Source organism: Amphiura filiformis, chromosome 6 (genome assembly GCF_039555335.1).
Source record: "Amphiura filiformis chromosome 6, Afil_fr2py, whole genome shotgun sequence".
NCBI lineage: Eukaryota > Metazoa > Echinodermata > Ophiuroidea > Amphilepidida > Amphiuridae > Amphiura > Amphiura filiformis.
Window position 1 is genome coordinate 11,868,797 of NC_092633.1, and position 72,089 is coordinate 11,940,885.

Consider the following 72,089-nt stretch of genomic DNA (forward strand, 5'->3'; position numbering starts at 1 on the left):
TTCAGCCGGCCTATACTTTTTTATTAAATTTTTTTCATCTAATTGTGGGTAACTTGTGAACTTTGCTTATTTTTGGAATGGATATAGAGTCTTCAATTGTGTCTCCTGCATTATCACAATTTTTTGTGCCATATAAATAGTAAAAGCTAATAAAATCTAATTGTGATGATTTGTGAGGATCAGCATCCACCCCTCTCCATGTACTCCACCACCACAAAGTTCTCGCCAACATCACATGCACTTCAAATAAAGTAGCTTATACTCACTGCGCCACTAAGAAACTCTAAAAATATGCAGGTATGCAAAACGAACCTGCTGTGTATCAGCAGGTCCTGCAGCTGGTCAAGGCTTTCTGGCTAAGAGCATAGACCATTTAAAACATGCTTTGAGGCACAGTCCAGACTTTTGTGACAGTGTTACATTAGGACCACATATCGAGTGTATGGTCAAACTGATTCATTTGGACTCATTCTCACTCATTTGCATTCATTACTATATCAATAACTACTCTCTAATTCAGAACTCCAAACTTTTCTGTCTTTTCTGTCATTTTTGTCATTTCTGTTTTCTGTCTTTTACAGCTACCGGCACGATCACCAAACCTCACACCACTTGATTTTTTTTTTGTGGCAATATGCAAGATCTTCGCAAACGTATTACTGAATGCATTTGCAAGTATCCGGCGCACAAGGATGGTACGCAATGCAATTGATGCAATAAGGACCAGGGCTGAAACCCGTATTCGCCAAGGAGGCAACCAGGTAGATGGCAGAGCAGCACAGTAAACTCACTTCAGAAGAACCAAAGACAACCCAAACAGCCTTTTAGGGCTACCTTTTATCCTAAAAAGATAAATGACTTATGTTGTAAAAAAAAAAGAAAAAAGAAAACAACAAACAACAAAATAAGAAAGTAAGAAACATAATAAAACAGAAAGGCATAAATAACCAAGAAAAACTAAGTAATTGCAAGTAAAGCAAAAGAAATCTCATTCGGCATCCATTTTACCCACAAATTAATGACACTATTAACAAAATCCATTGCCCATAAACCCACCGGTAAAGCCCATTCCATAAATAAAGTTATTTTATAAAGTTATCATTGAGGAATGTTTGATATTCATGCATGGTATGTGTACTCCTTTTCAATATTATTGAAGTAGCCAAACCTTCTCCGTGGACAGAGTGAAAAACAGGTACATTTCTTTAAAATAGCATAACTTCAAAAGTTGTGAGCCGATTGATATAATTGTTTTGGTTTATTCAAGCTAACGACTTAAAGTTTTTTTTTTTTTTTTTATATATTTGATCAACTTTTCAGAAATAGGTGAAAAAGAGGGCGCAATGAGGGGCCTCTTTTTTGGGACACCCTGTACATCACGGGTTCTCAATTTAGCAAGTACTCGATAGAACATAATGCAGGTTTACCACATCCCGGGTTCTTAGTTGGCAAGTGCCCAATCTAGCACGATGCAGTTTTACCACATCCGGGTTCTCAATAGCAAGTGCTCAATGTAACACAATGTAGTTTTACCACATCCGGGTTCTCAATTAGCAAGTGCTTATTACAATACAATGCAGTTTTACCACATCCGGGTTCTCAATTAGCAAGTGCTCAATACAAAATAATGCAGTTTTACCATAGTTTTACGTACATACTATTATTTATATCATGGTCGTCATCACATGGTGAATTTCTTATCATTAGGGCCTATTTCCAACCAATTATTCATTCTCCTGATGAAGTGATTCTCATCTCATAACTGGGTAGGTTTTTCACGATATAAAAAATAGACATATTCTCCTTTGAACAACGCGGAAACCTTAATAAATTTAATAAAAAAATGATCCCAGTTTTGCACAGACTACTTAGTTGTTACAAATGGACCTTATTATGGGTCTCTATTTTTTTCATTACCCTAAGAGATGGGTAGAATCTCGGCAGCTCCACCCGTAGGCCTACAGCCTGTCGAAAAATAAATACACCCCTACCCGCATCACATGCTCAAATTTTAATTAGCGCCATCTCCGCGTCTCTGTCAATGTCAATGGCTACTGGGGCCTCTGCCGCTGGACTCCCACCAGGTGCCTGTAAGCGGTGATCTGGAGTGCCGTTGGGTGCTATGCACTTTCAACGTACAAGAAATCTACACCCCTTTATACTGGGTCTTTTAAGCGCATCAGACACACAAAATTGCGTTTTTTGATATTCGCGATATAATTCAAATTTCATGCAAAAAAAAAGGGTTTTTGACAAAAATGCATATCTTCAATACGAAAGGTCAAAATATAGTGCAAACGTCGTCGCTATCCGATCCCTTAAAAGTCCTGCTTTAAAAAAAAAATCCAGTCAACTATTACTAATGATAATCTATCTCAACATTCCTGAAAAGACACCCCAACACCAAACAGGGAGTTCGTGGGAATCGTGGCATCACTTGCCGTACGTAGGCCCTACATCTGCCCAGAGTTTGGCACAATTATTTTGCCGAAATCCCGTTTACTCGGCAGTGAGTTTGCCGAAAGCCCGTGTATTCGGTACAGAGGTATTTTCAGCACGGCACTTTCAATTCCCCTTTCGAGCCAAGCATAGCAGCTATGCACATGACCCGTGGGCTGACGGTGACCCGCATATTGATTTTGATAGAAAAAACGTGCAAATGTCTTTCAATCGGCATGATCGGCGTTAAGTACTAGTAGTTTTTTTTTTTTTTTTTTAGTATACATACAGTCTTCTTTTGATGTTTCACCTGGATTTGAATAGTGTTGTTCTTTAATATTCAAATTTTTAATTGCGAGTCTTTTTGTTGTCAAGCATTCTTGGAGTGGGTGTGTAGAAGGCGTGTAGTGGGTTGGTCTGTGGCAAGGCTGCAAGCTTGCTTTAGTCTAGATGATATGAAGCCAGCGACCCACTGACACATTGACATCAAGGTAAAGTAAAGTATGTTTTGAATAACATTGATATGAATACTGTATAAGATTTAATTTCAACAACTGCAGTTTGATCAGGGAAGTGGTTTGATATCTGATTTTTGGCATAGAAATGGCCAGAAGCTAGAAGATAGATAAATGACTGCCAATTTAGGACTGAGTTCCGCAGTGCATGCAGTCATATTTTAACAAAACCGGTCTATCGCAATAGTTAGTAGTAGGCCCTATACTCGAGATATCATTCATCATTGCAATGGAAAATAGATCATAATAATGGGCCTATGATTCACCCTCATGAAATTATTATTTCATTCACAAACTATCATGACTATAGTTCTCTGAAGAGTTTAAATCTGTGTGCCCGGGTATAGTAGGCCTAGCTAGGCATGTAGGGCCTAGGGTTATAGGTTAAGAGCCCGGCCTACAACTACTTCCCCCTGGGCCTGGCCATCTGAATTTCATGTTGACGGTGATGATATCAAATGATGATGATGATGATGATGATGATGATGATGATGATGGTAGATGGTAAGTAAAATTGGGCCTTTTTATATAGGCCTATGTTTAATATCATATTATTGTTGTTAATTTGTGATTGTTGTTAATATTAATTATGAGTTGTTATTATTAATATTAATATAGTTTGCCTAATTCCACTGCCTACGTATATTTAGCAGGGGCTAAATATAGGCTTCATAATAATGTAAACCACTTTTACCATTGAATTATTTAGTATTTCAAACGACATTTTTCGTTAATTATTTACAAATACCGATAAGATTTTTGTTATTTTAATATTATTTCCCAAATCCGGAAATCCGGCAACCTTTTTATGATATAATTTTTTTTTATCTCTGACGTGCATATATTTATAAAATATAAAATATGATTATGCGCAGTGTACATGGTGTAGCAGTTCTGAGTTCATTCATCATATCATTACCACAGTATCAGCACCGGACATGGACATGTTTATACAGTATCTCCTGAGCAAACACGCATGGAATGGATACTCTACTGACCGAGCTGTCAGTATATCAGGGAGAACTTGAATGATTTATATTATTAGCCTAGTCCTAATATTTATATGAAAACATGTGACACGTTAAAAAATTGTTCCTGAACATGCAGATGCTACAATTACCGTGCCTTAAATATGCTTTGAAGTTATGATGAACTATTAATGCCACAGACATGAACTATGAAGAAAAAAAAATCCCATTTAAGCTATGTAGCCTAAGTATTAAACTAACTCTATTTTTGTTCCAAATTTGTCAAATTTACAATAGAAATTTACTGAAATAAGAGGATTTGAAAATTCTAGAAAAAAGGGGTAATTGGGTAGCCAAAGCTAATATGACTTCTAGAGGTCATCGGGTATATTCGACTTCAAAAAAAGGGGACCTTAAATGACAGGCGCGTACCGTCACTTAAAAAGTTTAGTGCCCCCGGCCGGGTATACCTATACCCAGCAAACACAAAATGTTTTTGCAAAAGGTTATAAAAGGTTGCCAAAAACGTTAAACGTTAGTTGGTTTATATATATTTAAAAAATTGTATTTAAGGGTATAGGCCTAATACAATAGCAATGAGCATAAAACGTTTTCATAACATTCAAAAACACAATGTTATTTAAAAGCATGTTCAGTATTGACGAAAAGTGTTTGCAAAAAACGTTGTACAATAACGTTTGTGAGTGTGGTGTGTTTTCATACATAAGGCCGTATAAAATTAATGTTTTGGTTCTCGTCCCCTCCCTCCTCAATTTCTGGGATTTGTCAGATTTTTTTTGATTTTTTATATTTTTCAATTATTTTAGACTTTGGAATGATTTATGAATTTTCATACATATAAATAAGTTTATTAGAGAACAAGGATCACTTCCAAGTCTTTTGTGGTACTCTAGGGGTTTATCCTCAGAATCTCACATTTGAAAAAAAAAAAAAAAGTGCCTCATCGTTTCCTCAAGCACTATTGGAAAAGACCGAAAACTACTGACAATGCTGATTTTACATTGAAAAAAAAAAAAAAAAAAAACACCTCCCTCCCTCATCAATTCATGAAAATCCTCTGGACGAGAACCAAAATATTAATTTTATATGGCCTAACATATAAAAATCGTTTTCATGACCTTTAGGCCCTTCACAATTGATTCCGAGTTTACTGTTCAAGATTTTAAAAATAGGACGAGGTGACTTTTAATTATTAATTATCTATTATTTTCTTTATTTATAGGCCTAGTATTAGTAGGCATGTCCACTAAAAATTGAAGTACTTTTAAATTGATTCAGACCTAACTTATTGGCTGGGAATTGATGAAAGAAACATTTTGGCGTTTAAGGGGGTACTACACCCCTGACCAATTTTGTGCCTATTTTTGCATTTTTTCTCAAAAATTATAGCGCATTGGTGACAAGTAAGATATGTATATTATAGGGGCATGGACTACAACTACTGCACTGGAATTTTTATTTCAACACAGACAACAATTGTGGAGTTACAGTCAAAAATGAGGGAAAACCAATATTTGGTCAATAAATCAATAACTACTTGCCGTGAGTTGCTGAATTTTCAGTGCAGTAGTTGCAGTCCTTGCCCCTATAATATACATATCTTACTTGTAACCAATGCGCTATAATTTTTGAGAAAAATGCAAAAATAGGCACACAATTGACCAGGGGTGTAGTACCCCCTTAAATAATCTTAATCGGACGTTTCATTCCAGAGATATGGCCTTTCGAGTGTCACGGTTTTATATAGGGCTGCTAGAACATGTTAAAAAGTTAAAGTCCAAAAAGGAATACAAACAGAAAGTGCAACTTTAAGGTACTTTTTGTTAATGTATTTATTAACTAGGTTATCTGGAACATTATATTTGCTTATAACAACATGAAAATAAGATCATCCTGAAAATTTAATCGATTTTGTTGACATACAACAAAAAATATAAGACCTCAAAACCCATGGTTTGTTTGGTGAAACCTCAAGCATGATCATAGATGGCCGCCATGGAAAATATCTCCATAGAGGAGATGAACAAAAAGTGCATTATTTCAAATGAAAAGCGGTAGTCTTAAACATTGTTCAATCTTTTAAGGTCAGCACATTTTATCTTCAAAAATTATTATATTTCATCATGGCATAAGTTTGGTAACATTAATCACTACCAATTTTGAGAAATTTGCTCCAACTCAAAGGTTATCTTTACTACATTGAGCAATACACTGTGTGTGCATGGAAGCCATGATGGATAGCATATGAAATGGACATGGTAGTGAAAAGTGCACGGGGAAGTGCATGATTTGAGATGGGTCGCGGTAGGCTTAAACATTCTTAAATTTCTTAACATCCTACACATTTTGTCTTCAAAAATAGTTAAATTTTATGAGTATGTAAGTTTGCTTGTCTGATTCACTCCAAATTCGGAGATAATTGCGTTTGAACACCTGATGCACGGAATGGTGTCACTTCAACCTGTTGTAGTTCTCATCTCATTAAATTTTTCATTAAAAAAGTTGATCTCTTCATGAAGGAAGGTCCTCTCTATTTACTGACCAAACAGGAAAAAGTTTGGTTAATGTTTTCTGGTGGAATCAGGAATTTCTTGAAACACCCTAGGCCTACATTTGGATCAAAACAAGTATGTACGCCATTTAACAGGCCTGGGATTTCTTGTATCGATCAGTTTCTCCATAGACAATACGTGTGTGAGTGCACGCACACAGTAAATGAAAAATCGTTCTAGTGGAAACTGTATTGACAGTGGGCATCCCTAGTATTAGTTATCACAACCAATTATCAACCCGTTTTGACTGGATGGAGCCGGCATTTAATTATTTTATTACTATATGCTTACTTTTACACATAGTATAAGGTGCAGTTATGCTGTTTGTTTATTCATCATTATTATTGATATGATTCATGTTAGAATGTAGCAAGTAAAAGGCATTAAAAGCAGTGTTGGAGGACTCGGGACTCGGACTCGGACTCGAGTCCGGACTCGAGTCCTTTTTTCAAGGACTCGGACTCGGACTTGGACTCGGAAGCTAAGGACTCGGACTCGGACTCGGACTCGGACCCCAAGGACTCGGGGACTCGGCTTCGAGTCCTCCTCGAGTCCGGCAAAATAGGGCTTTTTTTAGGTCTTTTATTTTCGTTCCTTGTAAACTTCTTCTTATGCTTGATCAATGATCACATCACATGATTAATTTAAGTACCGTAATTTTGCATGCAAATAAATTCAGTTTGTAAATAAAAGTACAACCAAAAAGCAAGTTTGCTTTCAGTTAAATATCTTTAATTGGTTAAATGGATTTTAATCATATTCGTTTGTTTTGACATGACTGCTTTGTTAAACGCAAGTCTAAAATGAACATGAATAATAATAATATACTCTGAGGCACTTAAGTTAAATTATTTTTTAAGGGTGTGCGGCGCCAAACTTTGGGAACTATAAGAACTGATTTGGGGGCAAAATAGGGGCTTGATGAACTGAAATTTCAACATATTTGTGGAGGTCTGTGAACTAAAATTGGGCCAAATTATAGGCTTTGGAGCTAACAAATTCAAAATGTTTCCAAAATTGAGTTAAGAGCTGCAATTTTCAGAGTGTTAGGCTCAATGAACTGTTCCCAAGGTATGCTACCTATGGAGCTAAGCAAGAATTATGAGCATGCATGGGGGAAGGTAAAATTGAGGGTAACATTTTTTTGACCGATCGAAAGGGAGGGTGAAAGCAATTTTTGGCAAGCCGAGAGGGGAACAAGCTATTTTTAGCACATATGGGGCATCTTTCAAATAAAACGCTCTAAAAAGGCGTAGAAAACAGTATAAAAACGCTTACATAATGCAAATTTCCCTGCTCGCTGTGCTCGCAACATAATATCAAAACCATTTAAAGTTTGTAAATTGGCATCCCCAATAAATGGCATGTGCAATGGGGTGCAAAGATTTTGGCATGCCGGGAGGGGGGCAAGCAATTTTGGCAGGCCGAGAGGGATAAGCATTTTTGCAATTTCACCCCTCCCTGGGCTCCGCATTATTATTGCACAGCCCCAAAACAATACTAGGCATGCTAGGTGGGACTAGCAAATTATGTATTTACAAGAAAATAATATAGAACTAAAATTCTGGTTAAGTATATGCCTATGTTGATAAAGTATTGGTGAAAACCCTGGGGCTTGAATTTGATACAAAAGGACTCGGACTCGGACTCGGACTCGAACATTGAGGACTCGGACTCGGACTCGGACATCAGAAATTGGCAGGGACTCGGACTCGGACTTGGACTCGGACACCAAGGACTCGGACTCGGACTCGGACTCGGACTCGGATGGTGAGGACTCGACTACAACACTGATTAAAAGCAATTTTAAAGGACAAAATGCAAAATATAAATAAAATAATTACATTTTTTGCAGTTTTCAATTTTGGACGCAGGCGGTTAACAGTAAACTAAGAATTGAGCATCATAGGCCTACTATAGTATACTAGTATAACTTGACATTTACAGTTCACGGATCAGGTGTAGGCCTATAGTGCTTGCTTACTTGCTTATTTCCTTATTTCGGGTGGTTTTCCCAAACCACGACAGCTTTCCATATCCTCCTGTCCCGCATCGCCGCTCCCAGGTCAGATGCTTCTAGTCCAGTGTCCTGCTTGAGTATACATCTACATAATAGGGGTAGTACCAGGGTTTCTTATTCCATGTTTGGGTGTCCAGGTTATCAGATTGGCGACAGGTTCGCACTTACTCCTGAAGCAGTGTCCAGCGAAGCGTGTCCTCCTTTCTCTGATCTTCTCTGAGAGTCTCGGAAGGTCTCCATACAGCTTTTTGTTGTTTATGTGCTGCTTCCAATGGATGTTGTATGTACACTGCCCTAAGCATTCGAGTGTAACAGCCGTCCAGCTCTTTAGATAGTTTTGGAGTTATGGTCCAGGCTTCGCATCCATATGTTAACACAGACTCCACTGTTGCACTGAAAACCCGCAGTTTTAGTTTCTTTGGAAGAGCAGACTTCCAGATCTTGCTTAGGCTGTTACATGCTCTCCAAGCAGCTGCCGTGTTTTGACATCATGCTCTGTGCTAGCCATCCACGCTCCGAGATATTTGAAGTCTTTCACTTCATCTAGCTTTGTGCCATTATTTGTGCTGATGTTAACCTGCTGATCTTGGTTAAGAGGCAGTCTCCCTTATTATGTACGGATTTGCGATACAAAAAAAAATAGAATTGTCTCTAAAAAATAATTTTGGTACATATTAGCACCAACAACTCACATGTAAAATATGAGCGTGCACAGCGCCCTCGTTCAGCTTGAAATTTTTTTTGAAATTTTAGCCTCTCTGAGCCTTACTTGCAAATGGTAAACTTTGGAGGTGCATAACATCGTGCGCCATCATCATCCCAACCTGCATTTTGCATTTTTTTAAAGTACCAAATGGTTACATTACAAAAACCAAGAAAAAAAATTGGGATCTTGATGGCGCACAAAATCAACAAATCCAATGATTTGATGAAAAAGCGCCCTCGTGCAAACTTCAAAGCATCATAACGGGCTGCGCCATCAAGATCCCAAGTCCGAACAAGTTTGAAATTAAAGACCTCCATGGCAAGTTTCATTTTTCAGCAAAAATTTTTTGGGATTTCATTGGCGCACCGAGTTAACAGAGGTCAAAGGTCAAAATTTCCTATTTTCGCACATATTTGCATGCCTGTATTATTGCGCGCCAACGTCACCTGACTCTCCGAATAGCATTTCATCAAAGAAGAGTTAATTCTCTGCAAGAACTGAAAAAATTAGCTTGGGATCTCTTGATCTTCATATTTTTCTGATTTTTTGAAAATGGACTTAGCCTCATTTTGGAGGTCAATTTGACCTCTTTTTCCACTCGCTGCACAATGTGGGCTTTTTACTGCATCACAAAAAGATGCGCCAACAAGATCCCAATTTTATTTTTCATCGTCTAGCTTCTTTGGCGACCAGTAGACAAAAAACAATTAACAGCTAATTGGGTTCATGTGGGCGCACTAATATAAAAGAGGTCAAAGGTCAAGCTTTGTGCCAAAGTGATGCATATTTGCCTATGTGCGGCACGAAAGTGGAACTTTGACCCGCAATAAAAATGTGCGCCAACAAGATCCCATCTTACTTTTTGGATGATTGGATAAAGGGGCTTATGTATAACTGATAACAAGTAAAAAAAAAGTGGGATCATGTGGGCGCACTAATTCAAAAGAGGTCAAAGTTCATACTTTGTGCCGAATTGGCATTACTTTGCCTATGTGCAGCACAAAAGTAGAACTTTGACCCGCAATAAAAATGTGCGCCAACAAGATCCCATCTTACTTTTTGGATGATTGGATAAAGGGGCTTATGTATAACTGATAACAAGTAAAAAAAAGTGGGATCATGTGGGCGCACTAATTCAATAGAGGTCAAAGTTCATACTTCATACAAAATTAACCGATTTTTAGCCTAAAGTTGCCGAATTCAGCAACCTTTCACTCAAATTTTGCAAAATATGACTAAGTATTTTGACAAAATTTTTTTTTCTCTCACCAACTACCATGATGGAATCAGCATCATCTGAAATGCACTCACACAAGTTTCTATGAGACATGTCTGGTGATCCCCATTGAAAAAAAAAAATTCGGCACAAAGTATGAACTTTGACCTCTATTGAATTAGTGCGCCCACATGATCCCACTTTTTTTTACTTGTTATTAGTTATACATAAGCCCCTTTATCCAATCATCCAAAAAGTAAGATGGGATCTTGTTGGCGCACATTTTTATTGCGGGTCAAAGTTCCACTTATGTGCTGCACATAGGCAAAATAATGCCAATTCGGCACAAAGTATGAACTTTGACCTCTATTGAATTAGTGCGCCCACATGATCCCACTTTTTTTTTACTTGCTATCAGTTATACATAAGCCCCTTTATCCAATCATCCAAAAAGTAAGATGGGATCTTGTTGGCGCACATGTTTATTGCGGGTCAAAGTTCCACTTTCGTGCTGCACATAGGCAAATATGCATCACTTTGGCACAAAGCTTGACCTTTGACCTCTTTTATATTAGTGCGCCCACATGATCCCAATTAGCTGTTGCTTGTTTTTTGTCTACTGGTCGCTAAAGAAGCTAGACGATGAAAAATAAAATTGGGATCTTGTTGGCGCATCTTTTTGTGATGCAGTAAAAAGCCCACATTGTGCAGCGAGTGGCAAAAAGAGGTCAAATTGACCTCCAAAATGAGGCTAAGTCCATTTTCACAAAATCAGAAAAATATGAAGATCAAGAGATCCCAAGCTAATTTTTTCAGTTCTTGCAGAGAATTAACTCTTCTTTGATGAAATGCTATTCGGAGAGTCAGGTGACGTTGGCGCGCAATAATACAGGTATGCAAATATGTGCGAAAATTGGAAATTTTGACCTTTGACCTCTGTTAACTCGGTGCGCCAATGAAATCCCAAAAAATTTTTGCTGAAAAATGAAACTTGCCATGGAGGTCTTTAATTTCAAACTTGTTTGGACTTGGGATCTTGATGGCGCAGCCCGTTATGATGCTTTAAAGTTTGCACGAGGGCGCTTTTCATCAAATCAATGGATTTGCTGATTTTGTGCGCCATCAAGATCCCAATTTTTTTTCTTGGTTTTTGTAATGTAACCATTTGGTACTTTAAAAAAATGCAAAATGCAGGTTGGGATGATGATGGCGCACGATGTTATGCACCTCCAAAGTTTACCATTTGCAAGTAAGGCTCAGAGAGGCTGAAATTTCAAGAATTTTTTCAAGCTGAACGAGGGCGCTGTGCACGCTCATATTTTACATGTGAGTTGTTGGTGCTAATATGTACCAAAATTATTTTTTAGAGACAATTCTATTTTTTTTTGTATCACAACCCCCCTTATTCATGTACATAATAAGGGAGACTGGCTCTTAAAAGACATGAACTTTATCTTGGTGGCATTCATCTTTAAGCCGACTCTTCCGATTGATGTTTCGACCCTTTGCAGCAGTTCCTGAGCTTGTTCAATTTCTTCTGACAGGAGGGCGATGTCATCCGCAAAGTCCAGGTCGGTTACCACTTGTGGCCCAACTCGTCTGCTCTTTCTCCTTACTAGATGAAATTCAAGTGCTTCTTCCTTGCCATCTATTGCCATTCTCAAAGCATAGTCGAGCACTATCACAAACATATAGGGTATCGCCTTGTAGAACTCCGGCTAGGATGTCAAACAGCTCTTTTTCCCCATCAGGGGAGATTACTTTGGCTCTGGTTTTCTTGTAAGTCCTTCCAATTGCATCCACAATCTGTTTTGGTATTCCATAGGCTATGAGGATCTGTAGCATCTTGCCTCGGTGAATAGTATCGAAGGCTTTTCTGAAGTCAATGAATGTTATTATAGCTGGTAGATTTTTGGCCTTCACTCCTTCTATTATCCTTCTAAGAGCCAGTATGTGGCTGACAGTTGTTCTTCCCACTCTGAAACCATTCTGGTTGTTTCTCAAAAGTTTATAAACTTCGGGTTAGACTTGTACCCTATAATGTATGCTATTCCTGTTACCATAGAATATGCTTAAGCCCATCTATCATTAATATGGCTATATCGAAGTAATTCAGCAAAAGCACAGTGCTTTGGCAGATATTAATATTTCTATAAATGACCGGTTTCGGTTTAAATATATGAAAAACAGACATTTTCTGTAAAAATCACACATACCTGACTCACTCGATTACCCCATATCACATATGCTAATACATGAGCTTGGAGATTGAGGGCAGCATACAAAGAAGTTAATGGGGGTGTTTCGCTTTGCCCCGTGGTCCACTTTGCACCGGTCTCCCCCCTATGTAAGGGATGAACTGCACTGTGCGTATGAGATATGGGTTCAAGCGGAAACATATAGTTCACTCCGTGAACGAAAACATCATGTATACCAAAACCCAAAATGCAACCCGTAATAAAACACTTTAAAAACGTTTTGTGCTTGCTGGGTCCGGGCTGGGTCATTTGGGTCATCCGGGGGAAAATCACCATAGATTTTTGCAGGTTCATGAAGTTTGGTGGGACGAAGCGAGACAAAAAAATGTCGAGGTCATTTTGGGGTCATTCGGGGTCAAATCGCCACAGATCATTGGTTCATTGCAGGTTCATGAAATTTGGAAGGAACACAAAAAACCTCAAGGTTGTTTTGGGGTTGTTCGGGGTCAAATCGCCATAGATTGTTGTAGGTTCATGAAATTTGGTAGGAACGACTACTGGGCCGTAGAGAGACAAAAGAAATGTCAAGGTCATTTTGGGGTCATTCGGCGTCAAACCGCCATAGATTGTTGCAGGTTCATTTATTTCTGCTAAAGTAAAAGTAATCGTGGAAGCATGCGGTCGCGAAAGCAGGCGAGACTCGTGGTTAGAGAAACACCTTGTATATGGAAGGTCATGACAGGTTTTCGCTTCAAAGGATCATTTGTCCGATTTAGTCAAATTTCCAAAGGGTCATTTGTCCGACACTGTTGGCCATTACTCCGATACTCCATTGTTAATCCGAAAGGTTTTAGTCCAAAAGTGGTCTACTCCAAAATGTTTTGTTCCGAAGGGGCATTGTATATGTATAGGCTCGTGCACTAGGTCGTTACTCCGAAAAAGCAAACTGCTTCTGAACAATATTTTCTGGGGAAAGACCCTTCGGAGCAAACCAGAGCAAAAAGACGATTGCATGGGGCTTACGATTGTCATTTTTGGAGCAATTCCTTCGGGAAAATAACTTTTTTGGTATAGTTAAAACCTGTCGAAATAGATTACTTTCGGAACAAAAATCCTTCAGAGCAAAAACCACTCGGAACAAAACACCTCCGGTATAGATCTGCACCCGACTCTTCGTCCCAGTAGTTGAGGTGCACGGGACCATGGCACATGTGAAATTTTTTATTTAAAAAAAGAGAGAACATATGCAGATATTTAAACTCCAGGGGCACTAACACAAATGACCATATGGCATGTATGGTATTCTCCCCCGGATTCCCGGAAAGTCCATGTTTTTAGACCGCGCAGCTCCGAAAGACCCCTGAATGCAACAGACCACTGATTTTGATCATTTCAGCTCTACATACCATATTTATATGGGTTCATTCCAAGGTTTGTTCAAGGCGATTTTCAACCAGAAAGCCGTGATAGAGCACACGATCCATTTTGTTTAAAAGAATTTACATTTTGCACAAGTAGAGTTTTTTCTCATAAAACATATTTTTTATTATATTTTATGCCATGGTATTTTCATGCATGCTCCGCATGAATTACAGTGTCAACAATAATGCACGTATACACCCAAAGTTCATTACCTCAATGAAAATCATAAATTCAATAACTGTTGGTTTTGAGGGGCTAATGTCCATTTTGATTTTGGTAATGTTATCATTATGATATGAAAGATAACAGCGAACATCAAACTGGATAAAATCACGAATGTTGAAAGACCGAATAGAATAAGCTGCCTTCCATGCCACATTGAAATTGCCGGGTGAAATTGACGACTGTTAAGGGGGTACTACACCCCTGCCCAATTTTGCATTTTTCTCAACAATTATAGCGCATTGGTGACAAGTAAGATATGTATATTACAGGGCAAGGACTACAACTATTGCGCTGGAAATTTTATTTCAGCACAGACAACAGTTGTGGAGTTACAGTCAAAAATGAGGGAAAACCAATATTTGATCAATAAATCAACTTGCTTTGAGTTGCTGAATTTTCAGTACAGTAGTTGTAGTCCTTGCCCCTATAATATACATATCGTACTTGTCACCAATGTGCTAAAAATTTTGAGAAAATGCAAAAATATGCATAAAATTGGCCAGGGGTGTAGTACCCCCTTAAGAAATTGTTGAAAACGATTTGATCATCAGACTTCGTTTGATTTAACTACACAGTTCGCACGTGGATACGCTGTTAACCCGACACAAACCCATCTTCCGGTGAAAAGTGAAAAACATTATGGAGAAAAAGAAATACGAACCTGTACCTCTTGCGGATAAGACATCGTTATCGATATCGAATAATAATGTAGCACACACTGAAGACACAGAGGACCATTTCGAGGAGGATTGGGGAAAAAAGAAGATATTACGTAATCTTATTATTGTCAGCGCAGCTTTTTTCCTGTTGTTTACCGCCTTTCAGGTAAGTGTTTGGCATTAAGACGAAAAATAAAAAAGAAAAAAAGAAAACAAAAAACCCTCTTCTATATGGCCCTATCGACCCAGATATTTATCATCTTGGTGGTTGTTTTAGCAGCATGAAACTAAAAACATATTGTTTTTGGCCGAAGCGGGTTGATTTTGATAGAAATTTGTTTAGTATTTTGAAATTCAGATTTTTTTTAAATAGATTTTTGAAGCTTTGGTGATTTTTATGGGTCATTTAGCCTGAAAATTACCGATGTCTTACGGTCGTTCACCCAGGCCTACTTTTATCTTTTCTATAAGGCAGCTTTTCACTTGACCGGTCAGGACTCCGAAGCGTGTCCCTGCTCGGATTGTCCTTAAACAAACAAACGAAAAAACAAACAAACAAACATGAAAATGCCAATCATCTGAATCTGATTTGTTTGGGCCGGTCAGTCCACCAAAGGACATAAGTAGTGAGAAACACCCCACCTTTGGCGTTTTGATCATTTGCTGTTTAGTCTGTAGGCTACAGGGCGTATCTAAAAAATTAATCTTCAAAGTATTTGTTTTCGACCTAGAAGAAAAGAGATATTGGAAATATATTTTGCTTGGTGTCGACTAAGTCGGGAGTTTTTGTGTGTATAAAAAAAAAAAAATTTAGAGCTTTTGTTTTGACAAGTCATATTCAATGGGGCACCACCATTCACCAAAATTCACCTGATCCAATTTGTTTGTATATTGCGTCATTTTCTATAGATGATGACTGTTTATAATGAAGGAAAAAGTGACATGTCTCATTTAAGACAAACCATCACGATATGCTAATTAGCATGTCGTGCTACCTGAAAAGTGGACCAATTAGAGGGTTCTCTATAATACTTAATAAGTTAATATGTAAATCACAATATATCCGGGTATTACGGTGTACCATGAGGGACATGCAAACTTTTTAAAAGGTTTTGGTGGCTTTCAAAAGAGCCGTTCACTGGATGGAGACTGCTCCTTGTCTACAGAAAACAAGCAGACCTCGCCTATCTGCTCATTTTAAAGGTTTGGTGGCTCTGAAAAGAGCCGTTCACTGAAGACTGACCCTTGTCTACAAAAAACAAGCAGACCTCGCCTATCTGCTAAATTTAAAGGTTTGGTGGCTCTGAAAAGAGCCGTTTATTGAAGACTGCCGCTTGTCAACGGAAAACAAGCAGACCTCGCCTATCTGCTAAATTTAAAGGTTTGGTGGCTCTGAAAAGAGCCGTTCACTGAAGCTACTACTGACAAAAGCTTTACAGTTCTTCTTTTCAGAGCCACCAAACCTTTAAATTTAGCAGATAGGCGAGGTCTGCTTGTTTTCTGAACAAGGACTGTCTTCAGTGAACAACTCATTTCAGAAACTATCAGTAAACAAGGGCGGCCTACATGCATCTCACTCTTAGGTAGGCCTACTTTGTCCTGAAGAAGTCAGAGCTACTACTGATGAAAGCTTAACAGTTCTAAACTTGTCCGACGGTGAACCCGCTAAAAACCCACTAATTGTTATGAATTCCCGTCGTAAAAGCCAGCAAAAGTTACCAAAAAATAGTTTGAAGTTAGCAAAAAGGGTTTGAAGTTAGCAGCAAAAAAAAGGGTTTGAAGTTAGCAAAAAATGATTGTTGAAGTTTGCAAAAAGTGATTGAAGTTAAATCCCATACTATTATAGATTCAGGAAAATTTCCCCATGTCCCCCAGTGTTGACGCTGCCCGTGGTGACCCATGATGAATATTCTTTTGACTCAGTATACCGGAAGTACGTAGTGGCTTACGTGCTTGTCACTAGGCCTAAACCAGTAAACCACGATAACAACCAAACCAATGACGAAAGGTTATCTGCATAGTATGACCTATCCAACCGCGCGGAATAATTCTTTGGTATAGTTAGCTACAATGCATATGGGCCCAAAATAATTGCCCTTAATCGAACTACCCTAAACTAAATCTTGAAAATCGTGAGAAAAAAGTTTAATTACTGTGTACACACATTGGTAATGTGTAACATTGGTATACATGTATACAGTAGAATATTTAATATGTATCGTATATTTTTGAAATTCAATAAAAGCTGTTTTGGGTTTTTTTTATTTTTTTTTATTCAACCCGATTCTCTAGTCTGGCTATTCGCAATTTTCCTGTTCTAGTTTGTTTTCGCAAAGTTAATCTCAAAGTTGGAGTCGAAATGCCATCAAAGTTGATTCTTTGATGTGATGTGGCAATCCTATATGGTGGTGGTGGTGGTGGTGTGAAAGATACCCACGTGAGCTAATTTGAGATCACCTTAAAATAGGCTTAGAATGTTCAATAAGTGGTTTTAGACTAGGATAAAACGGTGTGCAGGTTCTTGTCCAAGACTCGTGAGTCGTTAGTCAGAAAGTTAGGGTAGGTGTTATAGGCAGCATAGCGCAGCCATGCAGGACTTCCGAGGGCAGCAAAGGTGGGCAAGGCAACCTTCAAGAGGGGTAAAAATTGGGCTAAAAAGTATTTTAAAAAAAGCCTACAAATCTTTAAGTATTAGGGCAGCCAGCATCACTCGGGAGGGGAAAATCGGATTGGATGGGGTGGGGACTTCTCACATGGGGGAGTTTCCCCTTCCCCCTTAGCTATACACTGCATAACAGAGCAACACTTAATAAACACTTTAACACTTCATAAACACTTGTTTGTACAGTGAAGGTATAGGGGTGTTAATTTATAAACACCAAAACACGTTTAGAAATATGAAGATGTTTGTTTTTTAACACAAGATAGTGTTTAAAATATGTATTTAAACACTATCTTGTTTAAAAAGTCTTAATTTTTATTAAGTGTTGTTGCTAAAATCTGTTTTGCAGTGTACGCCACTAAATACTAATAGGTTAAGGTTAGGGTATACCAAACGTTTCGGACTCACGCACATAGGACTCGTGCACCTTAGGGCTAGCGGATATAGACCGTTGAAACGAATACCATAATGACAATACTGAGTGATAGTAACGCAACAATTCTTATCAAATCTGTGTATACAGTAGTCATCAATTTATCTATTCCATTGCCTAATCTTACCGGTTATCAATTACAGTAATCAAATTATTATATGGTAAGGTTAAAATGGCAAATGAAGAGATTTCTGTCTCCACTTCAATCAATCAATCATTCGTTGGCATTTAATAAAGTCAACAAGCAAACGCCTATGGTGCTACCAATTATGACACCCAATAACAGGACTGCGCAATAAAACTAGCAAGCACCTATATGGTGCTACCCAATTATGACACCCCAAAACAGGACTGCACACTATGGCGCTACCCAATTATGACACCCAATAGGACTACGCAATAAAACAAGTAGCATATACCCAATTATGACACCCAATAACATGACTGCGCAATAAAACAAGCAAACGCATATGGCGCTTCCCAATTATGACACCCAATAGGACTGCGCAGTAAAACAATCAAACACTTGTGGCGCTACCATTATTATGACTATGGCACCAAACAACAGGACTGTGCAATAAAACATTTGCGCTACCCAATTATGACGCACAATAACAGGACTGCGCAATAATACAAACACATATGGCGCTACCTAATTATGACACCCAATTACAGGACTGCGCAAATAAACAAGCAAGCACCTATTACGCTACCTAATTATAATACCCGACAATTGGACTGCAGTAACCATACCCAATTATGACACCCAATAACTAGACTGCGCAACAAAACAATCAAGCACATATTGCACTGCCAATTATGACACCCAATAACAGGAGTGAGGACTGCGCAATCATGGAATCGCACACCTATGACGCTACCCAATTATGACACCCAATAACTGGATTGCACATAACGTACAATAAAACAAACGCCTATGGTGCTACAAATTATGACACGTTTGTACCTAATAACAATACTGCGATATAAAACAAGCGAATTTCTATCATGGTGTTACTAATTATGACGCCAAGATAACAGGACTGCGCAATAAAACAATCAAACGGCTATGGCGCTGACACCCAATAACAGGACACATGAGGATGTAGATTCATCCATTCAGATAACCCCATTATGAAATTCACCCTCCTTTTGTGAAAGAATAAGGGCATGTTTTTCATAGTGGTGCCACCAGATTGCAATCGTTGTTACTCAATTAATCATTACATTGTAAAAACAGTGTTTAGCGATTAAACACTTTTCTAAACATAATTTTGCCACCACTTTGTAAACATGTTTTTCGCTAAACATCATGTGTCAAACATTGGTCAGTGATGGTGTTTAATTTCTAAACATCTGACATCCATATTCAAAATATAACGTTTCTACACACATTCTTGCCACCACTTTCTAAACACTGTTTTTACAGTGTATGCATGGTTGTTTGATGGCATGTAAAATTGGTCATTTTAAAGAAAAATTGAACAATGGTGGCGCTGTTTATATATAAAATCTTGTTTGCATCTTTACAAAGGGCAGACACTTGTAAAATGGTATTAAAATACCAGCAAACAGACTAACAAATGACAAGGGAATTTTCCAAAAACTTTTTATCATGAAATGTAAAGTATAACTCATTTCAAATTCAAATTTAAAATATATGTAAATAGCGCCCTCAATTTTCACACAAATGTTCAGTTTATAGAATGAAATCTACCACAAAAAAACAGAAAAAGATTAATAATTTGATATAGAAACGGAAATCTATGTTGAAAATTGCTAGAAACTATATGTGTATATACAGTTTATAGTGATAGTTCTTGGTATTATTCAAGTCTATAATTGAACATTATAAATAAATAATAATAAATGATCACATCAAACATTGTGAAGAGGCGCGCAAATGTTGCAATGGCAATTCCGCAAAAAATATAATCAAAAGTGATCGTTATGCTCAAACACTTATATATTTTTGCTATTATTTTCCAGGGACTATCAAATCTTCAGAGCAGCATAAACTGTGACCACGGATTAGGTGTAGCCTCTCTCGCAACTATATTTGGTACAATCACCTTCTCTGCTCTATTTGTACCATCATTTGTAATCAAACACATAAGCATCAAATGGACGTTGGTAACTTCGATGTGCTGTTATACCATTTACTATGCTTCCAATTTTTACCCAACATGGTACACGTTGATCCCGCCGTCCGTTTTACTTGGTCTTTCAGGAGCACCTTTGTGGGCTGCACAATCTACTTATTTAACAACTGTTGGTAAGTGTGTGTCAACGAGGGAAAATGCGCAATTGCAATATGCTTGTACAGTGACATTTTAAACATTCTTTACATTAATTCTCATTCCCCCAAATATACATTACCCCATATTTTCCATTAAACAGACTTGAAATTGGGAAACCGACCGACATCGTTTTAATGCAAAAGAAAATAACCGTTTGATCTTATGATCTTCATAAATGCATTATTCACATATTATTGTGGTCCTCCAGCCCGTCAGGGCTTTAACATCAAGGCCCCAAGCCCGGGAGGGCTGAGGCCGGAAACTCTCATAGTGAGGATTTCAGTTGCAAATATGGAGTTCCAAATAAGAAACGACCTTCTTGCCTTGTTATATATACAACTTATTCAAATAAGTGTGGATAACTTAAAAAAGAACCCTGATATTACTTGCCTACCCCCGGGCCTACCCAACAAAGATACCTCGAAAATTGGCTCGACTCGACACGAATAACCATTCTGGGATGAAGTTTGCTACACTATGAATACACTATGAACAGAACTACCACACTCAATGTTGTGTCAATTTATTTTTTAATCAATTCAGTTGTTATAACCCATTCAACTAACCAAATGATATTAATTTAGCATTGCATAAAACTGTTTTCATTGGTTATGGCATAATCAGAAAACAGCCGGTTACCTCAAAATTTAAAATAGGCCTAAGCCCAACAAATAATTCTATGAGTGCATGCACGTGGGAACATAATAAGGCCAAAAATTTGTTAGATTTCCTTTCTGCAGAATCATATTTCCCATATATATCACGTTGTTTCTCGTGTGTTTTTTTTTTGGTTTTTTTTTATTACAGGCATAAAGTATTCATTAATGACAAAAGAAACCCGTGACGTTGTAGTCAGTCGATTCTTTGGAATATTTTTCCTTTTCTTCCAAGCAAGCCAAGTCCTTGGCAATCTTATATCGTCTTTGGTTTTCTCACATAAGCAAGATGCCGATGAAACAACACAATCAAGTTTTGAATGCGGGTCAATCATGGCAATGACTTGCCAATCAGGTAATATTGCACTTATTGAAATAAAAAAGGTATGTTTAGAGAATTGTTGAAAATGAAATAGTTGTCACACAATCATCCTCGTCATCAGTGTCATCACCGCTCTCATCTTCGTCGGTGTCGTTGGCCAGAAAGCTCTGGTAAAACGTTGGAACAAAAATTGTAAGGCCTGAAGATGACTTCAGCCCCCACCGTATTAAAAATCCGGGCCATACCAGAGCTGTAGGATGTATTTTAGCGAAGCACCGAGAATCTGGGGGTATACAAACTACATCCAGCATGTCCAGGGCATCATACCACGCATACAGTCGATGTAAGCCTTCGACGTTTCGTTAAACCACATAACCTTGGTGTGAAAGTTCTCATATCTAACTAGGTCAGCCACAATATCAATTCTCCCCATTATGTCAGCAATTTGCCCTGCTTGAACTTATTGGTTCCAACCAGGATACGCAGTGCTTCAAATGGGAAGTCAACCGCTAAATTGGCGACACGACAACCTGTCACCACTATAACTGTCCTTTACGCATTGCTTAGTCTTGATATAGAAAGGAGTAACACAAACGAAGTAAAATGACCAAGTGATTGCTGTCATCATGAAATTATTTTTGTTTATTTTTCATTGTTTTTATGTTTCCTTTTTTTTATCAGGCGACAGTGGCTATGGCAATACAACGAGCATCTGCGAGGAAACTAAACCGCCCAAAGATCTCACCAACATTGTTATAGGTTCGTTAAAGTGATTTCATTTTTCAGTTGTATAATTTTGAAAATATTTCTTTGATATAAAAGTGAAATCCTAGCTCAAACAATTAATATTTAAAAATATGCTCTTTTTGCACTAAGTTATTGGTCAGAACACACACTTGGGCAAAGTGAAGTTATTATTAATATAATAATTATAACAATAGCTTTATTTATTCACGGTAAAACGTGCCCAATGCTCAATATAATCATTGTTCTTCCATATGTCCGTGACTGACGATTAACAGTGTACATATTTGAATGGCAGGTTTACAAATTAGTACAATTAATAAAACAATAGTCAATTAACATTTTTCGTAATTGACCACTTCGCTGCCGTTGGCGGCGTTTGGCTCTGTTAACTCCAATTAAACCGGAGTTAGCTAAACAGAAAACTGAAAGCGAGGTTAAAGATGTTAATTTGCCAAGTAACTGTAAGTGTAAGGACTATCTAGCTGAGACTTGGTACATATGTAGTACGAGTACAATAAAATTATATTACGTTTAGCATTTTGCTGATTTTAATCTGCATGAGTAATTAGAGAGTTAAAAAGAAATTAACCCTAATTATACTTCTATTGTGCTTGTACTACAGTATGTATAATAAGTCTCAGCTAGATAGTCCTTATAGTTAACTTTGCATAATTGGGCGTGTTTAATTTGCATCTTTGGCCTCACTTTCAGTTTTCCACTTCGCTAACTCCGGGATTCCGACGTCAGGGACGTAGCAAGAACCTCGGGAGCCCATGGACAAGGAGCAGTCTGGAGCCCTTTTAACTTCTCCTTTATCAGCCGTATCCCTCGCTTTTGCTTGGGGCCCCTGATCCCTTGGCCCTGGACTTCGTCCACCCTGCCCACCCGCTTGCTACTTCCCTGTTCGACGTCCATGCCTCTAACGTCCTCTACTTTCTCCCAACCAGCTTTATACACAGGATGTGGTGCATGCTCAGCTCTTTTAATCGTTTTCTGCTTGGATCCCATAAAACAAAGCACAAAAAACAAGAACAGGGACACCATGGAACTAGTTGGCGCCACTTTGGGTCTGATGATGGACAGACGCGTCATGTTGCTCATTCCGCTTACTATTTTTAACGGTTTGGAACAAGCTTACGTGCAAGGGGATTTTACAAAGGTAATTGATGTATTTACGTTGTTAACATATGATTCTATCAAAAAACGCACAATTACATCAAAATATGGAGGAGGTGCAACTGAAGGCAAAAAGATACGTGAAAATTGTTGCACTTTCTTTACACCATATTGAGTCCTACGTGACTCATTTTGTTGCTCTGGTCCCTTTTTACTCAACATTGAGTAATTTTTATTTAGAGCGTGTTGATCAAGTCTATCAAGAACGGGTGATTTAAACGATTTTAAATGAATACTGCGTCTTCAATATGTTAATCATTGACAGCGAATAATTTAATAATGACATCAAGGAATAAGCTTGCTTTTGAATCAATTCATTATTGGATACATTAAAAATGATTTAATACATTAACAATGATGAAGGAGTATGAGTTAACTGTCACCATTTGAAAGTCATTGAATGTGATGTACCATTAAGCATATCATTGACAGAAATATTGGCATACCGTATTCGATCTAATAAGCACCCCTCCTCTAATAAGCGCTCTAACTATTGGGAGTCACAACGAACTAAGTGCTATTTACAACTTAATTCGATCATGAGCTGAATGAAATAAATTTCTAAACTTTCCACTTTAGGATAATGATGATTTTGATTTCAGATAATGTATTTTGAATAATATATCAGTGAAATCTCCCCTTTGTAACTTACATTTCATAAGTTTAATAAGCATCCCGGGCGCTAATTGGGTAATACAGCATATTCTACATTTTGATGAATATCCTATGTATTTACAGTGCCTCAAACCTTACTCAATAAACCAGGTTTTGTTTAAACTACATTGTACGCCTGAAATCCTTGTGCCCACTTTCAACCTTATAACCCAAACTTTACCATTTATCCCAAACAATAATGTATAGTAGAGATAACCTAAGATATGTGTTTGCGACCTTGTGTACTGGCTATAAACGGGCAACGTTACATTGAGCGCTTGTAACTGAGAACCCGGGATGTGGTAAAACTGTATTTTGTTGTTTGAGTACTATGTCAGTACGGTGCTATTATATAGTGAGAACCCGGGATGTCATATAATAAAAGTGCCTTATTAATGTTATATGTTTTATTGAGTACTATAACAGTAATTGCAAATTAAGAACCCGAGATGTGGTAAAACTGCACTATGTTGTAGTGAGTACTTAATATGTACACATGCCTACTATTATAATGAGTACTATTAGTGAGAACATGGGATATGGTAAAACTGCATGATGTTGTAATGAGAACTTGCTGAGTGCGAACCCGAAATGTGGTAATATTGTATTATGTTATATTGAGCACTACTTGCAAACTGAGAACCCAGGATGTGGTAAAACTACTTTGTTGCATTGAGCACTTGCTAACTGAGAACCCAGGATGTGGTAAAACTACATTGTTGCATTGAGAACACAGGATGGGGTCAAACTACATTGTTGCATTGAGCACTTGCTAACTGAGAACCCAGGATGTGGTAAAACTACATTGTTGCATTGAGCACTTGCTAACTGAGAACCCAGGCTGTGCACTATATGCTGTATTGAGTACTTGCTAAGTGAGAACCCAGGACGTGGTAAAACTGCATTATATTATAATGAGCAGTTGCTTAGGCCTACTGTGTGCCCGGGATTTGGTAAAACTTCATTATGTTATTATTGAGCACTTAATAATAATAAAAAAAGTCGGATGTAGTAAAATGGCATTATGTTATATTAAGCACTTGTTAACTGAAAACCCATGATGTGGTAAAACTGCATTATTTTATACAGTATGAGCACTTGCTAACTGAAACCCCGGCAGTGCTAGAACTCCATTGTGTTACAATGTATATTGAGCACTTGCTAACTGAGAACCAGGTGATGTGGTAAAACTACATTATGTTACATTGAGCACTTGCTAATTGAGGAACCGGGATGTGGTAAGACTACATTATGTTGTTTTGAGCACTTGCTAACTGACAACCAGGGACGTGGTAAAACTGCATTATCTTATATTGAGCACTTGCTAATTGAGAACCAGGTGATGTGGTAAAACTGCATTAGGTTATATTGAGCACTTGCTAATTGAGAACCAGGTGATGTGGTAAAACTGCATTAGGTTATATTGAGCACTTGTTAACTGAGAACCCGGGACGCGGTAAGACTACATTGCTGTTTTGAGCACTTGCTAACTGACAACCCGGTATGTGGTAAAACTGCATTATGTTGTATTGAGCACTTATTAACTGCGAACCCGGATGTGGTGAAACGGCATCATACTAAATAGAGCACTTGCTCACTGAGAACCCGGGATGTGGTAAAACTGCATTAGGTTATATTGAGCACTTGTTAACTGAGAACCCGGGACGCGGTAAGACTACATTGCTGTTTTGAGCACTTGCTAACTGACAACCCGGTATGTGGTAAAACTGCATTATGTTGTATTGAGCACTTATTAACTGCGAACCCGGATGTGGTGAAACTGCATCATACTAAATAGAGCACTTGCTCACTGAGAACCCGGGATGTGGTAAAACTGCATTGTTATATTGAGCACTTGGTAATTGAGAACCTGGGACGTGGTAAAACTGCATTATCTTATATTGAGCACTTGCTAACTGAGGACCCGGGATGTGGTAAAACTGTATTATGTTATGATGAAGTGAAATTAAACTATTACTCAAAGCGGAAAATGAGCTCACCTGAGAGCTTTCGAAACGTAACACTGTTTCTTGTTCACTCGGTATAGATGGACTGGTGAATGATGCTTGTTACTGGTCAGAGACCGTCGAACCGTGACGTGAGTCACGTGACATGCTCTGACGCAGTAAAGAGTTGTAAGCTCCGGAGAGTCTGTGGCGGCCCTGGTCTTTGTTCAAATCACTTTTGCTGGTCCTGATGTGAATGGATTCCTTAACGCCCCTCCGGAACCAATCCGTTTCTCTGTCAAGTATTTTGACGTCTTTCCACTCAATGCTGTGACCTGCCTTTTGATGGTCACCAACTGGAGAAGTAGTGGTACTGGGTCTGCGATGTTCTGCGATCCTGGTGTTAAGCGGTCTGGCAGATTCACCAACATAAGCCGAGTCGCAGTCATTGCAGCTGACCTGGTAAACTGTACCGCAACATTTACCAGGGGGTATCTTGTCCTTTGGCGCAACAAGTGCCGAGCGAAGTGTGTTGGCAGGTTTAAAGTGTACAGACACACTGCGCTTGCTGAAAATTCTCCGCAGAGCTTCCGACGCACCACGAACATATGGGACAACAATGCTCCCTGCATGGGGTTTGTCTTTGATGACATGCTGTCTATCAGGAGCTGTGGCAGGTTGGGCGACGTTATAAACCCAATCTCCATAACCACACATTCTGAGGAATTTCTTAATGTTGTTCTTCTCATTGATCCTGTCGGCTTCCTCCGTAATACAGGTATCGGCTCTGTGCATGAGTGTGCGAACAACAGACAGTTTGTGTTGGAGTGGGTGATGCGACTCAGAGGACAAGTACTGGTTGGTATGAGTTGGTTTCTGGTAAACTGTCACTTTGATGGAACCATCTGGCTTGCGGTGTAGCAGAGTGTCTAACATCGGAAGTTTGCCATCTTCTTCCCTCTCAATGGTGAATTTGATCGCCGGGTTGACACTATTCAGATGACGTGTGAAGGTGTCGATGTCGTCTGTCTTCAATACCACCATGGTATCATCAACATATCTTCCCCAGTAAGAGGGCTTGACGGGTGAAGTGTTGATCGCCTCTTCTTCAAATGCTTCCATAAAGATGTTGGCAACCAGCGGGCTACATGGAGAGCCCATCGCAGCGCCCTCAATTTGTTGGTAAACTTGGTCTTGGAAGGTGAAGTAGGTGGTGGTCAACACAAAATGAAGTAATTCCACAATCTGGGAAGGATTAAGATTAGTTCTTTCATGAAGGGTAGTATCGTTCTCAAGTCTAGGTTGGATTATGTCCAAAGCCTCCTCAACAGGAACACTGGTGAAGAGTGCTGTTACATCATACGAAACCAATTCCTCATCATCGCCAAGTTTGAGGACCCCTATTTTGTTGACAAAATCCAATGTGTTCTTGATATGGTAAGGAGTATTCCCAACAAGCGGTGAAATGATCTTGGCACAAAAATTGGCAGTGTCGTATGTGATAGAACCAATACTGGAGATGATAGGTCTGAGAGGTATGGTAGCTTTGTGGATTTTGGGCAGCCCATAATACCTGGCGGTGGTTTCTGAGGGCGAGTACAATTTCCAAAATTCGTGTTTGGAGAGAGCCATCACCTTTCCATTGTCATCTTCCGAGACTACATGATCTTTCAGTTGAGTGAGCATAGAAACAAGTTTCTTCTTGTGCTTGTTGGTAGGATTAAGTTTCAATTTCTTATAGGTGTTGGTGTCATTTAAAAGATCATTGCTCTTCTTGATGTAGTCGGTTTTATTCATAACAACTGTAGACTTACCCTTGTCTGCTGGTAAAATAACGATGTTTTCGTCACATTTCAAGGTCTTAATCGCCACACGTTCACCCTTGGTGATGTTGCTTTTAGGAGGTTTGCAAGATTTCAAGACTCTAATCGCTTCCGCTTGCACGATTTCTGCCTCATTCGGATCGTTCAACAACTTGCATGCCGACTCGGTACAGGTGACGAATTCGGCAACCGGGATGTCTTTCGGTGCTACGGCGAAGTTTAAGCCTCTGGAAAGTAAATTTCTCTCATCCTCACTTAGGGCTCTGTCAGAGATGTTTATCACCCATTTTTCCTTTCTTTTAATCTCCTCTTCCTTTTCTTCTGCGCTGATGATAACATTTTCTTTGTTGGTTTTTTCCTTCAGACGATCGTACTTTCCGATATGTCTTTATTTACTTCTTTCATGTTCAGAGAGCTGTGCATGCTGGGTAAAAGATGTTACTTCCTGGTACACATTCGCGGGTAATTCTAAGCTCAGTTTTTCTCTCAAATCGGCGATTTTTCTCTCTAAAGATGAGATGGTAAAGTTAGTCTGGCGAATCCTTTCGTTGGTTAAAGCTTTTTCAGCACGCTCAAGAATCCGATTGGCTTCCATGCCAACTACAGTGGATTTAAGACGTAGACTAACCGGTGTCAATTTGGTGTGTTTACATTGAAGCGAGAATATATTATGTTATATTGAGCACTTGCTAATTGAGAACTCGGCATGTGCTAAGACTATTATTAGGTATATCACCCCAAAAATAAGCGCAGCAGAAACATGTTATTTGACGCTTTTAATTGAATCATCGTTATGAATGCTTCAAAAACAAAAACAGAATTAAAATCGGATAATGCAAAGTGATGTAACGTCAAATTGAAGATACCCGGAAATCGGTGAAAACCTGCCACAAATTGCTATAAATGGCAAAATGGTAATTTTTGGGATTTGTAATACTTATTCGGACACTTACTTGAAAAGGTAGCATTGATTTAAGTATCACAGATTAATTGCATATCTTTCCGGACTTCGTTAAAGAAAACAAGATTAAAATATCTCTCCTCGAATAAATGTAATAAATCCACCAAATATACAATTTTAGCCATTTTGACCAATCTGCAGACAAATAAAAGCTTAAAAATGACTAAGTCCAGCTAATTAATATGCAAAAATAATGCCAACAGAGAACCGTACATGATATGAGGATGCGGTTTTTTTGCACACATAAGTACCCAAAGTTCTTTCATTTGGTAACAAAAATACACAAAAGTCATTAATTATGCAAATTAGCTAATTACATCTAATTATATATTTATGCCATTCTTATGTTAATTAGGCATATGTAATTTTTACTTTTTTCAATGTTTTATTTATGTTTTGTTCATACAGCATGATTTTGTCAAATATGAACCTGCTGTGATGTTGAATAAAGAAACTGCAGTTAATTGCCTAAGTGCACCGAGTTTTCAATTGGTATAGGGAAGTGTTTCACTCATTGTCCAAGGAAAAACAATACATGATAACAAACACTGGTATTTCAGACCGGTGGTACTAGGTCCTCTATTTCGAAAGACCTATATTTCTTGATTTATGGACGATCTAAAAAAATTCATAAAACAGGTCTTAACTCTTAAACTAGGCAGTGTTTAATTTCGGCGGAGTTGATAGTGATTTAGGAAATGTTTCACCTACCATATATTAAAAAGACAAATTATTGTGATCAACGAAACATAACGAGGAAATCGTTTTTTGACATGTATGTTTTCAAAAATTGGCCAACTTTGATCCGCGCGCTTTTTGATTCACTGTTATGTATGCGTGCACAGTATGACAGAATTATTGTGCAGCCACTGTGACATACCTACTATTATGTTGTTTTGAACACTTGCTAAAACCATGTAACATTTCCATAAAAATAGATTTATATTTTCCACAAAATGTTAGTTTTCACCGTCAGATGTCCATTTTTATTTCGACCCGAACAGAGCCAAAACAAAGAAAATCGTTATTTAATACCAGCGCATAATGTCACCAATGCGTGTTACTCTGTCTATCGTGACTGAGTTAGGTTCTTTTGATGTGTTATGACCTTCCCGCACACCGGTATATAGGTATCGCGTATGCGTTCGACTAATGTTTCGATCACAATAATAACACGTTTGAAAAGAGGGTTTATTATTAAATCTAAGATTTTGTCAGAAATACAGCATATTATAGCTTACGAATTTTGTACGGTATCTTAGTTCATCAAAGTACATTGTATTAGTGTAAAAATCTAGATTTCTTGAAAAAATTGAGGGTGGGCTCGTGAGAAAATGGTACAATATGGCTTTAATTGAGAACCCGGGGTTTGGTAAAACTACTGAGAACCCGGGATGTGTAAAACTGCATTATGCTGTATATTGAGTACTTACTAATTGAGAACCCGTGATATGGTAAAACTGCATTGCGTTATATTGAGCACTTGCTATCAATTGAGAACCAAATGCTAAACCTAATTAAAATTTTCCTTTTTACTTTACCAGTCGTTTGTGACGTGTAAAATTGGTATTCAGTGGGTCGGATACGTCATGATCTTCTTTGGTGTGGTCGATGCAGCTACGTCATTCATTGCTGGTCGTGTCGAGAAATACACGGGTAGAATACCGCAATTTACGCTTGCCGCAGTTGCCAATGTCGTTCTTATGATAGTAATGGTAGTATGGGAGCCTACTGATGACAAGCCAGTGTATTTTATCATTGCCGGATTATGGGGTTTTTCAGATGCTATATGGCAAACACAGATGAATGGTAAGGACGTAAATCACTCTTATCTTGCTAGTTATTATCCGTGATTATTAACCGGAATATGTGTGACAAAGTCAATAATAAGTGTGACAAAGTCAATAATAAGTGTGACAAAGTCAATAATAAGTATCCGATATCCGAAGCGGTGACAAAATGGCTTTTTGGCTAGTTAAATCGAAAATACTCTTAAGAGAAAGTCATAGTTTGGTTTTATAAAAGAAGTTTCATTGACAATCAAGGTCTGGCCAGCCAAGTTCGGTCAGGCAGTTTGATTAGGTATTCCTTTCATGTGAAAAAATGGCTAAAACGAAGAGAACGTCCATACAGACATACTTCCACAACATTGAATATTATGTCAAATTTCGCCATTATTAGGTCGCTTTTGGTTTTAACAATTGCAGGGTTTAACACTAGTAAATATCCATATTGAATTTCAGCGTACTACGGAGTGCTATTCCCATATAATCAAGAACCAGCCTTTTCAAACTACCGTCTCTGGCAATCTGCCGGATTCACCATGTCATTTGCGTATAGCAACTTCTTGTGTATTTGGACCAAGTGTTTGGTGCTTACCTTGTTCTTGTTTACCGGAATGGCTGGATATTACGTAACGGAATTGAAGAGAAGGATTAAAACGCCTCGAGGTAGCATGAAAAGCAGGGCCTCTTTCAGTAGCCTGGCCATGTTCAAGTGGAAAAAGGCAAAAGATGAAGAGTTGCATGTTGGAAACTATCTTGGAACTGTTGATCCTGTTGATTTATAAGACTTGTATTAAACAATAGCAGCTCTTGAAGAAGTATCACAAAGAAGAAGAAGAAGCGTGTATATGCGTGATGACACACCTATGCAGGTCGGAACGGTCCGGCAGAGCCTGAGGACACAGTATTATGTATTTTTCGACGTTGTCGTGCTTTAATTACGGATGCTATCAAATATCCTATCCGGTGGCGAAATTCTCGTATTATATCCTAAGTTACATACCACGGCTACTTTTATACTGATCATGGAGGTATAGCAGGTTTAAAAATCTGAGACACCTCTGGGGTAATGTCTCTCCAAAAATTTGGCTCGAGTCATATCATTAGTGGCCTATTTTTTTTAGCTCAAGTCAAATCAAGTTACTTCTATCACTGTACAAAATCAATGGAGTCGAGTCAGCTGAATATCACTCGAGTCAGTCGCCTCATTTTACCTCGAGTCACATGTCACCGCCTCGGTAGTCTAGTTGTCTTAGTCTTTTGTATTGGCTTTTGTCTAACACACGCGTCGCGTCACGTCACGTCACGTCACGTCACGTCGCGTCGCGTCACGTTGAAATGTTATCAAAATAAAAAATTATTAACTCCACAATTACCCTTATCTCCCTACGTGATAAATAGTCCTTGAAATAGTCCATGGAATTCCAGCTTTTCATCAATGCCGCAAAGCACAGCAAAGCTTCAATGAATAAAATAATCGGGATTGCTGGAACTACTTTTAAACCACAGCCCGTATCCTAGTTTAGTGTAGCCTCTTTTGCAGGCGGTGCGTTTTCGCTTTTCTCAAACTATGAGTGTAATAAAAACACGAGTAGCCTGCGACGGAGGCTACGTACAGTGCGCACACCACTAAATAATGCTCCCACTGAAACACACGTGAAAATGGCCTATCAAAACAAAATAAGCTACCTCATTCGCGTGTTTCAGACTTATAAAACACGTTAGCCATTTTTGCAGAATCTGTGAGGTATATGATGCGGTATTATTTGGTCTTCTTTGATGGCGGTGTAAATAGCTGGTCATATAATTCGCAGTAGGGGATATTTGCTCTCGTCTCGGTTGTCTTTTGAGGTCAACAATAAATGTTACCAAAAACGTGGTTTAAAGCTGGTAGGACCTACATTTGTATAGGCCAAGTAAAATTAATAAGGAATATTTTTTCATACAAATACAAGTAAATATTTTGCCATAGAAAAAAGTCATTTTTTAAATAAATGATCGTGTCTGGAAATTCATGGAAGGTAAAATCGCGAATCTGTTTGCCCTTTTACGTGCATTTCGATGGGGCTTATTTGGTGGTGTGCGGCCGTCAGCAATCGCCACGCCGATAACCATTTCACTGTGGGCCTGGGATAATGACGGGTTCGATGCGGAAACACCCCGGGAAAAACTAAACGAAATCGTGAACTGAATCCGTATGACTTGTTTGTAACTTTTAAGAAGATATCAACGTGACGTGACGTGACGCGACGTGACGCGACGTGACGTGACGCGACGTGACGCGACGTGACGTGACGTGACGTGACGTGACGTGACGTGACGCGTGTGTTAGACAAAAGCCTTTGTATTCGCATCTGCCGAGTGGCCTTGGTCACAACGGCAACATGGACACGGAGTACATGGAGGATGGTACACACCCTCTAAGCGCCTCTAAGATATACCTTGGGATGTTGTTACGAGAATTTGGCCCCCGGATTACAAGCTTGTAGCAGTGAAATGCAGTTCAGCTTACAAGCAACACCGCTCGAGAGGTTTGGGGAGTGGCTTTGGAAAATAAATGCACACCCCCTACATGCCCTAAGAAAAGTTTGCATTTCCAGATTTTTTCCAAATCATGATCGCTGGAAATCAAGACTTTCTAAAAGCGAAAAATTCCTGCAAATAATTGGCATTGTCATTTAGTTACAAATCGAAAATTCTAAATTTGAGGTCATTCCTTGTGCGAATTCTCTGATTTTTCATACATTTAACTTCGTTTCCAAACTATTTCCAGTAACTAGGAAATTGGAATTTCAGTCATTTTGAGAAAATAAACTGAGAATTCGCCGTCGCAAATAAAGTGGTTAAGGCACTGGTGTCGTAAACCAGACGTCAAGGGTTCGATTAAGGGGCGGGTCACTTTTTTACTTGTCTCCTTCATTATTTGCGATGGCGAACCTTGTGAAAAAATAGTTTTATTAATATCCATTGCTGACAATGTTTATACCTTTGTAAGGATAATGAAAGTATTCTTTGGTTAGGCGTTGTCAAATGACGTGTTCAGAGGACATGTAAATATTTCCCGTCCCCGAGTAAAAACATTAGTATCTATCAATTTTGTATGGTTTTTGAATGATATAGAGGTCGAGGTGTAGGGGAGAGCGGGGAGTGTTCGCCCTAGGGGCAGGTTCGCCCACCCCTTGTTTCTCAGCACTACGGCTATCAGGGAATTTGGTGATGGCAAAATTAGGTGACATAGGTCATTATAAATTTCTCATATTAGCTACGCGACATATAGGGACGTGTTCATCGAACTGCAGCCAAAACAAAATAATTACACCAAAACGTAATTTTTTCTTGCATTCATAATGTTGTATTATCATTGATACATAAATACAGATGGTTTTAATGGAAATCTGTATTGGGAACATATGGGATTTGTCAAAGATTTAATGCAGTTATAATCTCCTTATTCGATTTGTGTTTTCCATACCCTGAAGAAAATACAAAAATGTGCACAAGGGGCTCGTTCGCCCTTTTGAGAATGGGGCATGTTCACCCTATATCTTCCCCGGGCGGACTTACCCCAAACTGGAGGGCGAACCTACCCCATCAGCGTATTATGCAAAATATTGATAATTAAACCATTAAACAAGGTAAAACTACTGAAAAACATGTTTTTTTAAAGTTATGTGATATCGGTTTTACTCCTACCACAGTTTATGTCCTAATCCATTTCTCCCCGAAGTTGTAAACATGATACGTTTAAGCTCACTTTGGACCCCTACATTTTACCCTGACCCGACCCCTGCAACAAATTTAGTGACTCCCCAGAAGAGAATGAATGCCCTGTATACTCTTGCTAAATGTTTGCATTGAATATGTTATTGTTATGCAATGTTTAAACCTTTTTTGTGATTGGGGTGAACTTACCCCACCATATGGGCGAACCTGCCCCAATATGGGGCAAGTTCGCCACTTTTCAAAACTTTTTTGTTTGCTCTATCCTGTTGCTATTGTAAGGCCTATAGGTCTGGGATTGTGGCCGTATATAGCTAAGACATAGGGCTTTCACGTGGGCTAATCAGGTCAACCCTAACCTTAAAATTGACATCGCTAGGCTGGTCAGAAAAAAATAGGGCGAACACTCCCCGCTCTCCCCTATAATGAAGTGCCTTATTTTCCATTCCAATGAGCAAAATTAATAGGAGTTTCAACTTTCCCAAGTAAAACAACACAGTGTCTACAAAAAATACGATATTTCTTAAGTCATTCAAATGATGAAAAACAAAATGCTTTTAAGATATCTTCTTAAAAATTTCATTTGTTTAAATTTTCTCAAATTGTTATTTTCACTCATTTGTTGACAAATGAGTATTTTGATAAATTTGGCATAGTTGCACCAGCTATACCTTTTAAGGAATCGAATATTAACGTTTGCACAGTATTTTTTATGGGAGCTGAGAGTACAACAGACGTATCGAATTGCATTCTGAATACGAGGAATGTCCTCCTGATATACAAATTTTATGACAAATTATTAAAATTTGATATTTTTTTAAATTGTTGATATTTAACAGTCCTCAAAGTAAAGTTTATAAATCTAATGACAAGTACTTTTAAGTACATACGGTACACCCCCACACACATACACCCCACCCCCACACTACATACACTTTAAAAAGTGTATGTAGCTGGATGAAAAGCCGACGATCAATTGAAAATTTTGACCTTTACACGTTTTTTACCAAAAAGATCAAAATTATCTGGTATTTGTGGGGAAAATCCAATTCGATATATCTGATGTGCTCTCATGTCCCACAAAAATACTGTCCAAATGTTGCTACCTGAGCAAGGTTGTACGACTTCAGCTTTAGTGTAAAATTAGCCAAACTTCTGAATCAAGATTGTTTTATAGTGTCTTATTAATGTAGGTCTATCTTGAGTATACAATAGATATCGTCCTAGTCGGCTTTTAGTCGCAAATAGCCGCTACTACGACTATGGGCGACTTTGTCGTGCAAGTCGTGCAACCCTTTAAATAGTTATTTTGTTATTCTGATTTAGAATCATGTAGATTATAGACATAATACTATATAGTAGTATTACAAGAAGTGTTGAATGGCTCATATCAAGTATGATTTAAGACAGCCATGTGTTCAAATGTTGTGTAAATATTTTCAATAGCGGTCGTGTTTAAAAAAATAAAATAAATAGCCACTAATAATATAAAATTCGATCGATTGAGCCCATATTTATTGAATGCTATGAGTATTATTTAAAATATTTTAAAAACTCATAGCGAGGCCAATAATATTGGGCGTAAATCGTTCAATTTTATCATTAGGCCAATAAAAAATTGTTTGCTTGCCCTCAAATGAATTTTCAAAATTGGGTCGGTCGGTCGGGATTTCTTTTTTTTTCTTCTTTTTTTTATTACTAGCAAACTCTACTGTTTGTATTAATTAAGGCTCAAAATATGAAATATCAGACAATTTTGGTATCAAAATGAATCAACTAATATTACAAAACAACTAAAATGTTGAACACAAGTTCTAAAATACATTCTTTTACATCTTTAGAATGCAACAATTTGAAAAGAAAAAAAAAAGCTTTGCAGGAATTTCCAAAAATAGGGTCGGTATTCTTTTGTACAGCATACAGTAAATAGAAAAAAACACCATTTTTCTGATTTCCACAATTTATAGGGCCGGTCGGTTGAGGGCAAGCAAACATCTTTTTTTTGGCCTATAGGCTATCCATATTTTCACACTCTTGCCTTCATCAAAACATAATTATGGCGGGAATTTCTTTCAGGTTACACCAGGTGGTTACACATGAAACAATTGTAATAATTATGATGATATACTACAATGTTCGCCAAAAGTGTTGAGACACTTTCAACCGGGTAATGTAAATGAGCCTCACCACCTCCCTCGAACAATGTTGAATCATGTATGTCTAACACCTGTGCTCAACAATGACTGGTGGGAAAAGGGAGGTGTTTGCGATGGTAGGAACGGGTCGGGGAAACGGGTTTAGGCTGACACCAAGAAAGTGGCATTTCATCACGTTAAAAATAACGGAATCATGCCATAACATAGTGTGATTTTTTTCATAGGTGTTCCAAATACCGGTACCAAAATTTACCTTCATTTCGGACTTAATTAAATGTAAAAATAAGCTCGTCCCCTTAAATTTGAATGCTACCGCCGCCATAAATGTGGTAAACCATCAGGGCTTTGAATGATAATAGAGGGGCTCTTCCACATATAGTGGTGATGGTGGGGGCTCTGAAAATGGGTGATGGGGATGTGCGGCCATGATTCCATTTTTCAACTCCCTCTAACCCAATGTTTAGCTGCTGAATTTTTGATCAAAGCTCTGATCAAATGATATTTTTTTGTCTCTAAGATGACCAGAATTTTGTAATTTTTTCTACAATTTTTCAAAATCTTACTCAATTTAGACTACCCTATTCGACACTATTTTTTTGTATGTCGGCACTGGTTTGGACCTCGACATTCTAGCTCATTTGCCAGGTCTCATCTCACTGAATTACTCCATTTTTGTCGTAAAATTGAAAGACCCCTTTATAGTTTTGAACAGCTGTCCGCACCTCCGTCACTTCGAAAGTCGATTACAAGCCCCCCCCCCCTCCCGATTGGTTCCACTTGAAGTGACCAGAATTTTGAGCTTTAATTATAAATGAAGTTACATATCAACTATGTACAATATGACAGTCTGTACCCGGGGTCCTATGTACAGGTATACCTGTCAGGTAAGGTGTGTAATCAGGCATGAGAATGTCCAGGTTTAAACCTGAATTCAGGCTTTTTTGTTGTCCAAAAATTTCCACACTTTCGTTTAATTTCAGCCCGCTTTTGGCCTAAGCCCAATTTCACGCACTTATTCAGGCTTTTTTAAACACTTAAGGTTTTTTCATGGATGATCATTCTCATGCCTGAAGTATGAAAATTACGCAGTGGTGAAGCTAGAGGTTGTGTCGTCCGGGACCAAGGATACATGTAATGCCCCCCACCCCCTTCTAGAAACAATCACGCGCGGAGCGCGCGAAAATTTACACCGAAGTTCAGTGAATTTCGGTCTCTTTTAACATGTTTAAATGAGTATTTGTGCTGAGCAGCGCGCTAAAATTTTGACTTTCATTGCTTGGAGGGGCGGTATTTTCAGCTCCGTAAAACATTTTCCCTGCACAGGAAAATATATAGCATTTCTATGAACGGTCATGTTTTAAAAGAGATTGGTGTTTATACGTACTTAATATTTATGCATTTATTTATGTATGAAACCTTTCTCATTAGCACTTCAGTTACTAAAGCTGTTACTGATATATGTTTCATTCATTTTGTTTTGTTTGTTGAAGTAATTAAATATTCTGCTGGACAATATGAAATTTCATTTAAATATTTGTCATTCTAATCTTTCCTTTTCATTGAGTTTAGTTCCATAGTCTATACGCATTCAAAATTATTCGCAAAATATTACTTGATCTGCTGATTGTGAATCCATTATGACTATTTTGCTTTTGGTCATAAAGGAGAATACGAAGCACCTCTGTCAACAATCAGAATGCAGGCTATGGGTAGAATATAAAAAACGTCCTACAAATGCTTGTATTTGCCCGGACATTGTGGTCCTTTTTTGAGGAAAACAAATTAATGGAAGACGGAATTGTACCTTTTATTTCCAGTTCTGTCAAATTTAAGGAATATGGTCGCCCTATGTATCATCTGGCAAACCATAATAATAGTTTTATAATAAAACAAAATAGTTTGTATTGTTTTGGCATCGGGAGTAGTGAATTATGAGTTGCAGTATAAATAACTCAGAATTTCAAAGCGAAGCTAGAGATCACAGTAATCAATCAGTGATGGTCATCTAAATATACAACATTTTGTTCAAAGTTCATAGTCACGACGGTCCGAGGATGAAGTCCTATAGTTCGTATTGGTTTACAGGGGCTAATGCTCATTTATTAGTCAGCTGCAGCTTGCAACGGACACTGCTTTACGTTGGATATGTGTCGTTATAAGGTCTGCACGGAAATGTCGCGCGATTGAGAGGTCTATCCTGTTGTCAATCACTCTGCGGAATATAAAGGATGCAATTCAACTTTTTGTGCATGTAAATGTGAGCATATTGTGCAGGAATATTTGCAATTTAGTTCGGATTAATAACACAGTACGCGCTTGCGCTGGAAATCATAAAGTCATGGAGAAGAAGAAGCAGTATGAAGCTGTACCTCCCGATGATCCGACATTGACAACGAACTCTAAATCGAAACATGTGGAAATGAAGGCAGCAGAGGACTGGCGTTCGAAGAACGTGGAAGTGAAGGCAGAGGACTCAAGTCGTACAGAATTGGACAGCTGGAGTGGGAGTAAAGTTAAGCGCAACCTTCTTGTTGTCAGTTTTGCATTTTTCCTTCTATTTACGGCTTTTATGGTAAGCATAATAGGGCCTGCTATATTATATCGTTCAAACATGACTGGCGAATTCACGAAATCGCTGTTATACGGGTTGTCATATTTAGCAACAACCGGTGGAAATTGCATATAGCTACCTACCTCATTGGGGGTCCTTCTGTTTATAGGCTTTAAAAGCTTTGGATACAATGAATAATTAAAAACAAAATAAACGTTTGGAGCATTTTGTTGGCTACACGTAGTCCTATCATTCCACACTATCTTGTGTAATAGTGTAGTTTAGTTTAATCTTGATTAACGTCACACTCTCACATATAGAGACCAGCCAATTCTGGCGTATGAGTGACAAAACAATAATATTACAATATAAAAATATAGCACATAATAATACCTATAAATAGCACATAATAATACATATAAATATAGTCATATAAATATAGTCAAGGTTTTTTAAAAACAACAACATGCATACATGCATAATGTATATACATTTTTTTTAAATAAACACAAGGAAATGTTAGCTGAAACCTCATCAAACGCCCATCATGCTATAGGCCTAGACCAAAAGAACAATACGAAGTCGGAGTGACTAATACGAAGTCGGAGTGACCGAGAAATTCACAATTGAATGAAATATGCTGCGATTTGAAAAGTTGATGTAAAAGCATATAAAAGTCTGCACAAAAAGTAACGCAGTTCTTATAAATACGCCTATAGCTTCAGAACTAATAATTGGTTTCACAATATTTCAAGCATAAAGAGAAGGTTATTTTCTCGCATTTTGATACCTGCAATTTGTCCAATTTTGTTCAATATATTAACAATTCAGCAGTGTTTTGAAAGAAAAATACCCGAATTAAAAAGTTGCAGCTATTGATTTGAAGTAAGCGCGAAGATAATGGTGGGCTTTACGTGCTACAGTGCTGGCATAATAACCTTTGATCACTGTAAACTGCAACTTTTAAATTCGGGTAAAGCACTACTGTGTTGTTGAACGACATTTGACAAATGGGGTATCAAAATGCGAGTAAATAAATCATCCTCTCTATATGACCCTGTTCACATTAGAAAATTTCTTCATTCGATGAAGATAAGTTAAGCTTGATTAACTAATTAAGCAAGCGTACACATTACGCTGAACGAAGACCGAACGAAGACATTGCACTGTACACATTTCATGAAAATTAACGAAGCTCGATGAAGCTATTAACGCCCGGCTATTATTAAAGCCGGCGAAGGTCACTTGTCACATGACCACTTTCCTTCGTCGAACGAAGCGAGCGTACACATTATAAAATTAGCTTCGTTGAATGAACGAAGTATTCCTTCGTCGAAACAACCTTTTTTAGCTTCGTTGAACGAAGCATTTTTAATCTTCGTCGAAGGAAGAAAATTGCGTACACATTAGGAAAAAACGATTTTTAATCTTCGTTCGAGGTACGTCGAAAAGAAGAAAATTTCCTAATGTGAACAGGGTCTATGTTTAAATATTGCGAAAACAATGATTAGTTCTGAGGCGTATTTATAACACCTGCGTTACTTTTTGTGCAGACTTTAGGTTTGAATGCGTGTCAAGCATGCATGATGTTCTCCCAATTGAATAAGGCGGGCTCGTATCAATCGATGACACCACCGCTCCCTTCAAGCAAGTGGAACATGTTGGGCTGTGCAATATCACCGGGTAAACTTTGAATTTGCAAACAGAAAACGGAATAATAGTTTCTTAATTTTAAAAAGATTTGATAGTGAATTATGAAATACAGTAAACTCCGAATTCTGATCGCGAAGCTAAACATCACCGTAATCAATCAATGTCAATTAAAACAACATTTTGTACAAAGTTCATAGCCGCGACGGCCCGAGGATGAAGAATAAAGTCCTATAATGTTCATTACCTCGGATATTAAATTGTGTAGTTAAAAAGCTGTTGTCGCACGATTGAGAGACCTATGTTGGATAAATCACTCTGAGGAATAAAGGTCGCAATTAAACTTTCTATGTTTGTAAATGTGAACATATTGTGCAGGAATATTTGCAATTTAGTTCGGATTAATAACACAGTACGCGCCTTCTCTGGAAAATCATAAAGTCATGGAGAAGAAGAAACAATATGAAGCTGTACCTCCCGATGATCCGACCGTGACAACGAACTTAAAATCGAAGCATGTGGAAACTAAGGCAGAGGACTCGGGTCTTACGAAGCATGTTGAAGTGCAGGAAGAGGACTCAAGTCCTACAGAACTCGATAACTGGAGTGAGAAAAAAGTGATGCGCAACCTTCTTCTTGTCAGTTTTGCATTTTTCCTTCTGTTTACGGCTTTTATGGTAAGCACAATCCGGGAGCACAATATATTTCAGAAGATAGAAATATGCAGTTGAAAAGAGCTGTCCACGGAATTGTACCGTCGGATCGGAAACATTCGTTTTTTTGGTGGTTTGAACCAAACCAAACTAGGCCTATAAATATAAAATAGCTCGTGTTGTTGAAGAAACAGGTAATTCACATACCGTAGTTAAATTATGTGATGCGATCAGGAAATAGTGCACATAATCATTTGTAAAATCAAAATAGTGCAAAGAAAAGTGTTACCCCTGCCCCTCCTATCCTTTTGGCATGCCAACAACTATTTACTGGCCCCTATGTAAATTAGTATTCGAGGGTCATTCAAAAAATTCTACCTCCTCTTTTATAACTTCGGTTCTGTAAATGTCAGCTTCTTCAAACATAGCATGCTTATACATTGAAGTAATAGCTACAAAATGCGAGTAAATATGTATGGTTACCCTTTGCAGATTTTTGTAGGTGACCTCATAAGCAAAATAAAATTTGATGCAACGGTAAAAATCGTAAAACATTTACATGAAAATATGCGTGTTGCCCTCCTACGTGATATGCTCGATATGCAAGGGTTATGATTATGCTAACAGATTGTAACTCACAAAACATTAAATAATAGATTAAATAACAGCAATAAAGCAACTATTTTCTGGAGGCGGCATGGGTGTGTAACAAGTCAGTTGCGCGAAACCCCCGGTTAAACATTAGGCCAGAATACCCTCGGACCATAGGTTTAACCCTAAACTTAAAGGTAATTGACCTATATAATGCTATCCCAAACCATAATTATTAGCCATCATTTTACCAAGACACATAAGATCATGCGAAAGGTAGTTTGGACAGAATGGCCGAATGGTACACCGTAATTGCAATCGTGCAAAATGTGCATGATCAAGCACTGCAACCTTTTACCCTTGAACATTGTACTTGAGATATTTCTCTTGCTCTTCTTTTGTATAAGCGTAATCAATCAGCCGTTTGTTAATGACATTTTTTGGAGAAAATTAAGCTATAGACAAATTCACGCACGTTACGGTATATATCAAAGTGTCAAGTATTGGCAACTTTTATTTACCCGACGTCGGGCAAGCAAGTAGTGGGATAATTTTAGGATCAGGTTTCAGCTTAAAAAAGGCTGAATGCACTATTTACGTACTCCCCTCACCATATATCCCGGGGGAATATGGGGGAAATGATAGGGCTTGTATTTTTGGGCTAATTACGTTTATAAACACCCCGACCCCTGTAGATATTATGTTGTTTATGCATCCAATCCCGGGGTTGCAGGGTGGGAGATTACACAACCATGCAAAACACTGCACACTCTACTCCTGAGACGCACTATCCCTGTATAAATCCCAGCTTACAATCCCCACAGTGCCCCACAGTTTCCCGGGATGGGGTGGCGGAATTATTTGAATAGTGTATAAATTTGACCCTATTTCAAAACAAGTACCGGTAACATACGGCCTACGTGGCGAAAACCGTAGTAGTCCTTAGTAAGTTTTTTAGCGGGTTTGCCTTCGAACAAGTGTAGAACTGTCAAGCTTTTGTCAAGAGTAACTCTGTCTTCTTCAGGACAAAGTACCTAAGAATGGGACATGTAGGTCGCACCTTGCCTACTGATGGCTCTAAAAAGAGCCGTTCACTGAAGACTGTCAACAGAGAACAAGTAGGCCTCACCTTTCTGATATTGTAAAAGGTTTGGTGGCTCTGAAAAGAGCCGTTCACTGAAGACTGCCCTTTATCAACAGGGAACAAGCAGAGCTCATCACCTATCTGCTAAATCGAAAAGCCGTTCACCGAACACTACCCCTTCTCAACAGAAAACAAGCATACCTCGCCTATATGCTGATCATGGGACAAGGGACAGTCTTCAGTGATCAGCTCTCTTCAGAAACCATCAGTAGGCATACATGTCTCATTCTTAGGTACATAAGCTGACGAAAGCTTGACACTTCTGAACTTGTCCGACGGCGAATTCGCTAAATATTTACTTATTAAACGTCAAAACGCTTAGCGAGTGCATAACTCGTGTATTTCTTTAAAAAGTGGTTTACAAAAAGAGATGCCACAATGGTGTCATCATCATTCGGCTGCGGAGCAGGCGACTACAAGATTTCTCTTTTGGCAAGTGCGGATATTTAAATGCCTTCATACCCTAGCACTACACTCATTGAATGAAGGTTACATAAGAGATGCGTGGACGTCCCGGTCTTCCTTTGTCATGAGTTGGTACGCAGAGAGCATAATCTGCTAGCAGGCTCCTCCTCCGAAAAACTAAGGATGTACCTAGGAATCTCAGTCTGAACAGTATTGAATGAAACGACATTCATCTGATTTGCAATGTTAATGCTGTTTTTGAAACATGCTTATATATAAGCTGATCCATTAATTTTTTTGTGAGTAGTGTATTTTATCATGTTTATGCCCACCAATCATTTTGTAAATAGCTTGAACTTCGGTCAAATTTATATATACAAAACTATACGTCAATGTTTGATCTGATCAAAGTTTATCTATTGTGATTGTTTGTCTTATCTTAATGTAATTAATAATATTACCTTGCAAAAACAGAAAGCAAATCGGTGACTACCGGTGGTATTGTTCATATATGTTAAAGACAAATTCTGTTATCCCATATGTTTATTTATTACAGTTCTCTGTAAACACGTATAAATATAATACAATGCAAAAAAATTGGAATCTCAAATATCGAACTAATTTAAATAGATCCCTTACACATTACAACCACATACCAACTATCAAAATAATACAACATAATACAATTAAATAAAAGCAATGGCGCAAATGGGTCTTAGCTATGACTTGACAAGCGGGGTTGACAAGTGCCCATAATTTTCACCAAAACGTCCTGTATAGCCTTGATTAATTAGTCTGGTCTTGTTTTGAGTCAGTGTAATTGGAGCATTATTTTTTAGAATTTAACATCTGCCAGAGGCATTGATCTCGACTGTCTCAGGAGCACACTGCCTATCCAAAATGACGAGTGGACGGATGGCTGCATAATTGCAATTTGCACGTACACAAGATAGAAAGACACACCAATTTAAACTTTGTACTGAGTGGAGCCTGACCTTTGTCCCATGAATGTCTATTAACTTGGGTTAATCGCGACCTCCCGCGATGTACCTGGGGTTAAACAGCCACTTAACCGAAGAACTGTTCCAAGCGTCAGTGAACATGGTGAATGCACGAGTGAATGCCATTATTTCACCAATGCTGATATGAGTCTGATACCATGCCCGGAAACAGGATACGCTGCGACTGCTTGTGATCATTTATTAAATATTCTAACAAAACAGTATATAATGTTCAATTATATAGACCTGGACAATACCAACAACTATCACACTATTATATAAATACATTTCCAGCTCTTTTTAACATAGATTTTTGTTTCTTTTCACAACTTATTCATCTTTTTCTGGGTTTTTTTGTGGTCATTTGTATTCTAAATTATATACTGTATATTTGTGTGAAAATTGAGGGCGGTATTTACATATATTATAAATTGAGTCTGCAAACCACCGAAGGGTGTGAAACGCGAAACTAGTATAGTTGCTCAATTCATTCGACTCACAATACAACGTTAGCATGACCATCCACACCGTGTGGGGTTGTTGTGCTATCTAGTGGATCCATTCGAGATGGACGAGGGAAATTGGGCTAGCCGAAGTTATGAACGACGTAGGGAGGAGTTGACTAGAACAGTAATGTCGACCATGGAGGTAAAAGATTGGTCTGGCAAGAGCAACCGCTGGCAGCGCATCATATTATACATCATGAGAATTAATAGTGAGAAACCTTATCGAAAGCTTTCGATAGATCACAGAAAGCAGCGCCTATTGATATGCCATGGTACAGGGCTCGGAACCAGTCCTGGACAGCAAACATCCCAGTTAATCACAAGCATTCCCCAGTTGATCATCGCGGTAAAAATAATTGATAAATGGTAAGATGTACGGTGTACCATCTCCGCCAATTTCCTTTTTAATTTCCCCTTTTTTTAATTTCCCCCTTTTTTTAATTTCCCTTCTTTTTTTAATTTCACTTTTTTTTAATTCCCTCTTTTTTTTTTTTGAATTTCCTTTTTTTTGAATTTCCCCTTTTTTTTTTTGAATTTCCTTTTTTTTAATTTCCTTTTTTTTTGAATTTCCTTTTTTTTTTTGAATTTCCCTTTTTTTGAATTTCCCTTTTTTTTGAATTTCCTTTTTTTTTGAATTTCCTTTTTTTTTTTGAATTTCCCTTTTTTTTGAATTTCCTTTTTTTTTTAAATTTCCCTTTTTTTTTTGAATTTCCCTTTTTTTTTTTGGAATTTCACCTTTTTTTTTAATTTCCCAAGTAAAATAAAGTTTGGCAGAGGCGGGGTTCGAACTCACGGCGCAGGGCTTTGGCTACTCTGTGGGCCTAGCGCCTTAGACCAGTCGGCCACTTGTCATATTGTTATGTTTAGAAAATTATTTGAACATATGGTCGCAACTTCAACATAGGCCTACCACGTGACAAGCAAAGGCAGAAAATGCGGGAGAAAATGTACCATATTTTGGAATTTTATTTGTTAAAAACATTAATGTGTATTAATAGCGCTCAATTGTTGAGAAATCCGACATGATAAATGGGCAATTATTATACATGCATTATCGATTTGAACTCGCTAGGCCGTATGGCCGCACCGGCTGCACGTGCTATAATACTCCTATATACCGGGCCCGGGATACCGGGTATATACATGTGGTTCACATTATAGAACCTGCCATTTTTCGTGCATACACGGTCTGGATTTTCGCAATTTATAGGATAATTACACGTAGGTCCCCCAAAGTTTCTTCCAGTTATTGAAGTGCTTATATAATGACATGATAGCTCATGATGTTGCATTCAATAATATAAGCCTACGTATACTTTACTTTACCTTTACTGTCACTATTATAATTATATAAACTTTTTCATAACCATTTTATACTAGTATTTTGATGTAATAAATATCAGTATAATTTCGAGTTCAACTGAATGCTTTCATCATGATTAATAACATGTTTTATTTATCAAAAATCGACTATGGCATAGTCTAGGACCTACGTAAAATTTTCATAAAATTTTTACCATCAATAGAGTGTTAATTTTGACTAAATTAAGAAAATATTTTGGCGTATATAATTATAAAATTGAAATAAAATTCTCTGCCTTGATTTATTTGTTTGTTTATGTATTTATTTAACAATTACCGGTAATTGATTATTTGCTTATTTATGTGTTTATTTATCAATCAATGAATTCTTTTATTTCGGCTATTAATTTATTGATCAATTAATGATTTATTTTATTTATATTTATTTCTTTATTTAATCGTTTTCATTTAATAAATTAATTGATAACAACCGTATTCATTCCAATAAGCGCCCATGCCCCAATATAAAGCGCCCACCCAGGGAAGCTTAGGGATTAAGTTTAAAATGTAGCTCCTGGATGACCTTTGACCTCGGATGACCTCGATTTTAAGTTTTACGTGTTCCCCTCATATCAAGGATTCCACCCACCAAGTTTGAGCCCGATCGGACAAAGTTTGAAATTTGACCCCTCCATAATGACCTTTGACCTCGCTTGACCTCAATTTTATTTCGGGAATATATTCCCTCGTATCAAGGATTCCACCCACCAAATTTGAGCCCGATCGGACAAAGTTTGAAATTTGACCCCTCCGTAATGACCTTTGACCTTGGTTGACCTCGATTTTATTTCGCGCATTATATTCCCCTTGTATCAAGGATGCCACCCACCAAATTTGGGCCCGATCGGACAAAGTTTAATTTTTTGATGAATATGCATTTTTTTTTGCGAAATAATTTCCCCTTTTTTTTAATTTCCCTTTTTTTTTAATTTCCCTTTTTTTTAATTTCCCCGATATTTTTTTGATGTGCGTATAATGTTGCAGCTAGTGGATTCATGTTAGTATACCGCGGGGAGCATTAGCCTTAGTCAAGGCTTCGTCCGTACTTTATATTTGAACACAGCTGTCCAACATGGATAGCGCTCGCATAGCATTCTATTTTTTTTATATCTTGGCCTATAGTGAAGACAAAAATTGAAATCCAAACCTAGTAAAACATTCCGAATCCAATAGAGTGATCACGAGGCTTATATTAAAAGAGGCCTAATTTGAATTAGATTAGAATAATAATTGTTAATAATATATTAAATATTTAGACCCTTCCACTGTATAAGTCTTTATTCGGCCTATAGCTAAAGCCACAATTTCTCCGTGTTCATGGTGTTCCAAAATCTAAAATCTGTCTTGCAAATTGGACGATTCCGTGATTTTCCGTGTCCACTGTAAAGCACTAGGCCTATGGCCAGAATCTTGGATCGTAGGCCTAAAATTAATGCTAGAATTGATTGTTTAATGGTTGATTACTGCTAAATAATCACTTTTCTTTGTTTTATTTTACAAATCAACACAAAAGTTAGACATTTTATACAGTTTTTCACTATTTGGTGGCATTTTCAAATTTCCCTGAGCAAACCCCGACATAAGATGAGTTTTTAACATCTTTTTAAACATAGTTACATTTTTAGCAGTTCTAAAATATATAGGCAATTCATTCCATGACGTGGAGCTGCAATTTCAAATGACTCATGTGCTCTTATTTTGTTTCTTGAAGAAGTTGCATGTTTCCAGATCGAAGAGTAGGCCTACGAGTGGGAACATAATTCGAAAGAAGTTCAGATAAATATGACGGAGCAATAGGCCTATCATTATTACATTTATATACAATCAACATAAGTTAAACAACAATTCATTGGAACACAGGAAGCCAATGCAGTTCCTTACCAGTGTCTTATTAGTTTGTGAGAAAAATGCAAAAATAGTCACATAGGCCTAATAGTCATTATAGCTCTATTAAATAGTACGAATATGCCGTCCCTTTACATGGCAATTTTAATGGCAATTTTAAAACATTTGGCATGTGCAAAGGAGGGGGGAGGCGAAGATTATTTTTTTTGGCTGGCCGAGAAGGGAAGCAAGCAATTTTTTTTTGGCACGCCTTGGGAAAATTACACCCCCCCCCTCACGGGCCGGGATAAAACCACTGCAATTTATATACTAGTATTCTTATGGTTTTCCCGTGACTTGAAATAAGTCTACGGCCCTAGCACACAGGCTATACAGGGACGTGCCACTACCTAGTGGCGGTTCCCTGGGCTATATCAGTGGTGTAATACACCACTGATATAGCCCAGGGAAGCTTCACACGTAAAGACTACAGTGCGTAAAGACCAGCATACGCAGTAGGAAGCGAGCAAATTCTCGGACAACTACCAGTATGTGCCTCGGCCAAGATTCTGCTTTGTGAGAAAAAAAGGGGGAATTAAAAAAAAAAGTGGAAATTAAAAAAAAGGGAAATTAAAAAAAGTGGAAATTAAAAAAAAGTGGAAATTAAAAAAAAGGGGAAATTAAAAAAAAAAGGAAATCAAAAAAAAGTGGAAATTAAAAAAAAAAAAGGGGAAATTAAAAAAAAAAAAAGGAAATAAAAAAAGGAAATTAAAAAAAGAGGAAATTAAAAAAAGGGAAATTAAAAAAAAGGGGAATTAAAAAAAAAGGGGAAAAAAAAAAGGGGAATTAAAAAAGGAAATTGGCGGAGATGGTACACCGTAAAGATGTCTTAAATATTAACAAAACAAAATAAATCTATACACAGTCAAATTAGTTCTTGCTTGCATGATTGATCACAAACCAACTACGGACCAACTGTTTCGTGGGGAATGTTAATGTTCCCTTATACAGAGGTGACATTTCAATGTATTCCTCAGATCACAAGGATTCAGGAAGAGCAAGTTTGACCAATCTGTGATGAACCGTGTTTGAGTCATTAGCAAAGTCAAAGGTCAACTAGAAAAGACCGGTTTAGAATACAATCATCCTTCTTTATCATTTTCGGATTATCCTATTAAAAACAGAAATACTATATTTTATTTTTTATCACAGGGACTTTCCAATCTACAAAGCAGCATCAACTGTGACGCAGGGCTGGGAGTTGCATCTCTTGCTACTGTATATGGTACTATCACCTTCTCGGCTCTATTCCTCCCGTCGTTACTTATAAAGCACCTCGGTATCAAATGGACTTTGGTAGCATCAATGATATGTTATACTTCTTACTCCGCGTCAAATTTTTACCCAACTTGGTTTACGGTAATGCCGACGGCAGTTTTACTCGGCCTTGCAGGAGCACCCTGTGGGCTTCAAAGTCGACTTATTTGACAACCATAGGTAAGTTTGTGTGTCTGAAAATATACCTCTTTTAGTCTTTATTCTTTACGACTGTCAAAATTGTTTATTATGCATATAGCCTGATGCAAACATTATTGCTTAGCAAATCCAATGAAATGGTTACTCACGACTTCAGCTGTCGCAGCCTGGGCTGATGGCTTGATCACAAGTGATCTGGTCCACTGCGTTTCCCGTGGTAATTGTTGTTGACGATGTTTTGAGCAGTGGAACGTAGAATGTGATTGAGAAAAGAGAGAGAGACCTTCTTCACGGTTGGTTGCCATTGCCTTGCCTCTTGCTAATCTGGCTAGCTTCCCTTACATTTCTAGTGAGTGTGTTTGAGTAGCTTCCCTTACATTTCTAGTGAGTGTGTTTGAGTAGCTTCCCTTACATTTCTAGTGAGTGTGTTTGAGTAGCTTCCTTACATTTCTAGTGAGTGTGTTTGAGTAGCTTCCTTACATTTCTAGTGAGTGTGTTTGAGTAGCTTCCCTTACATTTCTAGTGAGTGTGTTTGAGTAGTTTCCCTTACATTTCTAGTGAGTGTGTTTGAGTAGCTTCCCTTACATTTCTAGTGAGTGTGTTTGAGTAGCTTCCTTACATTTCTAGTGAGTGTGTTTGAGTAGCTTCCTTACATTTCTAGTGAGTGTGTTTGAGTAGCTTCCTTACATTTCTAGTGAGTGTGTTTGAGTAGCTTCCCTTACATTTCTAGTGAGTGTGTTTGAGTAGCTTCCTTACATTTCTAGTGAGTGTGTTTGAGTAGCTTCCTTACATTTCTAGTGAGTGTGTTTGAGTAGCTTCCTTACATTTCTAGTGAGTGTGTTTGAGTAGCTTCCTTTACATTTCTAGTGAGTGTGTTTGAGTAGCTTCCCTTACATTTCTAGTGAGTGTGTTTGAGTAGCTTCCCTTACATTTCTAGTGAGTGTGTTTGAGTAGCTTCCCTTACATTTCTAGTGAGTGTGTTTGAGTAGCTTCCCTTACATTTCTAGTGAGTGTGTTTGAGTAGCTTCCCTTACACTTCTAGTGAGTGTGTTTGAGTCCTTGTTGAGAATTTTTGATTCTTCCAAGGATATGAGACATCCAAACCAATGATACGGTTTACTTGCGCAATGTGATCGGTAATGACAAATAATTATGTTGACTCTTTCATATTCATGTTGTTGGCTCTCGTGAACTTTCTTTCGGCTATTTTTAGTTTCAGAGTCTTGATATTCTTTTAACCTTGTACCAATTTGTCTTCTTGTCTCCCCTATGTATGACATGTCATATTTTTACAAATAATGTTAGATACTATAATGAAAGACAGAGATAAAAAAAAAAAAAGACTAGTACGCGTCTGACGTCAGGGCAAATGCGCAGTACGGCATTTTCTGTCTAATTGTCAGAATTTCAGACGCGATTTATTCTATGTGCATTTGGCCTTCGGATGGACCTGTATATTGTAGGTGTGTTGGTAGGGCGCATGGCTGTTGAGATGTGCTTCTGTAAAATTGCGTTGAAGGTACTCCACTAAGCCTTAACATACGGTTTAGATGGCGTATCTTTCTTCTTTTTCTGTCTTGATCTGGGTTGATTGCCTTTCATTTGTTGTGTCACTCTATTCTATAAAATAGAATTAGAAATGGAATTAACAACAGGCTGGAGGAAGGAGTACAGTAGAGCAGATATTTATTTTGATGAATGGAAGTTATAACTGAACAAGTTCAGTGTTGAATATCAATCAACTTTATTATTACCTCTATGGATTTTGAGAAAGCGTTTGACACTGCACAGTGTCAACAACCTGTATTATAAATATTTTTTTCCATACAGCTCAATACTCCGTTGAAATCAATATTCTATTATTGACACAGATAAAGAAAGTTTACAGTATGCATTGTGTTTATAGGACATGCACCTGGAAATTAACTAAATGGGCTAAACGCGTTCCTTTATACCTATAAAGTATAATTGTCATTCTCAAAATTAAATATATCTCAATTTTTACATTGGATTTCAAATTTTTTACATTAAAAATGCAGTAAAAGATATCCACAGCAAGCTGCAAGGCCCCGCTAATTAGTGTACTGCTTTTCGAGTGAGTGTACTGGAAACAAAACCATGGGTTTACCTGAAAACAATTTTTTTTCTTGTAATAGAAACATCATATGGGGTACTAGAGCATGTACAAATCGTAATCATGTGTAGAATATAGAAACGCTGTGGTATCTCATATGATAGTCATGTTATGCTTAGCCTGAGTCGCTCGGCCTATCTCGAACAAAATCGCGATGCGTAGCTGTTAAAAAACGAGAGGATTCGCTGTACTATCACGGCAATTTTTAACACGAAGATATAGGGATGATGACGATGTGCACTGTGCATCAAGATAGCCTGTGGACAATCATGGCTAAGTTCGGAATTCCATCATAAATTATAAGAAATGGTCCAAATGTTGAGGGTGCAATCGTTAAGTAATAATTTCATTGGATTTTGCAAGCAAAAATGTTTGAATTATTTAATCTATAATCTCGAATACAGGAACCATTAGTCTGGACCCCGGGGTCTGGACGCTGGATAAACTTTGGGTTTGCATAAAAATGTTTGGTTTCCGAGTTTGGTTTCTCTATTGTAAAGTCATAAGATTTGATCGACATGCTCAATTAATAGGTCGGAGAAGATGCGAAACCCCACTGTGCTACTGAGAAACCAAAATGTCTAGTTTCTGTACGCGGTTGCTAGATTGTAACATTTGTATTAATATATAGTAGTGGTAAACTCGCGATGTCACGTGATGCAGCTGTACTAATCGGCATTCTTGAATGGCACTTAATCGATACCACGCGTTCATGTACCGCGTTCACGTTCGTTCACCTATACCTTGCTCACATCAAGCTCGATAATAGACTGCGCTGCATTCCTTTTTTTTTTTTTTTTTTTTGATAAACAATTCATACGTTTCCATGCATGAAACCATTTAAAATCTATGACGAAACACATCACATCTCCAGTGACTGCCCTGCCCAGAGAAAAAAGGACTGCGGTAGTTGGATATGACCTGTGTGACCCACCATAGACTCAACCTCTTTCATCTCGAATCTGAGATGAATGTTAATGAAGTAAAAATCAATGTGGGTGGTAAATCTTAACCAATAACAGACAGGCACGCATACATGTTTATGCATTAGCCCAACCCACTGTGTTCACTGAACCCAACCCACGTGGGGTAGCTCTATCTGGGTCAGGTAAAGTTTTATTCAGATTTCATTTAACAGCTTAACCACCGCGTATATACGTGCGCGACGTCAAGCGTATACATTGGACCTTGTGCAAATAATACGCGCTGGACGGCTATTCAAACGGCTTAATTGGTAAAAACCACAGGATATGTGCATAAACAGCCAAGACTGCATTTTTAATGAGGTAACATCATACCCACTATAGAGTGCATAGTTCATTGTATATTCGAAATACAGTAGACCAGTTTTCTCATGGATAGCTGAGCTGTTGAATCAGAACAGGAATGATGAGTTTTCCATGGTCAGGTCAGAGAGATTAATTTAGGGAATGATAAATTAAACTGGTCTTCTACAGTAGACTAGCTCGATAATGACGTTAATGCTTTTACGTGGTTGCTCCCAGCGAAATACGCACCTTTTTCACTACCGAAGTTGAGGTTAACCAAAGTCTCTTCAATCTATCGACATAATTACTTTATATTTTGTTTTCTCTATTCAAGGTATCAGGTATGCAAAGATACGCGGAGAAAAACGTGACACCGTCGTGAGTCGATTCTTTGGCGTCTTTTTTCTTTTCTTTCAAGCTAGTCAGGTGCTTGGCAATCTGGTATCTTCACTGGTTTTCTCACAGGACCATCACCATCACAATGCGACGCAGACAGATTTCGCTTGTGGATCAATCAAGGCAACGCTTTGCTTTTCAGGTTAGATTATATTGCATTATCTCCATTGTTTTTGCGCAATAATTTCAGAATCTGGGGGCCATAGTGCAAATTTTGGATTTCGGTAATGCTTTCTTCAGACCAGGGGTGGAGAAATTGTCCGGGGTGTGGGATAAACCATGCTCTTCGTTGCGCCGTCACTTTACGGAAAGGGGTCGCGCCATCAGGAAAGTGTATAACTATAAGCATGATAAGTGGTGCCATATTGTTGGTTTATATACCGCTTAATACAGTAAAATGAAAGAAAAAGTGACCTCTGACAAAAAATGAAAGAGAACATCAGGAGGGCAAAGGAAAAGAAAAAGGGCAAGGAGCCCCTTTTCTAGCAAAATTCAGGGGCCAAAATAGTGTAAAATACAAATTTTTTCCGCGCTACTCGCGCACATTGTAACAATAAAGCCCTTTTTTAGCCGGATAATGGGCGAAAATAGTGTAAAATACCATTTTTTTTGCGCGCTACGCGCGCACATCATCCCAATAAGGCCCTTTTCGGGAAGCTCGAAGACATACAGTCTCTATACTGTATTGTATGATGCAACTGCATGTTTTTTCGTCTGTGCCCCCAAAATTTTATTTTGCCCCCCCCCCGACCAAGAAAGCTGGCTACGCCCCTGGCTTAATAAGACATTTGAGAAGGGGATAGATGGCTACATGGCTGACAAAATGGCTAGTTACCATTTGGCCTGATAAAACTACAGTTCGTCATATTTTGCTACTAGTAGTTAAAAGTTTCAACTGTGTAACTCGTTGCCAACCCAACGAAATACGAAAACTATAGATATATAATAAACTATAGGAAGACATTTCGTGGGCTGAGACCTACAAATTGGTGTATTGCATGTAATGTTCTTTAAGACCATGGAAACAATAGAAACCAAAGTAAACTTTGCTTAGTCAAAGTAAACAATCCAAAGTAAACTTTGTAGTTTACAAGTTACAAGTTTCAAGTCAGGCTACTGAGTTAATGCTTTAAGGTCAAGCCAGTTAAAATAATGGCATTGTTAAACGTCGGGAAAAATGCTTGGATTGCTGTCACAAAACTATCCACGATCTAGTCGAAGCATTTTGTTCATTTTCACCCATGTATTATGGATTTAACCCCTCACGGAATTAGCCCACACTCTAGGGAGCTTATTTATTTTTATCACTAAAAGTTTAAACTGACTTTCAGCACAACAATGAATTTTGATCCATCTTCATCAGAAGTGTTATGTTGTGTTGGACTTCCCCTTTTGTTGACCATTGGCGACTTTTGGTCGAATAAGGGCGCGTTGCATACGGATGGCAACTCCAGTCTCTGGTCGCGAATTAGTGCTGGCGATTTTGTCTTGATTTGAATGGCCTCCCTCACTAAACGGGGTACTCTCTATCACCCTTCCATATAAACCTAATTTGTGGATTCCGAGTCAATGTTATGGTTAGATTCTGTCTTATGTTCTACAACAGAAGGCAGTTGACTTGTGCTACTTCAGTATATCTCCGAGTTGTCTACCTGTCTGACCGATCACGCGCGTATTTTTTTTGGGGGGGCTTTGGGGCGCCAGCCCCCCCGGGGTAAAAGCAGGGGGCGGCCAAAATGAAGGGGCGGCGGAAGAAGAAGGGGCGGCAAAAACAGGGGCGGCAAAAACGAAGGGGGCGTCATAAAGAATTAGTAAATACAAAAGCGCGGAAAAATTTGATAAAGCCTAAAAATTTGTGAAAAAATGGTACTATACATGCAAATGTGCTGTTTTTAGGGCGCTAGCGCCTGAAACCCCCTTTTTTTTTTTTTTTTTTTCCTCTTCACTTTTTCAAACGACCGAGAAAAAATTGGGTCAACCTTTTCGGGCTGTTGAGGAAGGGGCGGCAAAATTGAATTTTCTTCAGCCCCCGGGGTTGGGGCGGCCACCGTACGCCACTGCCGATGTACGAATTTGTGCACTCCGACCTAAGAGACTGGTAAACCACACCTGATGTTACATCTGTTGTCGTGGGATCGATCCTTATAGGCTATTAACAGTTTCTTTAGTGTATAGAAGAGCGTACTGTGTGATTTGAAAGTTTCTGCGTGCGACAACCCCGCTATACGTGTTTTAGGGTGAAAGTTGATGGTTGGCATTGACAGGAGGGTTGGGAATGTTGGTACGCTTATCCTTGACTTTGGCTAGACCAAAAGACCAGTTGCAATATCCCCATTGTTCTAAAGCTAAGCAGACTTAATATGTCCAACTTCCTTGTCAACAGCGATGTCAGCTCTGTGAAATAATGTTCCGGTGAGCGATTGGATGGTGTTAATCAAAGCGCAATGATATGTGTGTGTCACAATACTGAAAAACTTTACTTCGGAAAGTTATGTCGGATTTCAAGTACACCAAGGATACCCTCCATCATGTTGTGTACCATCGTTTTATGGGCTACCAAAATTTCATAAGGACGGAACCCCCTCCGACTGATTGTCTCAAGCATCAATTTAGTAACAGATATTTCGAACGTATTGATCGGCAAAAGTGAACACCATATCGTCCATCGAGAATAATGAATCCTTTGTTGAACATGAGAATCGAGCCGGATGAAATCCAGATTTCATATGATGTATCCATATTATTTATACCTTTGGAGAGCGGTGGATGTAGCGAAGTATTTATTTGATAAAGGGTACCAGGTAGAAAGGAAGTACTGATCTCACTGCTGACCACATACTTTGTTTCCAGGCTAATAATAATGTGAGGGTTGTACTATGGCAGTCCGGTCAGCCCGGTATTCACAAACCTGTATATTGAACAGTTTGACATCACTGCCTTACGCAATTTACCGTACCTGTTAAACCATTCGGATGGCTTCGTTATGTGGATGACACCTACGTAATCATTCGCAATCGGAAAAATGTGGAAATTTTATCGGACCACATAAAGAGCTAGAATTCGCCAATCAAATTCACAAGGGAACCAGAAGTCGACGGATACTTCGCTTCTTGAACGTCAAGGCTTCGGGAAACGCTGACGGATCCGTGAGCATTTCCATCTAAAGAAAACCGGCACACAAGGATCAATACATTTTGATTCACACCAATCGCTCATAAACTAAGTGTCACCAGGATCAGGGCATTTATTCACAGAGCCGAAATCGCTTGACGGGCCCCTTTCATCACCCTATTTTATATAGAGTAGTTGTTGCAGAAACTTCAGCGAGTTTTCAAGACCTACGGTGTTGCTACAAGTTTCAGACCACACAATACGCTGATTTTACCTAAGGATCCCATACCAGTAGAGCAAAAATCAGGTGTGGTTTACGAGATTCTCTTCAGCGAGTGTGCAAGTTCGTGCTTAGACAACTCGGAGATATATTGAAGGAGCACAAGTCAACTGCCCCAACAGCAAACCCTCTGCTGTTGCAGAACATAAGACAGAATCTCGCCGCCACAACATTGACTGGAAATCCACAAAGATTTTAGACAAGGACGATAGAAAGTACCTCGTTTTAGTGAGGGAGGCCATCCAAATCAAGAGACTATCAAGAATAGTCGCCAGAACTAAACCGCGATCAAGGACTGAAGCCCAACGCAACATCATAGAATTTCTTTTGATGAAGATGAAATGTATATCACAGATCGAAAATTCAAGGTTAGTTGAATTTGTTGTGCTGAAAGTCTGTCTCGTATTAAGCTTACCTTTCTATAATTTAATTAGACTATGGATTTTAATGAAAGTGGTTTTAAATGAAAGTATATACTTAACAGATTTATGTAAGTGGATTCCTGAATTGTATTTACGTATGCAATATTTCTTAAAACTACACTTAAGTTGTAGTTCTGTATGTGAAATAGTTAATTTCATACTGGTCTATCTTGGGGGCTTCTCGATTTCGCGAACGGTGACGTGACTTTAGACGCGTCACATACTGGTCTATCTCGAGATAGACCAGTATGTAATGCACTTTAAATACGATATCGGGAAATTAACTATTTTACATACAGAATTACAACTTAAATGTAGTTTTGAGCAATATTGCACACGTAAATATAATTCAATATTCCACTTAAATAAATCTGTGAAGTATATGCTTTAATTTAAAACCACTCTCTTGAAAATCCATAGTCTAATTAAATTATAGAAAAGTAAGCTTAATACGAAGATTTTCAATTGCGATTTTCTAGAAATGCGTGTTTTTTCGAGATAGATCAGTATGTGAAATACGTATTTTGTAAAAATCATAAATAGTTCAAATTTAACATTTTATAACTAATTATTTAGGAAAAATTGAGGTATGTAATTTGTTGAATTGGTAGAGCCCCATTAAAGAAACTATAATACCAAATTTCTCAGAAAAGTCAAAAATTCAAAATAGACCAGTATGTGATGCACCTTACTAATGTAGCTGATTTGCAACTTTAAAACTAATTGTCAAATGTCTTACCATTTGCTATGTTTTGATTGATTGATAGATACTGGTAATGCTAATGGAACAAATATCTGTGAAGAGACTAAACCTCCTAAAGACTTGGTAAACATTGTCACAGGTTTGTATACCGCTAAATGTCCTTAACTCAATGTGTCTTTCCCTCGAGACGGCCGTGGGATTTGAACCCGGGATCTCCCGTTTGTTAAGCGGACGCTCTTATACCACTGAGCCATCGGGGCAAAAGCGGACGCTCTTATCACCGAGCCTCGATAGCTCAGTAGTAAGAGCGTCCGGATCTGGGTTCAATTCCTGATCGAGGAATATTTTTGTGTCCATTTCTCGGCCATATCGAGGGAAAGACTAGTTATTGCGCAAGTGTTATCTTAGTACAAATCAAAACTAAAAGTGTTATCAATTTTGTCTCAGTGTGTGTCGTTATGTTAGAAGTACACAATGGTTCAAACTTAAAGTGTCATGCCATCGACTCTATATTAGCAAAAATGTGTTACTAAATTCATTGTCCTAGTTCTCCGCCTTTATCGAGCTCGATGGTTTCTTCAACTCTGTTAACAGAAGCCCGTTTGCCCCCTCATAATTCATCGCTTGAAAGTACTGCTTTCAATGAAGCCCCAATGCTTTACATTTTAAACTAATGTGTCCACCTAAGCGATTATGGTGACCTAACGGTTGGGGCGTTTGCCTCATGCAGACCATGACGACCGCAAGGTGATGGGTTCGAACTGCGTCAGGGCCAACGTGTTGTGATCCCCGTTGTGATCTGGGTCAAGTCACTCTCGCTTATCCCACTCCACCTAGGTATTAAATAGGAAGCTATAATGGGGTAAGCATACCGGTGCCGTTATACTTGGCTTCCAAAATAGTGTGATACAGCCTATAGGCTGACAGCGGAATAAATGTAAAGCACTCTGTTTAAGTACAGATCTAAAGCGCTATATAAATGCCAACATTTATTTGTTTTGATTTATTTCCCCCAACAGGCATATACACAGCATGCGGATTCTCTGCCGTTCTCATAATAGTTCTCTTTATGGATCCCATTACGCAAAGCGAGAAGAACAAAAATAGGAACACCGTGGAATTAGTTGGTGCTACCCTTGGCCTGATGCTGGACAAAAGGATTCTTTTGCTTATTCCATTTGTAATGTTTAACGGTTTAGAACAAGCTTATATGCAAGGCGATTTTACGAAGGTAACTGCAACATTTGATTTTATTCATTTTGAAATAATAACAAATACAATTTTGTACGGACTTAATTTTGTAGATCGTAAAATAAAGATAAGTCCTACAACCTATACATTAAATTCCCGCTCATGACTAATCGGTGTAACCATATTAAAATCGAACAAAATGATGACGATTAAGAACCTTTAAGGATGACAAGGCAGAACTTTCATGATGGTATTTTCCCACCTCATTGGAGGGGAATACAGCTGGTAATGTACAAACTGAATTAATTTCTAAAATGTTGTTCTTTCTTGTTACTCTCTATATCAGTCATTTGTGACCTGCAAAATTGGTGTCCAATGGGTTGGATACGTCATGATTTTCTACGGTGTGATCGACGCTACTTCGTCGTTCTTTGCTGGCCGTATCGAGAAACACACCGGGCGAATAGCTCAGTTTACATTGGCGGCGGTCGTCAATGTCGTTCTAATGATAGTGATGGTAACATGGAACCCTACGGATGAGAAGCCCGTATATTTTATCATTGCTGGATTATGGGGCTTTTCGGATTCTATATGGCAAACCCAGACGAATGGTAAGGAATCTTAACTGAATACCAAGCCAGTCAAATGGGCTATTGCATTTCAAATCCACACTAACCCCGTGGTAGATCTTGCCCTGCGGGGCCCTTCTATATTGGAACTCACTTAGGCGTTTCAGGGCTTGGGCCAGCCGGCCCTGCGGTCTTGATGGTTTTTGTTGATACTGGGGGCAGAAAGAAAGCACAGTGCCCTTGACACCATCTAATCTAATGTCAATTTGCAGCTAACAAAATTCTCCAAACGTTCAGGCACATGTCATTGCTTATAATAATTAATTGTGCTCAAAGTTAAAACCACTTAACGTAGGGATTAAAAAAACCCAATTTAGATGTGTTTAAATACATTCTGGCCTCTATTACTTACCGTCTTGCTAATCTCATAACTATTTGATTTCAGCCTACTTTGGAGTGCTGTTCCCCTTCAATCAAGAACCAGCCTTTTCAAATTACCGTCTCTGGCAATCTGCTGGATACACACTGTCATTCGCGTACAGCAGTTTTCTATGCATTTGGACAAAGTGTTTGGTGCTCACCTTTTTCTTATGTGTTGGCATGACTGGATATTACGTAACCGAATTCCAAAGGAAGATGAAAACACCATGGAGTAGCTTCAAAAGAAAAGGCTCTATCAGTGCTAGTCTCAGAAGGATTAGTCTCAGATGGAAAAAAGCACAAGAAGAGGAACTGCATGTTGGAAACTATCTCGGCAATGTTGACCCTATAAACTTGTAAAGACGGGAGGACCTGTTTGAACTAATAACTGTAATAATGGGCTATCTCATTAAATCTACACCCCCTGTGTGGGAGATTAAGACCATGTCTTCCATGGGGGGTATATTGGTTTGCAATTGGAATAGCTAAATTAAATTAAGGGCTGTGCAATAATTATCAGCCCGGGGGTAAAATTTGCAAACGGTGCCCCCCCATGCTTGCTCCCCTCTCCTCTCGGCCTGTCAAAATCATCCCCGGTCGGCCCGCCCCACCCTCCCCCTTTTCACATGCCAAATTTTTATAAGCCTTTTTAAAGTGCTTTATTTAAAAGGCGCCCATGAATGTGTGCCAAAAACTGCCCTCCACCTCCCCACCACCGTCGGCTTGCCAAAATTGCTACCCTCCCTTTTCGGCTGGTCAAAAATCCACCCCCCTCAATTTTACCATCCCTTAGCTGCTCATAATTATAATTGCACAGCCCCTTAGGGCGCGTGGCGTAGTTGCCGGAGAGGGTGTGAGAGAATGACCGCCATCTCTGACAACCCACCCCTCCATGCAGATGTATAGGCTATAGGTTTTTTGTTTCAGCTTGTCAGTTTTGACATTAAAAGGATAATGCCAGAACGTCCTCGCTAGGCTTTCATTGTATAACATTGAACACTAATTCTCCCGGAAGCATCCTCATTTTGCACATGGTAAACCAATTATATGACATTTTATAATGTGATTGGTATATAATGCGCGCAGAAACATTTCTTGGAAAAGAGTCCATAATTTACATCTAAATAAAGAAAGCCTAAAATACTGTTTGTGCGCAGTTTGGTAATCTGTGAGCACGTTGGCTCCTGTTGAAATTATCCTGTTTTCCAGTGGTGGAAGCATTCCAGGGGCGGAAGCATTAACGGTCGAACATATTTTGTACCCGTTTGAGAAGGACATTTGCGTGCGAAGGCCGCGAGAAATTTTCAATTCAGATTATATTAGCCCAAAATTAATGCATATTTTGTATTTTGATGAGCCAGTATGACCAGTGCCTGCGAAGCGCGCACAAATTTGGCCCAAAACATAAATATTTTGGGGATAAAAAATTGAAAATGAAGATGCACAGGACAATTATTTCTTTATTTCTACATTTAGCATTTTATATATTTAATTTCTACTTTTAGCATTTTAGGGGGTCCCCTCCATATAGAAATAAGGGGCGTGTCCGCCCCGCGACAATGCTATTTTTACACCGCAATCCATGAGCAATTTCTATAAGAAATATTTGTACAAAATTAATGCACTAAGTGCACAAATAATTTCAAGAGTTTAATGTTTATTATTTTGTTTTGTTTATATTCCGATGAAGTCAGTACATAATAAAATTTGGAAAAAAGAAGAGAAGGAAGCCTTTGGGTGATTTATAGTGCGCCATGCCAAACCCACAGACCTCTGCACACTTTACAGAATTGTCCAGATGGCCAAAATCATTCCATAAACATGGACCAGATAAGAATCGCAGGCCCTAGCAATACTCAATAAACTTTTTCAATTTCGTACGTGGTTAAAACGAGACTAGTATTAGCAGTAAGAGAAGGTGACTTTTTACTTGCAAACACGCATTTCTTAAGTTATATATAGCAATGCTTTTTGAGAAGTAGCAATAAAACTGATATGAAGGTGAGGAAAATTTGTGTAAAAACAAATCATCCCATTGATCGAGAAATGAATGATTGAGTTTAGTTTGGTGCAATTTGAAAAAGTTGCAAATTCAAACAAATTACGCGGTGTAGGTTTGAATAGGCCAACATGATCCAATCACCTGAAATCAGTGGAGGTCAACGTGTGCCATCGATAGGTAACTAATCTGGCGTGCATTCTGCATATCGATACCCATACATTCAAACGTCCTTTTACACAGTAAATGTCAGTTGCTGCAATCATCCAGAGAATTCTACAAGGCAGTGAAAGCTGTCAGACAAAGGGATGAACCTTTTGACCCCACATCACTGATAAATGATGAAGCTGGAAACCCACTCACTGACCAAGAAGACATAAACAACAGATGGGAGGAATATTTTGATGGTCTACTCAACTTCGGGGATAGTCAACGCTCCCAGGAACCATTCAATCCAGATTGTCCTGATGAAGAGGAACCCTCTATCTTGGAAGATGAAGTTTGAGCTGTTGTGTAAGAAAGTGCCAAAAATAAAGCAGCAGGTACTGACGATATAACAACAGAAGCCATCCAAGCATGTGAAGATGTTGGAATCAAGTGGCTGACTAGAGTCTTCAATGCAGCATGCGAAGGGAGAGCAGCACCTGATGACTGTGTGATAGTGATTCCTATCTGGAAAAAGAAAGGAAGCAAGAGAGATTGTGAAAAATACAGGGGCATCTCATTGCTGAGTCACGCTGGCAAGATGTTTGCAAAGATCATAGAGAGAAGAATTCGACCCCTAGTTGAGCTGCAACTAAGTGAAACACAATTTGGCTTCAGAAAAAACAGGGATGTACTGTACAGATGCCATTTTTGCGCTACAACAGTTATGTGAAAAGTGTATCGAGTTCAACCAGGAACTGCATGGTGTCTCGTAGACCAAGAAAAGGCTTTCGATCGGGTGGATACAGAACCGTTGTGGGCTGTAATGGAGGGCTATGGTATAAGAGGTCAACTGCTATGCTAGATAATGTCAGAGCTCTATCTAAATTATATAAAGACAGCAAATACATGGTGAGAACCAGAAGTGGGCAGTCAAAGTGGTTCCCAGTAACATCAGGGGTACGTCAAGGCTGTGTGCTGTCGCCACTGCTCTTGATTTATATGGACAAGATCGCCAAGGAAGCAAATCCAACTAGTGGAGAAATAAATGAGCTTCTCTTTGCAGATGACCAGAGCCTCATCCACAAGGACTCTGCAGGACTTCAAGATCATACCAACAAACTAAATGCAGCATGTGAGAAATATGACATAAAAGTCAGCATAGCCAAAACAGAGACTATGGTGGTTAGCCGATTACCCAAGGATATTGACATCACCATTAACAACAGCAAGCTAAAACAGATAAATAAGTTTAAGTACTTGGAAAGTATCTTTTCTGAGGATGGAAGTATCACCAGAGAAATAGAGACACGATGTCAAAAGGCCAATAATATTATCTACCAACTAGGCCCGCTTCTCACACATCCTGCAATACTGATGGATACAAAACAAAACTCATCAATGCCATATTTTTCCCAACTCTTTGCTACCAGTGCCAAACATGGACTCTCAACAAAAGAACAACCCAAAAGCTCATCACCTGTGAAATGAGATGCCTAAGAAGAGCAGCTATTATAGTCAAGGAGGGATAAAATCAGGAATGGGGATATCAGAAAGATGGTGGGCACCACACCAATCACAGAATATGTTGCAAAACAACAAGGCCCCTAGCCAACCTGCAGCAAGAACATATAACAGCAAAACAACGGGAACTAGGGCTAGAGGAAGACAAAGGAAAAGGTGGGCAGATGGAGTAAAAGAAGCTCGCAAGACATGGGATTACCATGCATTAGTGAGGCTACCCGACTCGCCCAGGAAAGAAGGTTACATTTCCCCGCGACGCTATGAAAGGCAAAAGTGGTGGATAAAAGTAAGTAGCCCCCCCCCCCCTAAGCTGCAACTTTTAGAATGGGCTAACACCAAAATGTCTGCGCTGGTATATACTTTGACTACAAATAAATACACTTTCATAATAAAATATTGATAATTTCAAATATCATTCTTGGCTATAGGCTAACGATTTGTAGACAAACACAACAAAATAGTATTGATGTATGTGTTATAATTTTTATAAGTAAAAATTTGATCATTTTGTTCGTAGGCCTAAATATGATTGTCTTAAAATAGGCCGAATATTTATCTTACTTTCGTAAAGTATATGCTTATAATATGCCTATATATTATCATTCATAGGTTAGAGTAAACTTATAATGGATACTGTATACACAGTAGGCCTATGTATTTTGGCATAGTTTTAGCGTGAGTTTTAGTCGCCGGGTGCGACTTTTTTTAATGCTTGAGACTCACTCACGACACAAAACTCATTCACAATGTAGGCCTATTATATTAAACTGAAAATCAAGAGTCCCAAAGTGACGTGTTGCATCGTCATCAGACCTTTGTTAGTCTATAGTTAGTGTCGAGAATACGCATCACTGAATGCATGGGTTCGAGCCCGGGGTTCGAGTCGCGCCCTTTCTTTTCTTGTTCAGGTTCCGCGTAAAATGGGGATTTTGTTTTCGCTCATTTGTTTCATTTTACCAAAATGATGTCCGTAATCATGTGTTGATATTGCACGTGGTAGGACCTTCTCAATTATTTAGATTTTCCCCTGGTACACTTTGTCTTGTAAATAAAAGGGTGTCAGCCGCATGGCCATCCGGGATGGCCATCACGTGCGCACACGCGCGCTAACGCCCATTGTACGCACCGCGACGCACCGCAACAGGCTTGTTCGCGCCATCTTAACACGCACAATAGTGGCAACTTAGAAACTGGAATTGTTGCGGATGCCAAAATAATCAAATGATGTAAAGAAACAGACGTGTTTGGATAAGCATGTAAGCTGACGTATTTGAATATGCCGATATCAAGTACGAGGGATCGACTGACCCTTCAACTTGACACACCAGCTGCAAGCAATGTCACCGCTTCCGATAGACCTAATCAACAAAAGTCGCCATCAACAAATTCCACAGAAGTCGGCAACATTAAACAACGGAAGGTAACATTACCATCTATTGAAAAACTAAAAATTGATGATAAGACGACAGTTTGTGGAAATGTAGTCGGACGTTCTTTATCACATGGCAGTGCAACTGCTCATCAATCTGCGAAGCATCATCACATTGTTAAGCCTAAATCTATCCATCACCATCCAGGACACCAACAACATCATCGTCATCATCACAAGAAACGAAAATCAAAGAAGGAGAAAGAAGGCGATGATATCGTTCTAAGAAAGATTCGCTTCTTTAGTTCTCAACCAGAACCTGCTCCTTATACTCTCTGCTTATCATTTCCAGGAGTAGATCTTAGCCATCGACAGCTTCTCGATGCCATCACATCCACAGACATCATTCACAAAGAAGACGTCAAGAGCATTCAGTTTGTTGATATGAACTGCATTCTTGGAACAGCAGGAGTGGATAACAGATGGTATGTAACAGTTAAAGATTTCGATACCAGATACCTTCTGTTGCGTAACTGCATCTGGATTGACAACGATCCTCTCCATTTTCGGCTTCTTGATGATGTCAATATGGAAGACTACAAAGAATACAGAAGACGTGTGGTAACGTTGCAGAGTGATGAACATGTTAGCGCTCTGGAAAGATTACTCGCATTACATTACTAATGGACAATTTTTCCATACTATAAGTTAAATTACTTGGACATGAAACGCCAAATAAATGTGTTGGAGAACAACAAGAAACACAAAAAATCTGAAAATAATAATTTATTTATTTAATATTATTATTATATAGTACGAGATATGAGATTATTATCGGCAATATAAATTCCAATTCTTACTATCAGCAGTAGACAGTATACAAATGTTTGCTATCAGCAGTAGACAGCATTCAAATATTTGCTATAGCAGTAGATAGCATGCAGATTTGATGTTTGCTATCAGCAGTAGACAACATACAGATTTGATGTTTGCTATCAGCAGTAGATAGCATACAGATGCTTGCAATCAACAGTAGATAGCATTCAAATGTTTGCTATCAGCAGTAGATAGCATGCAGATGTTTGCTTTTAGCAATAGATAGCATTCAAATGTTTGCTATCAGCAGTAGATAGCATACAGATGTTTGCTATCAGCAGTAGATATCATTCAAATGTTTGCTATCAGCAGTAGATAGCATTCAAATGTTTGCTATCAGCAGTGGATAGCATGCAGATGTTTGCTATCAGCAGTAGCTATCGTGCATATGTTTGCTATCAGCAGTAGACAGCATACAAATATTTACTATCAGCAGTAGATAGCATTCAAATGTTTGCTATCAGCAGTAGATAGCATGGAGATGTTTGCTATCAGCAGTAGATAGCATTCAAATGTTTGCTATCAGCAGTAGATAGCATGCAGATGTTTGCTATCAGCAGTAGATAGCATTCAAATGTTTGCTACCAGCAGTAGATAGCATGCAGATGTTTGCTATCAGCAGTAGACAGCATTCAAATGTTTGCTATCAGCAGTAGATAGCATTCAAATGTTTGCTATCAGCAGTAGACAGCATTCAAATGTTTGCTATCAGCAGTAGACAGCATTCAAATGTTTGCTATCAGCAGTAGATAGCATTCAAATGTTTGCTATCAGCAGTAGATAGCATTCAGATGTTTGCTATCAGCAGTAAACAGCATACAAATGTTTGCTATCAGCAGTGGATAGCATTCAAATGTTTGCTATCAGCAGTAGACAGCATTCAAATGTTTGCTATCAGCAGTAGACAGCATTCAAATGTTTGCTATCAGCAGTAGATAGCATTCAAATGTTTGCTACCAGCAGTAGATAGCAATCATAGCATGCAGATGTTTGCTATCAGCAGTAGCTAGCGTGCACATGTTTGCTATCAGCAGTAGACAGCATTCAAATGTTTGCTATCAGCAGTAGATAGCATTCAAATATTTGCTACAAGCAGTAGATAGCATGCAGATGTTTGCTATCACTCAGCAGTAGCTAGCGTGTACATGTTTGCTATCAGCAGTACACAGCATACAGATGTTTGATATCAGACGTTTGCTATATGAGAAATGACACGTTGCCAAAAATGCCACATTCAACTTTCATGTACCATTTCTTTTTGTTGTTTGAAACAAATTAATTTGGCTCATTTTCAAAATTTAGTATAGGGGCCTAAATACTTTGTTTTGAATATGTTTCCTTGTATGGATCTATGCCCAATATTTAGAAATAACATCCGGAACTCGTTGCGGACGTACGAATTGACAAAAATCAGAACGTACGTCCGCAACACAAAAATGTACGTTCATAACAGCTGAAATCAAGTAATTTTAACCTGTCAGATTTTTAAAAAAACACAGATTTTTGTCTTTGCTGTGTTTCTTTAGCTTGGTCCCTCATGCAAACAAAACTGTATCAGTTTCCATCAAAGATCTGTACACTTCAGAGTAATTATGACTGAAAACACATGTACCTCAAAAAGTACGCTTTCTGTGAGTACGTACTCAACGGGTGTGTTTTTGTGACCTGTCATGCAAACTGAGAATGGGATTGGAATTATATTTTCAGGTTTTATACTTCTATCAGAGATAATTCTAATACAAGTGTTTAAAATCCATATGCCTCCATAAGTTTGAAGATCTGGGTCCTCAAAGTTTTAGCAGTAGACAGCATACATATGTTTGCTACCAGCAGTGGATAGCATTCAAATGGTTGCTATCAGCAGTAGATAGCATACAAATGTTTGCTATCAGCAGTAGATAGCAGACAAATGTTTGCTATCAGCAGTAGATAGCATTCAAATGTTTGCTATCAACAGTAGACAGCAGACAAATGTTTGCTGTCAGCAGTAGATAGCATTCAAATGTTTGCTATCAGCAGTAGATAGCATGCAGATGTTTGCTATCAGCAGTAGATATCGTACACATTTGCTATCAGCAGTAAACATCATAGAAATATTTGCTATCAGCAGTAGATAGCATGCATATGTGTGATATCAGCAGTAGATAGCATTCACATGTTTGATATAAGCAATAGACAGCATACAAATGTTTGCTATCAGCAGTTGATAGCATTCAGACAGCAGACAAATATTTGCTATCAGCAGTAGACAGCAGACAAATGTTTGCTATCAGCAGTAGACAGCAGACAAATGTTTGCTATCAGCAGTCAAATGTTTGCTATCAGCAGTAGATAGCATGCAGATGTTTGCTATCAGCAGTAGATAGCATACAAATGGTTGATATCAGCAGTAGACAGCATTCAAATGTTTGCTATCAGCAGTAGATAGCATTCAATTCAAATGTTTGCTATCAGCAGTAGATAGCATGCAGATGTTTGCTATCAGCAGTAGCTAACGTGTACATGTTTGCTATCAGCAGTACACAGCATACAGATGTTTGATATCAGATGTTTGCTATATGAAAAATGACACATTTCCAAAAATGCCACTTTCAACTTTCATGTACCATTTCTTTTTGTTGTTTGAAACAAATTAATTTGGCTCATTTTCAAAATTTAGATAGCATGCAGTATACAAATGTTTGCTATCATCATCATCAGTAGACAGAATTGACAAAAATCAGAACGTACGCAGTAGCTATATAATTGTGCACATGTTTGCTATCAGCAGTAAACAGTATACAAATGTTTACTATCAGCAATAGACAGTATACAAATGTTTGCTATCAGCAGTAGACAGCATACAGATGTTTGCTATTAGCAGTAAACAGTATACAAATGTTTACTATCAGCAATAGACAGTATACAAATGTTTGCTATCAACTGCAGATAGCACATGTTTTCTATCATCAGTAGATATCATACAAATGTTTGCTATCAGCAGTAGACAGCAGAAAAATGATTCCTATCAGGCAGCAGACAAATGTTTGCTATCAGCAGTAGATTGCATACAAATGTTTGCTATCAGCAGTAGACAGCAGACAAATGTTTGCTATCAGCAGTAGACAGCAGACAAATGTTTGCTATCAGCAGTCAAATGTTTGCTATCAGCAGTAGATAGCATGCAGATGTTTGCTATCAGCAGTAGATAGCATACAAATGGTTGATATCAGCAGTAGACAGCAGACAAATGTTTGTTATCAGCAGTAAACAGCAGTAGGTATCGCATACATGTTTGCTATCAGCAGTAAACAGTATACAAATGTTTGCTATCATCATCATCAGTAGACAGCATACAAATGTTTGCTATCAGCAGTAGATAGCATACAAATGTTTGCTATCAGCAGTAGACAGCAGACAAATGTTTGCTATCAGCAGTAGACAGAAGACAAATGTTTGCTATCAGTAGTAGATAGCATTCAAATGTTTGCTATCAGCAGTGGATAGCATGCAGATGTTTGCTATCAGCAGTAGATAGCATTCAAATGTTTGCTATTAGCAGTAGACAGCATGCAGATGTTTGCTATCAGCAGTAGATAGCAAACAATTGGTTGCTATCAGCAGTAGATAGCATACAAATGTTTGCTATCAGCAATGGACCACAGACAAAACGTTTGCTATCAGCAGTAGACAGCATGCAGATGTTTGCTATCAGCATTAGATTGCATTAAGGCCAGAATAAGGGGAGGCATGTTCGTCCACACCCGAATTTGAGATTTCTTGATATTTTATCAACCCTAAGATGTATTCTTTCACTTGAAACTGATAAAATAATAATGATGACTTTTTTTTCAACTCTAAAAAGTCACATGGCTCAAGACAGCTCAGAAAAATGGCAGGAAATAATGAGTCAGGAATAATAGGGGAGATTTCCACACACAATTATGTGCAATTTTAGCCTAATAGAGTGACAAAATTGCTTTTTTTCACATATTTTTTTCAGTATTTCGAAAAAAGAGAAAAAAAAAAAAACCTTCCCCAAGTTTATGTCTCTTTTCCATGAAAAGCTAACTGAATTTTTTTTTTATTTTGTCACAAAAAAAGTGGGGTAAAAAGTGAATTTTTGTAATTTTTTCACAAACTGAAAATTAAAAAAAAAAATCTAACGTCCCCATGGGATTCCTTGACTCATTTCCTTTCCAAAAATGTATAGTTTTATAAACTTTGGACATAATGATGCTCGAAAAGGTCCATGTCCTCTCCCATTACTCTGGCCTTAAGATGTTTGCTATTAGCAGTAGATAGCATACAGATGTTTGCTATCAGAAGTAGATAGCATACAAATGTTTGCTATCAACAGTAAATGCATGTAGATGCTTGTTGTAAGTAGCAGATTTCTTGACATTCTCTCCACGATAGTGAAGGAAAAGATCTTACTTTCTTAATGGTACTAGTAACTCAGAGCCTTGCTCTCAGCAATTAATGGACTCAAGTAACTCTTGTGCAGCAATTCTATAATTGCAGTACTTTATTGTCAATATTATTGGTCAATTATAACAATTTTCTGGGCTATTGAATGTGCCCTGAAACCTGCAACTCACTTTGCTATTGTGTCCTAAAATCTAATCTTTGACCGGGTAATTTTTCATTGGTTATTTCTGGTTCGCAGAGTAAGATATTTTTCAGCATTCCTGTAGTGTAGACCAATTTATCATGAATAAAGTAGACTGGTTTAATTACACATGGTAAAAAATTAAGATGTGAACTGTGAAATGCTGTAGCCATTGGCACTTGATGCCCGAATTATGTCCTTGTGTGCAAACTTCATACAATAAAAAAAGTTCTTAGTTGTTCGAATTGGTCGAATATGGTATTTGTGTACAAATTGGCTAAATATGCAGAGCTATGTTACAACATTTAATTATCTTCTCCTAATTTTTTTTTTCATTAAACCAGCAAACTTTATTTATGATCTTCATGATATTTTTAGTCCACCCTTTATTAATTTTGTGCTAAGGCACTAATGAGTTTCCTGGTCTCTTTAAGGTGGTACTACACCCCCTGCCTAATTTTGTGCCTATTTTTAAATTTTTCTCAAAAATTAAAGCACATTGGTGACAAGTAAGATATGTATATTATAGGGGCAAGGACTACAACTACTGCACTGACAATTTTATTTCAGCACAGACAACAGTTGTGGAGTTACAGTCAAAAATGAGGGAAAACCAATATTTGATCAATAAATCAATAACTACTTGTCTTGAGTCACTGAAATTTCAGTGTAGTAACTGGATTCCTTGCCCCTATAATATGCATAACAATTGTTACCAGTGTTTTATTAGTTTTTGAGAAAAATGCAAAAATATTCACAAATTTAACAAGGGGTGTTGTACCACCTTAAAGGATACAGGCATGATTGTTTGTTTGTTTGTTTGTTTGTTTAAACGGTCGCTCCGTGTGGAGACACGCTTGGGTCCTGATCATTTGTAAGGAAATTTTTAAATGTTTTCACTACAACGTTGCAGTTCAAAACACACGTATATGAAAGTATACATTTTTGGAAAATAATGTGACGAAGCGAAGGGCTGGGGTCACTGAAAGATACTAAACGACACGAGGGGAAGCCTAAATGACCAGATACCAAGTTTGGAGTATCACCTTAATATCAAAGAAACTGATGAGAAATCTCTACTACTGACATTACATGCACGAGCAATTATTTGGACAGCACAAATGACTAGAAATTAACATGCTCATTATTTATAATGTAGTCGTGATCCACCGAGCATGAATAACTAATATCAATAGGCCTGTAATCCAAGAAATTTCCTTCTTTAACACTAGCTTATGATTTTAAGCTTATTGAATGAAATGTTAAGCTTTCTGTAATAATTGATTGTAAGAAAAGCTGTGTTTATTAATAAAGAAATATGACAAGAGAGACATGATTTTTGTGTCCTTACATTTACCATGAGTATGAGGTTCTTTTCTCACTTTCAGCATACAATTTACTACCAGAGAATATACATGTAATTTGAAAAGGTCCTCTAGTTATGGAACCACTTTGATATTTCCTATCAATATTTGGAGATCATTTGAAATTAGTTACAAAGACCAGACGAAGCTGTACACATATAAAAGGGTATCCAGAAAATTCAATAGGCTTTTTATGCCTCGCCAACGCCAAAAACCAGACATTAATCAAATAAAGGGACCTGAATATGACAAATCATAGACTGTAGCAGTCTATGCACAAATGT

General features: G+C 38.2%; 3 protein-coding genes across 3 annotated transcripts; all 3 read left to right on the forward strand.

The window, feature by feature from the left end:
- The first annotated feature begins 2,739 nt into the window (after positions 1-2,739).
- Positions 2,740-31,661, forward strand: LOC140154971 (protein unc-93 homolog A-like). Its single transcript, XM_072177633.1, has 8 exons — positions 2,740-2,930; positions 14,858-15,107; positions 20,026-20,311; positions 21,144-21,347; positions 21,996-22,073; positions 23,009-23,220; positions 30,166-30,430; positions 30,865-31,661. Exons 2-8 carry the CDS (start codon positions 14,922-14,924, stop codon positions 31,188-31,190), a joined length of 1,557 nt encoding a protein of 518 aa, XP_072033734.1. The 5' UTR covers positions 2,740-2,930; positions 14,858-14,921; the 3' UTR covers positions 31,191-31,661.
- A 6,958-nt stretch (positions 31,662-38,619) lies between these two features.
- LOC140154186 (protein unc-93 homolog A-like) lies at positions 38,620-60,485 on the forward strand. Its single transcript, XM_072176795.1, is given in 9 exon segments — positions 38,620-38,853; positions 40,878-41,159; positions 49,181-49,427; positions 49,430-49,465; positions 53,181-53,384; positions 57,823-57,915; positions 58,778-58,989; positions 59,296-59,560; positions 59,964-60,485. Coding segments are annotated over 9 exon segments (1,908 nt in total). The 3' UTR covers positions 60,299-60,485.
- Positions 60,486-64,881: 4,396 nt separating this feature from the next.
- LOC140154346 (uncharacterized) lies at positions 64,882-65,658 on the forward strand. The gene has a single exon (XM_072176913.1). The coding sequence runs from the start codon at positions 64,882-64,884 to the stop codon at positions 65,656-65,658; it is 777 nt and encodes a 258-aa protein (XP_072033014.1).
- The last annotated feature ends 6,431 nt before the right edge of the window (positions 65,659-72,089 follow it).

Coding starts and splice junctions, on each gene's coding strand:
- LOC140154971 (XM_072177633.1), top strand. CDS start 14,922: ATGGAGAAAAAGAAATACGAACCTGTACCTCTTGCGGATAAGACATCG. Junction 20,312..21,143: donor TACTTATTTAACAACTGTTG/GTAAGTGTGTGT, acceptor TTTTTATTACAG/GCATAAAGTATTCATTAATG. Junction 30,431..30,864: donor ATGGCAAACACAGATGAATG/GTAAGGACGTAA, acceptor ATTGAATTTCAG/CGTACTACGGAGTGCTATTC.
- LOC140154346 (XM_072176913.1), top strand. CDS start 64,882: ATGCCGATATCAAGTACGAGGGATCGACTGACCCTTCAACTTGACACA.